The sequence below is a fragment of the Pogonomyrmex barbatus genome, unplaced genomic scaffold, assembly GCF_055798465.1.
Source record: "Pogonomyrmex barbatus isolate J1 unplaced genomic scaffold, ASM5579846v1 scaffold22, whole genome shotgun sequence".
NCBI classification, from domain to species: Eukaryota; Metazoa; Arthropoda; class Insecta; order Hymenoptera; family Formicidae; genus Pogonomyrmex; species Pogonomyrmex barbatus.
In genome coordinates this window covers 1,477,145-1,549,233 of record NW_028297119.1, presented here as the reverse complement: position 1 = coordinate 1,549,233, position 72,089 = coordinate 1,477,145, and the positions used below count along the sequence as shown (strand labels likewise).

Below are 72,089 nucleotides of genomic sequence, written 5' to 3'. Positions count from 1 at the left end.
ATGTCTTTTTAATTACTGTAATCTGATCTTGTTTTCTTCATTTTTAATAAAGGAAGGATTAATTTTGAAAATCGAAAATTCTATCGCGATATGGAATTGTAATGTAAATAAAAATTTGACAACTAAATATATTTTTTAATGTTATTCCCAAATCTGTTTAAAGTTATTATTTCTACAGCAGATGCAAACTTATTTTTGTAACATCTCAAATAGAGATAGTTAAAAAATGTATTCTCTCTCTCTCTCTCTCTCTCTCTCTCTCTCTCTCTCTCTCTCTCTCTCTCTTCTCTCTCTCTTCTCCATAGCAACTAATAATTCCAAGTTTTCCATCTTAAATATCACGCAATACATCATGCTCGATCGATAAAGCATTTTAAATAAAAGGCTTACGTGATTAATTGCTCGATCGAACAAAAAGGTTACAGTCGCAAACTAACCCAGTGCCCATCCTTGGCGTGATGTTTTCGATGCGCATGCACGCCTTGATCTCATAACATGCCCTGGTATTGCAAATATTCTCTCGTCCAAGTATGCGTCGAAACCTCTTCTATTGTCGCGTTTTGCTGCGCGCCGGAAAAAGAAGATCATTAAGGTCGCGTCGCAACCAATCGTGTAACTAATTTCTCTTTGTCCGTCCGCCGAATTGCCTGAGAGATTTTTTAAGCGAGTCTCCTTCGTGCGAACATTTCGCGCACTGTTCACGCCACTTGTAATCAGTCTCATATGTCGTCAGAATCGTACACCTGATTACATTCTTCAGAAATATTCTTAATGTAATGAAATCTTATATCCCGGCTAATCAAAGGACAGAATGTCTGGATAATCAAGTCTTCCGATACATTTCGATTAATTAAATTTTTATTTGAATGATATTTAAAAAATAAAAGAAAAATTAAAATATTGTACATAAGAAGATAATTAAATATTTGATAAAATAAATAAAAAAGGTAATATAATTATAAAGATTATAACAATGTTTAATTTAATTATAACAAAAAAAATTTGTATTAGCATAGATTTTTAATTATGAAGTTTTAATTTAAATTTTTATCAACGACAATAAATACGTATCAAAAATAAGAAAACATCTTTTCTTAAGAATGATAAATCTTAAATTGATTTGTCAAACTTGTTACAATCATTATCAAAGAACTATCAAAGAACTTTTAAATAGAGATTTCGGATGATACGATGTACAATTTATATTAACTTAAGTGCGTTAAGGGGATGCATTTATGTATTTATACATAGATTAATACATATATTTATGTACAAATACATTTATGAGTGCATTTGTACATATATATATATATATATAAATGCATATATGTATATTTATATGTGGACTTATATGCGGATTTATGTATATGTACATGTGGACGCTTTCAGAGTATGCTCATCCCTTTAAAAACTACAAATTTTCCCTCATAATATTACTTGTAAATGTATTATTGATACATTTTATATCTTCTTTTATATTTTTGAAACTTTGCTACAACGTATTATGCTACACATAATTTAAAAGAAATATTTCTTCTCATATTTAATAAACTAAATCTTTATGTAATTTATTATATTTTTTATGTTTAATTTTATTTCACTGATATATTTATTACTATGTTACTATTATTTTTGCATTGTAAGAATTATAACATAAGAATTGTGATATGAAAAGAAAACTAATCACAATATTAATTTTACTATTAATTGCTTTAATCATCAAACGTTAATGTCATACACAACAAAATAACATTATAATTATGCACGCGCAAAATATGCAAAATATTAGAAATCTACACAATTATTGTCACAAAGCAGCTGTATCTAATCTAATCCGAATATCTAATCCGAAGTTTATATTGACTTAAATAATACGATTTTATTTTCTGAAAGTAGTGATACTTTCTTCATTTGTTTAGTCTAGTAAAGTTTATTCTATTTATAAATACATTTGTGTATTTATAAATTATGCATTTAACATTAATACACATGTATACATATAATATCAATAATTTTATGTATGTAATCTTTATTACTAATCTTTAACACTTCCTCAATGTTTTATGTTTTTCACATAAATAAATTATTTTTATTATATTTACATACACACATATATTTAACAATATTTAAAAATGTATTAAGCACGAAAAAATTTAGATTGCATGAGTTGGACTACATATAAGCGTCGCAAGTAAATTTCAAATATACAGTTATAATATAAGCTTTAAAAACTAAAATAAAATTATCATATCTATCGTTGGCTTTTACCATTATTTTTGTCATTATGATGATCATAAATATAAAAGCAGAGGCTGTTTCTGAACCTGATGGAAGGCTTGTAAGTATTTGTTATCCTACGCTTTATTCTCTCGACTCTTTTTGAAGCAACATTCTGAATAATTATATAATAATAATAAGTATAATGTATTCTTGTAGAAAGACATCGAATTACATTTATAATTATATAATTTTAAATATAGTATAAAGAATTTTTCCTTTTTTCCTTTATCCTTTTTTCCTTTTCCTCTCTTTTTGCTTTTCCCTTTCTCTTGTACTTTTTAAGAATCTTATTTTTATAGATTTTTTGTCATCAGTGATTTTAATTAAAAACATTTGTAAAATAGTATTTAATGTATATTATAAATGTTTTTAATTAAAATACTGAAAAAAAACAAAAAAATCTATAGAAATAAAATTCTTAAGAAATATAAGAGAAAGGGAAAAGCAAATATAATACAATATTATTTATAATATATTATTTTTAATATTTAAATGAAATTATTTTTTTTAGTTTAAACAATAGAAATGGTATTTTTATTAGTTGTAAATATGTAAACGGTATATTAATCAAACATTGGTCTTATAATATTATATTGATATTAATGAAAAAACTTATATTTTTAGTTAGACGATCTTGATGTAGGAAGGCAGATGAGGGAGAAAAAAATTGAAAGAATTGAAAGGATTAAACTAACAACTGAAAGTGCGAGATGAAAAAAAATGAACATAAATGATACTATATATTTTTTTAAGCAAATAAGTAAATTGTATTTGTGTGTCCTTATCTCATTTGTTTGTAACTACATGTTGAAACGTAACGTAAACATCAAATTAACATTATCAATACCTTGTATTTTATTTTTGAAATTTCATAATATGTTATTGTTATAATTTACATAGAATATATGTTCTTACATTTTGTTTGTTTTTCTTCTTAACAAATATTTTTATTTGTTAAAATAATGCTTTTTAATGTTTTTATATATATACATGTGTATTAAACGTTTTAAGAAAAATATATGAATTTATTTGTTTTATATTTTCTCACATTTAATAATACAAAGTACTTAAGTAGAAAAATATATAAGAAAAACTGGTTACTCACTAAAAACTAACTAGTTTTTATTCTTTTGAATTTACTGGATAATAATTATTAAAACTATCCAATAACTGATCAGAAATTCTTTGTTAGATAATACTGGTCAGAAACTAGTCAGAAACTACCCAGAAACTAGCCAACTCAAACTAATCAATAAATGTCAGTTTCTGACCAGCAAAATTCGAAATATTCCGACTAGCATTTACTGATCAATAACTAGTCAGAAATTAGTCAGATGTAACTGGTCAGTAAATTGATACAAAACTGATTAATAATTGGCTAAAAATTGGTTAGAAAAAAGCTAAAAACTGATTAATAACTGACTAAAATTTGACGAAATTTACCATCCAGTTACTAATCAGACATCGCTCAAACTAATCAAAATCTAACCAGTCAAATTGGCTAGATACTAGTAACCAGAATTCTTGGCCAATTTCTGACCAATTTCTAATTTATTTTCTACTTGGGTAGTTATCATTAGTAAGAATTTCACAGATAATATTTTTTATTATGATAGCGTAACTTAAAGTTATATTCAATTATCGAACATTTTTATATAAAAATTTAAATTTATATAATCTTGCATTTTGTAAAAAAACTTTTTCCTTATTAGTTACACTTAAAAAATATTGTCTGGTTTAATTAAAATATTAAAAAATTTTTAAATTTTAATTAAAAATTTTGATTAATAATAACTAATTTATATTACCTTTGTTACTTTAAGAAAACAATTTTTCACGATTTTTTAATATCTTTAATATTGTTATATCTTTATAACAAATTAACATTAAGTTTAAATTGAAATTATATGTAAATAAATTTAATACAAGTTTTGATCGAAAAATATAATATAAAACTATATAATATAATAAACTAATATAATAATATAATAAAGTAATATAAAAAGATCTAAAAATCTAAAAAATCTAAAAATCTAAAATCAAAAAATCAAAAAATCAAAAAATCTAAAAATTTTATACAGCCTAATTATTTAAAAGCTATTGAAAATTTTAATAGAGAAAAGATCAACTTTTCAAATTTTTTTCTTTGAATTGATTTAACATTTAGAGTTGAATGTAACAATAATTAATAACGAGATATTCTTTGTAAGCTATGCTGAGTGATTAATCGTTACGTTTCAGACTTATTACTTCGTTCAAAGAGTTGTAGCGTTCACGAATAACTCCTGAGAAAGTTAATTTTTCCTTGATGAGACTAGCAAAAGTGTACTACATTCTTCAGAATGATGATCAAGTACCGTGAAAAGGTTTCAAAATGCACGTATACGCACGTACATAGAGATGTGAATATACGTGACAGGTGCGCATTCAGAGGCTAATTCTAAGAGTGTAAGTATGAAGCAGCAAGCATAATTTCAATCTAACGATGAAATAATCAAGCATGCGCAAGATTCGATAAACTTGCAAAATCCTTGTGCGACAAAATCTTGTGTGAAGAAAATCAGAATTAAAATGTCCTGAAAAAATACTTAAAATTAATGCTTTAATTTTTTTTGTTAACACATACAATGCAATTTTTTTTAAATTATAATATATCTACATTTTGGGTTATTTAAAAAATTATTTATTTTAAATTCGACATATAATGCGAATTTAAAGAATTTTATAAGATATTAGCAAATAAATTTGTATTTATTTATTTAGATACAACTCTGAAAACTTTAACAATAGCTCAGCAACTGTTTCTAATCATACTTCTGTAACAAAAAGGCAATTCTAAAAGATAATGATTTTTTGTTTCAAATAATAAACACTGCATATGATGAAAAGAAATATTATTTTATAAAAAAAATAATAATATAAATAAAATAATATAATATAAATAAGAAATTATATTTTATAAATTCAAAATTAAATTTTATAATCTAATTTAATTGTCGGTAATCATGTCTCCAATTAACATAATTAATAACTAAATCAATTTTTATTTTGCATACATTTTGCATACATTTTTTGTTTTATTTTCATTATATTAATATTTATTTTACTTATGCTTCATTAATATTTGACAACATGCTGATCGCAGTACATTTGTTCTTTATTAGCATTTTAAATGTTTCACTAAACATTTAAAATATTTTCAAAAAATATTCGTATCACGTTGCATGTGCATTGATGTTATCATAATCTTTTCCTTATCTTCTTCTTATCTCACTGAAAGTGGAAGTCAGGAGTTCACCAATTCGGCGATCCATTTTCCTTAAGCGGATTGTGTAATTTGAGAGGGGAGTCGGGGCGGGGAAGGAAAAGAAGAGTCGCGAATAATGCCACGGCGCCATGCGCGATGGAGCACCCAGATTCAGAGGCAAACAGTAGGTCATCTCTCGCGAGCAGAGCGAGGAGTTTTCACTTTCATCGCGACCAAGGGAATGCCTACTTAGATTGGCGCAACAGACAAAGGCATCGCCGAGCGTAGCAGCGGCTTAAGTATGACACGCGGCTTCGACAACAAGATCGGGTATTCATAACCTTCCATTGAATTCGCGCAGCCGTGCGAATTCTACGTTCCACTTGGCTCCTTCTATGCTCACGTCGCAGAAGAAGACATCTTACGGAAAGAAGACATTGCATTTCGCGAGTTTTCTCTGTTTCTTCTTCTTCTCTTCCGAAGCGATGCGATGACATGACGATTATTCGCGAATAAAAATTGCATCAAAGTCGGTGCAACAGACGATCGCATAGACGTAAATTAGTGTCGATGTCTCCTCAAGAAATATTCTATGTAGCAATTAATATATGTCCCAAAGATCAAAAAAGGGCAGTGCGTTAACAACGGCGTTAACAACAAACCGAATTTATCCAACCGATGTTAATACGAGCGAATCGTTCAAATTTTCTCAGTGATACATTACATATAAAGCTATAAAATCGGGATTTTATCCCGAGTTTTGTGAGGAAATTCAGCTGAAATGGATTTTAGAAAAAAATCAAAACAGTATAGACTATGTATATATAATACTTTTTTTTTAATGAAAAATTATACAGAATAATATCCAATTCTTCGCCTCTTTCTCGCGTGGATACACACCAGCGTCCTCCCACGATTCACGGCAGGGCATCGCCACGGCGAAAAAAGGATCGTGGCCTCCCAAGTACGCTCACTTCTTACGTCACACGATAATAAGCGCGCTCGGCATCGAACGCGCCGTCTAGACACTGATGCTCTTCACAGCACCTTCTCATGTGCAATCTGGGATACATTTCTTCTCGTAGGATTTGGACGTGCCAGAAGATTACGGAAGACCTTGTCGAGATTTCGAGGTCGCGGCAGGCAAAATTTGAAAGAAGTAAATGGTTGAGACAGAAACTCAGCCAAAAAAAAATGATAAATTGTTCTGGACTTTTCTTAAATGCATAGACAAAAATATTTCAATAATTAAAAATAAAATAGAAAATTAATAATATTATCTATTAATAGTAATAATACTATTATCATGCGCATATCATGCAAACAAGTGCAGTTTAATATACATATAATGAATGACTACACAAAATTACAATGTTAATTACTTTAAGTCTTCTGACTCAGAAAGAATTTTATAATAAAATGTGTAATTATAAATATATATGCATAAAATTGTTGAATAAAAGAATTAAGAAAATTAAAAGTGATTGATATAAAAATAATAAGTTAATTATTCAATTAAAGTGAGATCTAATATAAAATAACGATAAAAAAGAAATAGAGAAGAGAATTCAATTTAAGAATATAAAAATTATTAAATTTTAATGATATTTAATGTTGTACATTATTTCTTATATCTAGGATCTTTGTTATCTTTTACATTTCTTATTATTCGATATCACATTTTTTATAATAATTTAAAGTAATAAAACAGTAATGAAAAGATATTTTATTATATATAAAGAGGATTGAGGATTTGAGCAAATATTATATTATATTTATTCTAGTAAGGAAGCTGTTAAACGGCTATTAATCGGAAATTAAATAATATTTTTGCAATTGAACTTCTTTAGTAATAATAAAATAATCATAATCAATCTAAATACGTATGTACGACAGCATTTCTTACGAATGTTCATTGTATTGTACATTCAAGTATATATACGTGAAAATTATCAGAAATGTTAATCACGTATCTGATGTAACGTTCGCAATGCGAGCAATACTTATGTCGCGAAGAAGACATAATGCGGCTTCGGTAACCTACGACTAGTGATGCGATCTTGGTGGTCGGACTTTAAGATCGAGGAGAATGAAATGTCACGAATGTCTTTGAACAATACACGCGCGAACGAGAAAGGGAAGGACGAGCAGATGAGGAATATATACCATGATGGCTAAGGAGAAAAGAAGAATGCCGTCCATTCAGGAGGGCGCAACCGCTCGATCTAGAAGTAAGGTGTTAATGTCACGTACTTCGAAATCAGATGGAATCCAATTCGACGAACCTTGATCTTTAAAGTACGCCTCTCGAAGTCGCGTCGCATCGCGAGAGAGAACCGTCGCCTCGGTCTTCGCGAAACGTCGACGAAATATCGAGGACGTTATTTGTCGAACAAGGAATGTTCTCGATGTTACGGAGTTATCGCTTTATTGTCGGTAACGAAATTGTTCGCGCAAGGTCTTCGGCTTCCTTGTCGTTCTCCTTGCGGGATGCGCTATGCCCGCGAGCTTCAGATGCGCTATGTTTCGTCGATTATATATCTCTCATCAGGAAAAGATACTGAGAATAAATGTTAAAAATAATTATTAATATAATCAGAAAAAAATACGCATATGCTCTATAACAATACTATATGCATCAAAACTATATATGCATCAAAATTATATATGCATCAAAAAATGACAAAGAAAGACCATAGAAGAAGACTTTCTTTTACATATGTCTTTCCTTTTTAAAATGCATGAATGTTAAATTACATAGAAAGTTTTCCATAAAACTGAATTAGTCTATTATAACATATTATAACATATTATATAATAATTAAATAATATTTCTAATGACATAAAAATCTAATGACATTCTAGAAAATAAAAAAATTTTAATAAATAATATTTTAAAAAAGCAAATCATACATTAAATCTTTAAGATTTTAAATTATTTAATTTAAAAACAAAAGTAAAAAAGATAAATAGTTTTCTCTTTTTTGTAAAATTTTTTTTAAAAAGATAAACCGTTTTTAAGATTTGTTATTAAATCTGTCATGAAGATTTGAGTCAAAATATGTCATTATCATTATCTAAGAAGACATTTAATCCTTTAAAATATTAAAGGATTAAAAAGTATAAATTAAAATAATATTAAATAAATTAAAAATGATTGCTATATATTCCTGTGAATATATACTGGAACGGCTATACCGTTCACACATCGATGATGTGACAAGGAAAAGATGAGTCGAAGAGCATGTTAGAGTTAGTGCTTGCATCGCGTGCATCATTCCTCGATGCGAGTCCGCAGAGACAGGTAGGCGTAACCGCGATTTGTAATTATTCGATAATTCGTGCAACTGCATTCCAGCAAAGCAATGCGTTTCGTAATCAAAGATGTGATTAATCCCACTGCGTGAGACGCGTCATCTCCTCTATACTATGAGACATTTGATTGGATTTAAGCGCTTTTGGAATGTACTTTTTTTTAGATCACTTCTGACGAGAGCCAAGCACCGTCAACCTCTGTGCACGTACGACGCCGATTCGATAATTACATATACGATTTCACATGATGATCGAAAGCGTCACAATTATCGTTACATAACATCGCGGAAGTTCGCGATATCGATGTTTCATTTCTTTATTGAATAATCCTTTACATCTGTCACTCATAATATCTTGTTCACTTCACATAACTTTTAATATTAATGCTATTTTTTAAATACTATTAAAATTTTAAAATATCAAATATAAAACTATTTTATGTATATATATATTTATGTTGTTGCTGTTGTTGTTGTTTTTGTCATCATTATTATTATTATATTAATGTAATTATTTACTATATATTATACATGATATATTATAATATATACATTATATATAATATAAAATATATACTATTATTAAGTATAAAAATATGTCTAATATATCATATTTATATAACAATAATTTGTTGGCACTTTTTTGGATATTGCGATTTCCTCGAAATTTAGGAATTAAAATAATAATAATAATAATAATAAATATAATTTGTTTTGTTCAAATCGCATCTGCAGGTGTGCGTACTTGTTTTAATTAATCTGTGCCGCGCTTCATCATCACGACAAAGGAATTGAAATAATCCTTGCGCTGTGCCCTGCCCTGATCTGCTCTTGCTGGATATGCATTGAGCGATCAAGAATGAGTGAGGCTGGGCAGAGTAAGGATTGCTCGCCGAGCAATCCAGACTGTGCATGCATACCTTTCTCCGGCCGCTCGCTGTCTGCAACTTTGTAGCAACGCGAGAATGCAAATTCTACGTAAAAATAGATTTTGTACACCGACACTTACCCGTCGTTGCAACTAAGACGATTATCAGACTTGCTGATTGCTAATCTCGTAATTAAGTATATATGATTATTTTTTTAAGTAAACTTGTTTGAAAAAATTATTTTAACTGCATGGATTTGCATTTTCCATTTTACTTTAATAAAAGAGAGAGATGTGATATCAATCTCGTGAAGAAAAAAATTCCTCATTAATATCAAATTGAAATAGTATTTATTTACGTGTTAATAACAGATAATAACAGATGCTTGAATACAGTTACCAGCAAGGTAGATGTCAAATAAGATTGCGAACAAAAATCTTAATTTTCTAAACATAAACGTATGTATGTATATATGCATATAAAAGTCATTAAACGGATAAATCATCAAAAAAAACCACAGAAGAGCAATTAGCATTTTTCTAGAAATTCCTCAAGGACAGAAAAGAAGAAATATCAATAGCAGAAGTATTAATTAAAGATTATTATATCATTTATTGATAAAAAGGTACATAAATCGTTTATATTACTTCTTTAAAATACGAATAATAAGATATAGCTTCGCAAAGTTTTTAAATATAAGCAGTATATAACAATATAGTGCTTTTAAAATCAAATATTTTATGTACATTATTGTTTTTAAATAAATAAACTTGCTTCAACTTTTGTTAGGAAACAACTCGTTTTGTTAGGAAAATGTGGACAAACGAGTTTGTTTCTATAAAACATGTAAATTTGTCATGTAAGTGTTATCAGAGATATTCCAAGATGCTACAACATTTATATGAATCGCTTTAAAGTCGATTCTCAATGCGTAATGAAAAGCGCAGTAAAATGCAGAATATTTATATTATACCTAACCTAACATAACCTAACATAAACATATACTAATTATATTGCAGAAGGCAAAATATATTTCATGGAATGTATTTCATATATTTAATGATTCTCTTTGTGTGTAAGTGGTAAATTTTATACAAGAATAATTATTAGTAGATAATGTTCGCTGGAAAATATTGAGGCGGCAAAAGAGAAAAGAAAAGAACAAAAAAAACTATATGTAAGAAGAAAGAAATTGATATTGCATAACATTCCGATACAAAAAAATATAATTTCAAGAAGTACAGAAAAACAGGTTTTCGGAAAGATAATTATTTGCAGCTACGTTTACAAAAATAAAAAAAAAACAATCAATTTCCCGAAAAATATGTAATACAAATGAAAAATTGACATCTCCCATTTCGATCAATTTATTTGTTTATAATTAAAGCATTTCGGCCACAAATGGACAAGAAATTATAAAAATTATATTTGCAAAATTATCAAAGTAATTTTAAGAACATCTTATTGTTTTTACCATTTAATAATTAACATTGCCTATTTTATATAACATTTAATGGAACTGTTAATTGATTGATCAAATAAAAATTGTTTAAGAAGAAGAATTATATAAAAAAAGCCTATAATGTTTGGTAGAAGTTCTTTCTTTAACAAATAAAATCTAAAAAAATGTATTTTTTTAATAATGTAGTTAATATTATATCTGAGTTATTCTGTTTAGTTCTTATTCTGTTTGATTCAATATAAAAATTGATAAAACATTCTACATGCGTAGAAAGATTGAAAGATGAAAGGAAATTTAATTAAGAATTAAAAAGTCATGTAGAAGCAGTAATTATACTATCATGGAATAAAAATATTTCGCGCCCGTCGCATAAGACAAGAAACGGAAATGAAGAAATAAATAATAAGCACGCTCGCGAATCATGATTTATCCATGCACGAAGCATCAGCAGATCAAGTCGCAATATTTCTCAGTATTCACATCTTCATTTTGCATTTTTCAATCAGCGAACTATTGCCAGCGTTGTCGATTAAAGAAAAAAAAAAGAAAAACTAAGGAAGAGAATGTCTTCCTTATGATCCGTTTGATATCATCCCGATGTTAATAAGCTTACTTTCTCATCACGAATCATCATTCCGCAGTGCCATTTCAAGCGCATCAATTATCTCTATACGGATAATCTCTATATAGACAAGATATGCCGCGTGTTTTAAACTACGAATACGTGATGCAAAACATAATAATGTCTGCGAAATAATTTTTGTATGCATTATTGCTGATTTTATCTTTATTTAAATCTTGCACATTTCATTGATTTTTAATCCGATAAAGAAAATATAATAAAACAAATCACAAAGTTGGCAAGTAACTATTTTTAACTATATGTGTATGATATATAAATTTTATTTTATAAATATAATAAATTTTATAAATTATTAGAAATTATAAACTATAAATGTATAAATTATAAAAACAAATAATGTTAAAAAAATCATGAGAGTTATTATAGAAAGACTGATATGATCAATTATTATAATGCAGAATTTGATATAATCTCCAACTACATTAACATTGAAAGATAAATTGAATTTTTTCTCATTATATTTACAGTATAATCAAGTTATTGTTTCAGGCTAATTAGTCAACAGCTATTGATATAGAAATTCATGAGAATATGAGGAAGCGATTTTACAGCGATGAGTATGATACGAGAATTTCTCTTCATTTGCGGAAGAGTTATGAAAGGATTAAACATCGCGGGAGAAGCATGAAGGAGCCTCTGTATTCGGTGAATTCGAAACCTCATATTACACCATCGATTATGATGATGACCGTATTGGAAACCCCTAAAGCAAACGAAACGAAATTAAAATGAAAGATGCAATGCATCTGAATAAAGAAGAAAATTATCTTTATTTATCATTACTTCTTTCATAGAAATAAAAATAGATAATTGTGAAATTAATGTTTAATGTTAATCAAATTTATTTATTACATTTTTGTTAAGAATTGAGTAAAGGAAATAAAGGATTTGTTTAATGATAAAAATAATAATCATTTTAAAATTCTTACGTTTAATTCATACGTTTAATAAATATTTAAATTACTTAAAAATGTCTATTGTTCCTAAAATCAGAGAAAACAGCAATAATGCATACAAAAATTATTTCGCAGACATTATTATGTTTCGCATCACGTATTCATAGTTATACAATTTCTTTTATTCGCAGATGAATTGTCTGATTATCTAATTCAACGGTATTACATATTTTGTTCTATGTTGTAACTTTAGAGTTAATAAGTGTATTAAAAAAAAATTAAAGATATTCCGATAATATAAATATAAATATAAAAATATATTATTTAAAAAATAATAAGCCTAAATAATAGAAAGTATATGCTTTCAGAAAAAAGATCATAAAGTGCGATAGTCTCATTAGTTGAGTAACGATTATTATGCCTAACGGCGATGATGATATGATAGAACTTACATTCTAATTAATCGAGATGGCAATTCTTAATCAATTTAATGGAATAATGAACTAGCTAACGATTCAAGTAAATAAATATTTTATGCGTATTATATATTATAATATTATATGCAAGACACATAAGCAAAAGGATTTAGAATAATATAATTTTTCATCAGTCTGTCGTATTATATGAGAATAACTGTAGAAATCTTCGATTTTCCGAATGTAATAGTTATGTATTACGATATCTCTCTTGTTCATGTTTGTTGTGTAGGCTTATTATCGTAATATAATTCACACCATATTGCATAAATAAGTCAATACGGCAAATTACATACAATTACACTTATGCACATATTACTATATACAATTTATTTAAGTTATTTATTGAATGTTTCTTTTTATATTTTTGGTTTATTAAATACAATTTAATTATTATGCAATTATTATGCAAAATTATTTTATGTAAATTTATCTTTTGGTATTCATATCACTTTTACTTGACAATGAGTATACATAATATTATATTATTACATTATTTATTATTTACATTGTTAAATATAAATTAGATTTTGTAAAAAAAACCTAATTTTTTATTATATAAAAAAATCTTTTATACATTTTTTATTTCATTTTATACAAAATTATATTTTATTATATATTAATGATATTAATGATTTTAAAAAGTATATGTAAAGTTATGTATAAGTATATAAATACAATTATTATTTTAATTACTTTTTTGAAATAATTAGAGTTTTAATACTCAATATTATTTTTTATCGCCATTTTTTCAAGAATATATATATATATATATATATATATATATATATATATATATATATATATACTCTATGTCTTCTTTGTTTCTTTTAATATTTCACATTCTAATATCATTGAATGATGCTTTAATGTAAATTTCTCATGTACGAGAAAACATTCTTTCTCGAGCACTTACCCCCGTTCTTAACGTTCTCATCTTACAATACAAGAAATCAGGATCTCGTATCACGGAGGAAGCATCGTGCGCATTTTGCTCTCCCATAGCCAATCTCCGTACAAGATTCTAAAGCAAGGTAAAGGCGCAGTGATGAGGCAAGGGTGAGACAAGGCAAGGCGAAACGAAACATGGCAAGGTAAGACACGGCAAGGAAGCCGTCCCTCCGTCCCTCCGTATGACGGACAAGAAGGCCCCTCTACTTACCGCCTACCTGGGCCCCGACACATCGTTCAAGAATCATCTTATTAGAGACCCATGCTATATAAACCCAACGTACCAGCATGCCGAGCAGTTACGTATCGACTTTGTTCACAGTCGTGCGCCGGAGAGTGCATCGACGACATAACAGCACAATATACATTCCGCACATCCTGTTCGTATACGCACGTGTATCACATAATTCCGCCGATCTCGTTTTGTGAAACCCCGCAAGAAACCATCGATCGCGTAAATCCCTTGAATCAACACGAACGCCCAGGCAAGAACCCGGTGATACCTTATCTATAGTGGTGTAACTCAACTGATTGAGGACTCGACATCGAGGATTTTATTTTTCTTTTCAAAACAGTGTACGGTTAACCAAAGAATTACAACGTAGTTTTTTTATCAAATAATTAAATTATTTGGTGTTTTAGAAAATAAGATACAATTCTTTGTTTATATTTTAATTGCGTCAAATTTCTTCGGATAATTTCTGTGTGTGTTGTGTCACATATTATTATTGCAAAATTACCAAAAAATGAAAAACGTGACAGGAATTTAAGAATATGTTGATATAATATTTTTGATTTATCGGAAAATCATTCAAAAACAATGTAAAAATAGTACTCTAGAAACCGAGAGATTTGTTTTTTTAAAAAGAAATAATATATTTATAATTATATTAAAATAAATCATATATCATTATCTAGTTATAATAATAGTATAAATAAAATTTTATTATAAACTTAAAAGGAATACATATTTTAAATGATATTATTACTATAAACAGAAACAAAATAAAAAATATGTATATACTATTTATCTTATGGATAATTATGGGTAATCTTATGGTACTTATGGATAATCGGGATATAATTTTTTATTTCCTCGGACGAGTTATGATAGTTATGAATAAACCTTCATAAATAAACATACTACCGCTACACTGTTTTTTTTTTAAGTGTACAAATAAAAAATGATTAGATGTTATCATAATTTGTTACAGAACAAAATAGTCGTGTACATAAAAATGGTCATTATTCAGCGTATTCGATACTTTTTCTTTTCCCCGTTTGCACATTTATTTGTTCTTAATCATAAAATCTCTCGCGATTATACATTTGCTTAAATAAGAAGATGTTATCGTACCCTTTTCATATAGTGCTAATTTGAAACTTTTTCAGTGCGCGTGATTCCTCTAAAGGGTTTTCTCGTTGTGTTTCCGCTCGCGAGTACGCGAGTTAGCGTGATCCAGAACGTCGATCTGTATCACCTGCGAAAGATGTATTACTTACAGGTATGTACAAGATAGATTTGGATTTTATCTTGTTGAATTATTAATTCGCTAAATATATTACAATACAAAAATTTTAAATTGATCTTTTTGTCATGAATCCGCACGTACATGCGTCATTTCATAGATGTAATTACTAACGAGTATTGCAGCAAGACGCGTATTATCGCCCACATCCTATTAGTACATTCACACAATTAAACATAAAAACATCATTAAATCCAAAAATAGCATATTTAAAATTTTACAAGTAACGTCATAAAGAAAAATTGTAAAATTAATCATTAAATCATAAGATGGATTATTAGAAAGGCCATTTGCCTTGCACTTATTGTTTACAGCCGTCACAAATCTCATTTATTATAATTTATTATAATTACAAATAATAATAATAATTTATGATAATTTGTAGCGATAAAAGTCAACGGTAATTTATTATTATAAAAATGATGGTATATTTCTCGTTGATATAAAGATATGCGATCTTATATTCGAGTGATGATACTAGTTTCCTGATATGTGAACATTTAAATTCTCTATTTATACCGATTAACAAATCTCGTTATTAACAAATTTGGGTCGCGCGCGACCAGCGGAAATCTATAAATAGTTTAAACATCTGCGAAAAGCAGATGTATGTGGAACTTGTCTGCAAGTTTTGATTAGCCAACATTATTCTTCCTCTTTGTTCGGCGACATCTTTATGTCGTTTGTAAAACTTCACTACAACTTAATTCTTTCGCCTTCCCCGCGTCAAAGAGTCGACGCATTGATAGAATAGTTTTGTTATAAATCACTTACAGCTGTCGTCTGCTGAATTCACATCCCGTTTGATTAATCGAACGATCTCTTATCCGGTAAATCGATGATCGCCTGCATTTACCATTTAATAGGCGTCATCTGTGATGCAGATAAATCCGACTATCGATCATCTTTACAAAGTGCCGCAAATTCCAGAAGTTACAAAATTATGTCAACCCCTGATAACGATCAAATTTTATTTAGACAAAAGAAAAAAGAGAGAGACATAGAAGAAGAATATTTGCCTTCTAAGTTTTTCTCGAAAGAATATCCGAGAATATCTACTGCCATGCGGAGATAATTTGTGAAAAAGTTAGATTTTCCTCTTGATAAATTCAGATCCGAAAGTTATCCGCGAGTTCAGATCCGAAAGTTATCCGTTGAATTCAATTGTCATTGTCATTAGTGTGTCCCATTATCTCATCTTATTAAAATATGAAGAAAAACGATTACAACAATAGTCGGTGATATCATCGTTGGGTTTAATATAAACGTTAAAGTGCGCGCCCACACGAAATACGCGTCGACATTATAATGAGATATTAATGAACTAACAGGCGCACGCAATCACATTTGTCAGTCCCGTCAAAGTAACTTCTCACGACTTCTCCACATTTCGATTGACTACTGGAACGAAGTTGCGACATTTTAAACGAAGCGTTGCACTGCCGCGGGACAAGTTTAGATGCTCTCACTTTCTCTCTGTCTCTCTTGCTGTCTCTTCCTTTCTCCTCTCTCTCTCTCTCTCTCTCTCTCTCTCTCTCTCTCTCTCTCTCTCTCTCTCTCTCTCTCTCTCTCTCTCTCTCTCTCTCTCTCTCTCTCTCTCTCTCTCTCTCTCTCTCTCTCTCTCTCTCTCTCTCTCTCTCTCTCTCTCTCTCTCTCTCTCTCTCTCCCCCCCTCCCCTCCCCTCCCCCGTCCCTCTTTCTCTCTATCTCTCTCATGTGTATTTATATTTTATATTTTATAATGCACTCCTCTCTCTGGCGGCGCGTTGCAATCGAAGTACAGGGTTAAGAGCATAATACAAAAGTCTCTAATGTCGCAATAGAGCACAGATCGCCAGCCGCATCTCCGAACAACGTTGACGTAACATCGCTGGCATTATTGATTCGGTTTGCTCCTTTTTCACATTGATTTTCCTTTGCGTCGTCGGCCGAAGCTAATTTGTGACGACGAATCGCGCGCATATCGTCATACGGTCTGTTATTACGCCGGAATAAAGATTCGTGACAGAAGTCCCGCGGTGCTTATCGTATGCGAATTCGCAGTCTCGTCGTTGCGTACGAGCAATGTTTGCTAACTTTAGCTCTCTTATATTAATCCTTAACGTGCTGCGTGCAAGCGCACAATCCTTCACGCGAGCGCATTCCTATAGTTTTCATTACCTCTGCCATTTTAAATCGAAACCTGATATAAGAAGCTGTATCTTAATAAAAATTGCAGTATTTAGTTGCAATATATAGATAGTTAATACGTATACATCATTGTATGAAAAATAACAACAATTAATAAAACTGACAAAATTTAACATTAAATTTATTGTTGTTTCGTAACTTATCACGGGTATCTTTATTTTATCATTTACTGTTTCTTCATTATTTATATTTTATTAATTCACAAATATTTTCTTAATTCATAGATAAAATTATGGTAATTATATAGTAATTAATATAATTAATTTATGACAAATTTCTTAAAATTTCATTGATATTTGATGCTTTCTAAATATGATCAATACTTAACATAAAATGTTATATATAAATATATTGAAATAAGATTTACAAAACTTAACAATATTAATCAAATCTGTTCATTAAACTTAAATATATTTCAAACTAATTTATCTCAAACATATAAAATATTTTCCAACTCTTTCAATTATGTCATAAAAATTAAATATTTTATCAATTAATAATATAGATATAATAATATAGATATTAAATAAATATATAGTTAAATATTATTTATAATCTTTTTATTAATATCAGTTATTAGTTTTAGTTTTTAGGATCTATACAATCGTTACAAAAAATTTATGTTTAATTTACATCTCAATACATATTTGTAGATTTATCAAATCATTTAATAATATTGATGATAAAAGACATTATAGACGATAAATGTACGATAGATCAAAATTATTTTATCCAAGCCACACATGTTTCGTCAGACTATAATTATTTCCATTAATCTCATCAAAAGTCATAACTTGCGGAATATATTGTATGTTACGAAAAAAATATTTCCCTGGCATCTTGACGTACTAAATATTAAGCTCAGTACCAACTGAAGAGAGAAGAAGACGCTTGATTTATTAAAATTACACACTTCATAACATGACTCGCGGTGTAACTTGCATTTGTAGTTGATAAGCTACGCGACAAATGTCAGTTTACACACGAGAATGATTGTGACGATATTCAACACCGGATCTGAAAGTCGAAGATAGTATATTGCGTGGTTTAATTCAAACAAAAGATCCTATCATATTAGACACGTGTGAATTCAGTGGAATTCAATAGTGAACACAGTGGAATTCTGATTCAACGGAAATTCATATATTCATATATCATATAGGTCATAATAATTCATCCGCGCATAAAACTATTCATTCGATCTATTTCTATATAATATTTATGTACAAGAAAGAAAGTTTAGATATTTATTCTTTGCAGTAAGAATAAGGAAAAACATATGTAACATATATAACATATTTTAAGCATGTAATATTTTTTCCTACAACATGTAATGTCATCAATCGTATTAAGAAAAAGAAATATGTACTTCACTTATAAAGCTAAATAAAATATACATCTTATGTTGCATATATTAAAATACGATAAGTTGAAGTATATGTCGCGATAAAATTTGATGGAAGAAGTTGGTTGAAGATCTGCCATAAGATATATGATAATTAGAATTGTAAAAGTAAATAAGGAACCTGCGTATACATCGAATGTCAATGCGCATCTATGCCTATGGTACTAAGCTATCTAGTTTGCGACATCGTGACAACTTATTACGTTCTCATTATATAGACCTGGACGATTTCTCGAAATGTCGCCTGCTGACATATGTTCCGGTTGTAAAAAATACATCTTCGTTGCGCATTCATCGTGATCGCGAATGCGAAATGATGTATTGCCACAGTAAACTTGCAGCGTTTTCAACGTCATGAAATAATTAATAATCATGTTTGCAACGCTTTATTACGCTTGAAAATTTAATATGTTTATCTCAGTTTTGTTATCGTGGAAATGTAAGATTTATTATTTAAAAGTATAAATAATCTTTTATTAAGAACATTTTCTATTAATATTATAATACGTAATAAATATATATTCTGACTTAATATATAATATTTTTAAAGAGAGAAAGAAAGAGAGAGAAAGGGAAAAATAAGAAAATTTATTCTGTCAGATAAATTTGTAATTTTAAAAATCATACATTGATTATTTAGAAGCATTTTAATTTATTTCTATATCTTTCTATCAATTTCAGTACTTTTTATCGAATAAAATTTAAAAACTTAAAAATTTAATTAAAATAATAGAATAAAATTAGAAGAGTTAAAATAATAGAATTAGAAAAATTAGAAAGAATTAAAATAATAGCATAAATTAGATAATTATTACAATTTAATTTATAAAAAACGGATTTGCTTTAATGTATTTTAATTTTTGTCAAAATTAAAAATTTTCCACTTTATATTATGCCAATAAAAGAATAAAAAAAGTATTAAAAAAAAAGAATTTAATCTCGCAAAAAATTCTTTATTAATTTCATTAGCTCCATTTCTACTAAATATAATATGATGCAAAGAATTCATAACTTTTTTTTAATTTTGTAGTACAATAAGTTATCCCAGAGTCCTTCAAATTAATAAACGACTGCATATCATAGTACAGCTGTATAAGAGAAAATTACATATCTTAGTATAAACGTAAGAGAATTTCCTTTCTGGTTCTCTTCAACAGTCATAATGAAGAAAATATTATTCATTTTTATCTCAGATCTCATAAGGAGACGATGCAGTAACATTTCATTAAGGCAACCACCAACGTTCTTTTCTCATTACGAAGAACTTCTCGTAGTGTAATATATTATATAAAATTTTCTGGAATATAACTTTCCTTTTAATTTAAAGAGGCACATTTTGTAATGTTAATCTTTCATCCATAGAGAAGTGTTTTGATTCAAAATTTTTCATTTAGAATTCAACGAAATTTATCACTTAATCACTTAAGTTTTTGTACAATGATAAGAACAGATGATTGCATATTAAAATATGTTATTAACAATACTCGAGACAAATAGCAATATTAGTTTTGATCTACATTCCAATTTTTTTCAATCAACTATTGACTTGCATATATCCTTGTTTAGATTTTTCTAAAAAGAAGAAATCAATTTATTTATTTATTTATTTTATTTAATTCCATTTTATGAACTTTTCCATAAAATATCATAATATACATCTTTGGAAAAAATATCTCCAATAACCCAATTTCTTCTTCATGCAGTTGGTCGTGCTTTGCGTGACGATAGCCAGTGTTATTGGTGATCTGCCACCGGGCACGCGACGCAATACGTATCTACCACCAGAGAAGAAAGGTTACACATATAGCACACCATCGGTGCCATTTCCGACGCCGAGCTTCCCTGGACCTAGACCGACGCCATCCTTCCCCGGACCCAGACCCACGCCATCCTTCCCTGGACCCAGGCCCACGCCGTCCTTTCCCGGACCTAGACCGACACCATCCTTCCCTGGACCCAGACCGACTCCTACTTATCCTACAGGACCTACTAGACCAACGCCAACTTTTCCCAGCAGGGGAACTCCAGGAACCTTTCCAACACCGACACCGGGCACAGGATATCCTAGACCGAGACCTACGCCTACTTTCCCCATCTATACTGGTGATGGAACTGGTGCTAATGGAAATGTTATCAGTCCTGGTGGTGTAAGTTAACGCTGTGTTTTATTTACTACACTAAACAAAAAAATATGTCTAACATTTAAAAAATGATTTTTAAAGAACAAATCCATAGCTTCTTAAAAAGAAGCTTTTAATAAGAAATCTATAACTTGAAAAAAATCAATTTAGCTTTTATCTAAAATAGAGTTGCGATTTTAAAATCGGATTATAATTTTAAAAATTGAAATTCACAGGTTTCTGTTCGAACAATTACAAATAGAAATATTCAAGTACAAATTTGAAGAATTCATACAAAACTAATAATTGATTTGTTTGATTAATGAAATTTATTTAATAAAAATTTAAAATAAGTAGTAATTATTTTTTATTTTAGATTTGAAATCAAATCTAATAATTTGTTTTAAATTATTTAATATCTTCAGATACTTTTATTTTCAAAATTTATATTTTTCAAACGCATAAAAATATTAAAAATATTTTTATCTTTCTGCAGAAAGACGCAAAATGAACAAATATTTGATGACATAATTAACTTAAGAATGATTTTTTATTCATATTTATAATTTATTGTTGTTTTATATTTTTGTTTCCATCTGGATGAAGTAATCTAATAAATGAGATATATATGTTTAAAATTTTATATATATGTATTAATTAATATAATATACATATGTAAGTCTTTAACTGATGGATTTGCTGTAGCATGACCATCATCATCACGAGCCTGGTATGCCCTTCGACTTCAATTATGCCGTGAAGGAGGACGCTTTCGGCAACGATTATTCTCACAACGCTATTAGCGATGGCGAAATTGTTCGCGGTGAATATAAGGTACAACTTCCGGACGGCAGGACGCAAGTTGTGCGATACACCGCGGATTGGCAGCATGGCTTCAGCGCTCAAGTCTCTTACGACGGGAATCCTCGCTTCGATATACCACGACCGGGTGGTAACTTCAATCGAGGCTATTAAATTTTAGCATCAGGTTCTAGGGTTGTTCAATTTTTATTAAATCGAAAAGACTACAAAGCACAACGAATTGTCGTGTATAATGTAATATTTTTTAAAATATTGGAGATTATAGCAAGGATGTATCATGAAAATATAACTTACGTAGAGGACAAAGGTTCGCTATATATATATATATATATATATATATATATATATTTTTTTTTTATTACGATACGATGATAATAGCATATTCTACGGATTCCTCTTAGAATTGGTGAAAAATTAATACATTACGACATTAAATTAACATATAATGTCGTTCCTCGTAAAACCTTAAATCAACATTTCCTTGACAAAAGACAAAATGAATGATTTTTAATAACTTTTAGTAACTTTTTGAACTTCATTATTTCGATACCGATAATTCCGATTCTAACATTATTCGGGATTTAAATAATTCAATCTAAATCAAAACTTTTATTTTTATTTAAAAAAGATAAATAGTTATTGTAATGTTCATTTGCAATTTTTAGTCGCGCACAGGAGAAATTATTTTTTTATAATTTAGTTTGAAAACCACTGATAGAAATTATTACTTACTATTTTTAATAAACAAATAAAAATCTATTTTTAACACAAAAATTTCTTAAAGAATAGTGTTATATATTCATTCAGACAATTTTGAGATAAATAATACATCAACATGATTCAATTCTTTTTTCTATCTTTTTACGAAGTTTTAATAAAAAAAATATACTTATCATGTGATATATAATCATTCTTATCATTCTGTGATATATAATATTCTTATTCTTCTTTTTATTTTGATTAGATCACGGATTTATTTCCACAACATATTGTATAATTATTGCAATTGTGAAAAATTAGATCGTATTAATTTATATTATAAATTTCTTATATATTGTGCAATAAAATCATATTGTTTAGTATTGCTTTGTGATATAAATTACACAGAATGAAAAAAATGGACATAGAATAAACATAATACTTTACTGTTACTTCTGCTTTGCTTTGCACACATTAAAATCTCTTATTTTGTCTTTAATATTTGAAGTTACGAAATAACTCGCTAAACAATATCTTAGTAGCACAATGTACTGGCGCAATATTGGGAAGTAATGTAAATCCAATATTATATATTGGGTGTGAATTAATCTTCAACATTGATCCAACATCGCAAGGTGGACGCTTCCTCTTATTTAGCCAATATGTCAAAGCAACAACATTGGTTAATATTGGTCCAATGTTATTGGACCAATATTAAGCCATAATATTTATCCAATTTTTCATATTAGACAAATTGTATCTTAATGTGGAACAATTATTACATAATATATGTTTTCTATTTATATAAATAAGAAAAATGAAAAAATGAAAAAAAAAAGAGAAAGTGATGAAACATCTTTTATCTTGTAACCATATGTTTCTAACGGTCATCCATCCTACTTATGATCCTGCTCGATGCTGCTTAACTTCTATATTGGCATAAAACTTGCTACTGAAATGATGATATAAGTTAATATAAAATTTTGGCATAAAATATGATAGATCTGATTAATGAATGTTACTATATTACTATATTACTATATACTATACTATATTACTATATTAATGAATGTTACTTGTTGTATAAAGTCTCAATTTAAAAAAAAAATATATATATATATATATATATATATATATATATATATATATATATATATATACATACATACATATATGGTAAATACATATTTATTGGTAATATTTTATATATGTAAAATATAAATATTACAAAGATTTTTTTTATTTTTTAAGTAAAAGTATTGCATTTTATGTTAAAAAGAAAAAATCTTGAATTGATATGTAATAATTATTTACATGTTTATCCTGTAGGCACTTCCAATGTAAATTGGAATACATATATTGACAGCATATAACTATTTCTTCTGTAATCAATATTCATATAAGACTGGGGGACCTTGGCTAATATACTTCCAATGTAAATGTAATATTGTGTAATTATTGACATGTAATATTGACAGCACATTACTATTTCTTCGGTAATCAATAATTACATAAGACTGGACAATCTTAGCCAATGCACTTCCAATATAAATACAATAATGTATAATTATTGGCAGCACATTATTATTTCTTCTATAATCAATATTCATATAAGACTGAGCGATTTTGGTGCAATGCACTTCCAATGTAAATGCAATACTGTGTAATTATTGGACATTGTAACATTAGTAATACATTTGCATTTATTCCATAACCAATATATCGCCAACGTTGAGCCAATGCATTGTGCTACTAGGGATATTAATGAATGAACAATCATTACTGATTATTATAATATAAAATAATTTATGACTGAATTATATGATTATAAACAATCATATATTTGATCAAAAAAATTTGCTTACAATAAAATTTAAAAATGTAATAATGTCCTCTCTTTCTAAAATACTGCTGAATTTATAAAAAAAAAATAAAAAGTAAATAGGAATATTTCTACAATCAACCCTAGTTTCGACCGATATATATTATAAATAAAAATATTTTTACAATTACTGTCAAATGTTTAACTTAATAAAATCGGTATATCACAGTAAATTTCAAATATTGACACTATCTTTTACTTATAATATTATCGATATAATATATATTATCTATATACTATATATTACTGATAGAATTCTATTTATGGAGATCATTAAAATACAAATTACATGTAGACATTTAAGTTTTAAATTCAATATACACATATATCATCAAAGCAAATTTTTTCATGTTTTATGAAAAACTATGTTAAATATAGATAAAAAACATTTATATAATATTGTCAATAGTGTGTATAATAGTGTCAATAAATACTAAAAAATATAATCAAATAGAATATACATGTATTTATACAATGATCTAATTTTTGTCATACAATTTTTGTATTTACGTATCATATCCATATAAATGTCCTTCTGCATATGCTCTTGGCATATCAAGAGAATTTCTACGAATTCTTCTGCCAATTGGTTCTAAATCATTATAGCATTTTGTAAATACTCTTTCTATAGCTGCATTTGCTACTGCATCCGATACTTTGTGCACAGCCATTACTGACAGCTTAGCTTTATGTTTCACACAATTCTAAATAAATAATATTATATATTAATATATATTCCAGCAAATAAGTTTATTTGCAAGAATGAATGTAATTGTGATCAAATCACTCTTAGAATTATTTACCTGATGTGTTGCTTTTATATTAATGAAAGATGAGTCGCCTTGCAATAACGAACTCATAAAACTACAGTGTCCAAGATTCGCTGCTCTAATTTCTGTACAGGCTAAATGATCAATGTTTTTCATATCAAGTTTATTACGACAGTAGTCAAACATATGAATCATTTCATGTAGAAGAACTCCCCGAACCATGTTTTCATTAGATGCTGTATTTTGACAGATAACTATCTATAAAGAAAATAAATATATATAAATATATATATATATATATATATTTATTTATTTATTGTTTATAACAAACATAGATAATTATAAATTAAAAAGATTAAAAATTTTTAGATAAGTGTATATAAACAAAAATATATGTATTTTGTTCCAAACATACATTTAACAAGAAAATGAATTTTAATGAAGCAACTTAAATATCTACCTGATTGAATTGTGAATCATATCCACCAGTTACAATTGGATTACAAATCTCACAAGAAATATGTCGCCGAATATCTACTTCACTGGAATCAATTATCGATTATCAATAATAATCGAGTTTGATAAAAGACTAAAAAATTATATGTATAAAATATATATAAAATATAAAAAAGTTACAAACCATCCAGAACTCTTTAATGCGCCCATCATGAGTTTTATTATAGGACCTAAAAATAATATTAAAACATAAATGATAAATAAAATAAAAAATATTATATTTTCTTTATCTAGAAAACAGTGAATAATACATATAATAATTATATATATATATATATATATATATATATATATATATATATATATATACATATTATATGTGAGATTAAAGAATTAAAAATATAAAAATTTTTCATACTTGTATAAAATGTAATGTCTTATACTAAATGCAGGAATCAAATTTTCTGTATATAAAATTTATCCATATATATATATATATATATATATAATTTTTTCAAAAATGAAATAGGTTCCATTTATAAAGACACAAAAATAAATTTGTATCATTTTACTCTTTTTATTTCATCTTTATAATATAAGAAATGTCTTACTATCTTTAATACATTTATAAACATTATATTCGCATTTATTTCTGTCTATTGATTCTCGTCCCTGAATGCCAATTAATTTTTTAAACCAGCTTTGCTTAATATTTCCTCCTCTTCTTTCAGGATACATATCACCTCCCCACAATTCACCGTCCTTAATCGTTTCACCGTAAACATCGCTCTCATCTCTTTTTCTTTCATCCGCATTCTTATTCTCAACTGTCATCGTTGCACGAATAGAAAAACTGATGCAATAGAAATAAATTTACTTAAATAATTGTTAATTGCACAAAAATTTATCGTACTATCAGTTAAATACTCTCTGGCAATAATAGAACAAGTACATCCTTAAAGGTTATAATAGATCATTACATCACACTCAGCCATAGCACATAGAAAAACGTAGGCAATAAGGGCCTATCCAGCAAACTTGCATAGCAGCACAACCATATGCATAAGAAAAGTTAATATCGCATTTCTATCATACGGACACATGTAAAATACGATTGGATAATTTTCTTTATGCAATGGTTATGCTACTATGCCAAGTTTGTTTGTATAGGCCCTAAGCTTAAAAAGTAAGAAAATTCACCATTCACATTCGATTATTCTTACAATTAAATCGTTATTGATTGGTCACTTTTTTTACTATTTACATCTTACTGCTTAAGTTTTTTTATGTGCACGGCTCTCATATAATATAAAGGTAAATATTAAGTTTAGGAATCTCACATCTGATTTCGATAAAATTAGACTCATTCGACGCGTTTTTGCACGAAACGAAAGAATCTGGCGCTCTGGAGCGAAAAAAGTGTCGCTCTGCCCCGCGAGCCGAGATATTAGTCGTTAAAGTTTGCGTTATTCAAGGTTAGGAAACCTGTCTTATTGACGAAGGGTGCGTTCCTTTATTCACTTCGAGTACTGTCAGTACTACGAATAATGTTCCGATATAGAGAGCGGTGCACTACGAAAGTACTGCCTTGAATTCTATGACGTCATTGATTTTGACTTCCTGTTGCGGCTATTGCAACCAGCGAGGTAAAATAGTTAGAGCACAAAGATGGCTGCTTCCATCTTTGGAAACTAAAATAACCTTGATTGAAGCTGAAGAAAATAAAGCGTATAATATGAAATAATATAATAAAATTATTATGATATTATATAATATTATGAAATTATTTATTATTATTAATTATTTTTTTATTGTTATTAATATTATTATTAATTTTTTTATTATTATTAATTATTTATATATATTATATTTAATATATATAATAAAATCATATTTTCTTTAATATTACATATGCCAGCTATGTTCAATTGAGCTTGAAAACATACTGCAACTGCGTTTCGTTTTATAATCTTGAAGCAATTAGAAAGCGCACGAAACTAAAACAGAACGATAGCCGCAGTACACTTCCATTACAAAGTCATAACAAGGTTTTTACATAGTATTCGCTAGGGGATCAATCATGTAACTTTTCCCCTAAGGCGGAAACATGAAAAGTGAAAAGTTTCACGTGAACTTACGATCATCTATGATTTTGCGGGATTATATAACTCTCTCAAACGTGAAAATGTGAAATTTTTCACATGAATTTTTTCGCCATGTACCTTGGTGGCGGAATTGCGGAAATTTAGGGAATTAATAAATATGCTTCAGAATTAAAGAAGATTAGGGCTGCATTAGTGTCGGTCCACAATAAGTATTTAATCTTTAAGCCGTAAGAAATTGACTAATCATAGTCGAGTATTCTTTTCATATTCGATTATAATTGATCAATTTCTTACTTTTTAAAGCTTAAATCACTTATTGTGGACCGACACTTAGGATTAAGTGTACGTAGTACATATACAATTAGTTATTAAAAGATGTATAATATATAATACTATACCATCGACGAGATACTATTAAAGATCGACAACGTGGATAATTTTCATCACCATTAAAGGAGCCTCGGGAGCCCGGGGATAATTGAAGAACGTTGATATTACCGACGGTTTGACTGTTCCGTAGATAAATTAATGAAGATATAACTGTGATAAAATGGATGAAAGATAAAACAGGAATTATCATATGAGTTAAATTATAAAATATTTTACCTATAAGAAAATATTTTATAATTTCTTTAATATTTAAATTTGTTTATTTAGTTAACAATTATATTACAATTATATATTATAAATTATATTATAAAATTAAAAAATTATATTATAAAAATGTATACATTAACATATATTAAATAAAATTATATATGTATAATGTAATATTGTATAATGATTAAAGGTAATAAATTGTTATTTTGATGTCAAAAATATGTGACATTTATAAAAAAAAAGATTCTATTACTTTCTCCTTGCTGCACTCCTTTTATATACTCTGCCAATATATTATAATATATTATTTTGTCACTCTGTTGCTATATTCTGTCTACTTTATTTTGCCACAATTACACTAATGTTATTAATGATTTTATGATTTTTTTAATTATTTTTTTTATCCTATTATTATTTTTTTGTAGATAAGGGAAATTATATAATAGGAAACATATACTTAAAGTATAAATATATTATAAAGTATAAATATGTGTGTGTGTGTGTGTGTGTGTGTGTGTGTGTGTGTGTGTGTATACACATATAAGTATATATATTCTCATTTATATATTAGGTGTACAAAAAAGTTCTGAGCTTTAGATTTCATACAACCGAAATAACAATTTAAATTTTATATATCTTTCCGCCCTTTTGCGGTTTTAAAGCGTTGACATTTGGCCTTCTAAAATGCCATACGGTTTGGCGTTTAATGCACATAATCTCAAAAATCAGTAGTGTTCACGATGGCAATAACAAAAGAGCATATTCGATTTTCCATCCACTTCGCGTTTCATCTGAAGAAAAATGCTGCTGAAACCATTGCAATGATTTGTGCTGCATATGAAGAGAACGCTGTAAGTCATACTACATGTAAAAGATGGTATCAAAAATTTCGCCAAGGAAATTTCAATCTTGAAGATGAACCGCGTGCTGGACGCCCTCAAAAGATTGAAACAGACGAATTGTAAGCACTGCTGGATATAAACTCTGCGCAAACTGAAAAGGAGCTTGCAGAACAGCTTGGCGTTACGCAGCAAACCATTTCCATACGTTAACATACGATGGGAAAGGAAGGAAGGCAGATGGGTTCCGCATGAATTATCCGAAGACAACAAAAATCGTCGGCGTGACACTGCACTCACTTTGCTTTCAAAGTTCTGGAAAAAAGATTTTCTGCACAAAATCATTACAGGCGATGAAAAGTGGATTCTTTATGATAACCCTAAACATAGAAAATCATGGGTTGACCCTGATCAACCTTCGACATCGATGCCAAAGCCCAGTATCCACGCCAAGAAGGTTTTGCTCTGTATCTGGGATTGGAAAGATGTGTTGTATTACGAGTTGTTACAACCGGGTGAAATCACAGCAGACCGTTACCAACAACAATTGACCAATTTGAGCGATGCATTAGAAGAAAAGAGGCCATTTACTGGCCAAGGACGTCGTAAAGTGATCTTGCTTCATGATAATGCTCGACCACATGTTGCGAAAGCGACTCAGGACCATATCTTTGCGTTAGGCTGGGAACTTCTCCCGCACGCGGCATATAGATGGCGCCTTCCGATTACTATCTATTTCGGTCGCTGCAGCATCATTTGACTGATACACATTTCGTGAGATTTGAAGAGAAAATGCATTGATGATTTTATCGCTTCGAAGCCGATGAGCTTCTATCGTCAAGGAATTCGCAAGCTACCCGAAAGATGGCAAAAGGTCGTTGATGCAAACGAGGAATATTTCGCTGATTAATATTTTTTGTTTTTGAATAAAGATTGAATTTTACAAAAAAAAAAACTCAGAACTTTTTTGTACACCTAATATAAACAATTAATTTTTTGCTGGAAAAGTAATAAATTAAAATATTAAATTATTATTTTTCTAAAACTTAATGGAAACAATATTAATTAATTATTACTTATTATTAGTTGGCCGAATCAGTGATCTTGCCTTATAACTTAACAAAAAGTAACTTTATTATAGTGTTTTGGAAAGCTCTCGAGATAAGCACTAATATGTAATAAAAAAATAAGGGTTTCCACTTAAAAAAATATTAATGACCTTGACCTGATTTTGACAAGGTCACTCAAAGTCAAGTCCACATTTCCATCATGTGTCCCCCTTTAAACCATGCCAACCACTTTCATTCGAAATATATATCAATATACTATATAATATATCAATATACTATTGTATAATTGAAACAAAGATTATTAAAACTTGATTATTAAAACAAAAGCATAACATAGTTATTGATTTTTTAGGATATTGTTGAATCATTGATTTAATTAACTGTCTTTAATGCAAAATATTTCTGAAATCGATAGTTTTGAAATCGATAATTTTATAACACAAAAAATGTATTAAAATAAAAAGTTAAAGAATTAATAATAAAGTGTTCCTAAAGAATGTATTAATATTTAATGAAAATATATCCAAAGTCTATTTTCTATCTATTAATAAATTATATTATATCTTATATGTTAAATAAAAATTTTTTAATTAATTTTTCTTCGTATTATTTCTTCTTAATAGTGTTATTATATATCTTTAACAGCTTGAAGCGGTAGCTAATCAGCTTATGGTTGTCCGTAAGAGCGTAAAACTGGCACAATGCTTTTCGCTGCTAATGACATCAATCATTATTGATAGTTACATACGGAATATGAGAACCTGAGAAATTAAATGAGACAATTTGTTACAAAACAAATTTTCGAAAACATGTAAATTCTAAACATTAAATTCTTTTTCAAAAATCCTTCTTTTTTTCTTTTCTTCCTTTCTCCTTTTTCTTATTGTTATTTTCTTTTAAGTAATTGAGCGTAAATTAATTGAGAAAATTTAACGAAGATTTAATAATATATATTTACATTATGGAAATTTAAGGACTATTTTTATTTACAATGAAAAAATTATGAGATTATCTTAGATTGCATTTAAAAATAGTACAAAAAGTTTTGCGGTAATTTAGAAACTTGAATTTAAAATTACTTAAATATAAAATAAAAATGTGTTTCAATCAAAATGTAATTAAGAAATAAAAATTAAATATTAAGAGATAAAAATTACGACAAAAATAATTTTATATGTATTCTTATTTATTATATTGTTTATAATTTTTATACATAAAATTATATATTACCTTATTGTAATAAATATTATATGTAAAATATAATAATCATATATAAGGATTTTCGTTTCGTATTATCAATTCTGCAATTCATTCATATTATTAATACTGTTTATTACCGTTTTTTTTTCAATGGATACGCTATATGTCAACAATAGCGAGCGGTAACCGAAAACGTAGGAGACACCGAACATCGTACAGCGTATCGAGGGCGAGAGAGTACGATAGTATCTCTATTCTCCTCGCGCAGCGCTTCGAGTGTAAGAGAATAAGATAATAGTCCTATTCCTTTTTACCGTCCGAGAGTAGTCGAAATTGATACTATGCAACATACACGGATATAGGTTCACAGTTCAGTGTATGCTGACACACACATTGAAGCATGGCCCATGTCGTGTACTCTGCAAGCATAATGCTGCATAAACACTCGGCCCGCCGAGTCAGGCATTAGCTTCGAGTGGTAGAAAAGGATATACGATCTGTTCTGTTTTCTCTCTCAAGCTTATAGCAAAACTAGCAATATGATGTTGGACCTTAAGTTGCCGAATTGACGACGTGCGACATTATTATCAATCTATTTTCAAAACTTTTACATGTTTCTGTAAAATTATTATAATATATATTTTGTTCAAATATGTAAATATAAACATCCGCTGAATGTTTATTTTTAATTAATTATTTAATTTAAAGTAATTACCCAACTAGCAAGATGATGCCATTATGATGATGATTTAAGGTCATTTTTCATCAAATAAGAAGGGAGGGTGTGCGTCACGGCGGGGCCCGACCACGAACCAGTCGTGAAAACTCGTAATTATTTTGCGAAAAAATACCACCTCAGCCAGGAATCGAACCTGGATCTCCTGCTTACCGGGCAGGCATCTTATCCTTTCGACTACCGAGGCATGTGATGATATTTATCGCAAATAACGTATTTAGAATAACACGTCAACAATACAATGATACATATATATATATTACAATATACACATATACATGTATTCTTTCGAATCCCCACGACCGGTATTCCAGAGAGATGATGGTCCTATTCTCCCGAATGCACTTCACTCTTTCGTGTCGAGACTGACGTTTCTTATGTGCACCATCTCGCAAGTAGGAGCGGTAGAATCTACTTCACTACTCCACTAAGAGCTACTTGGTACTCCAGAGAGATGATGGTCCTATTCTCTCGATGGATGCAGGTCGGACTGCAGCGGCGACACCCTCCAACGCCATTGGCAAATATACAAATAATCCTCCTGGAGCACGACAGGAGAAATTGCATCAAGCATGGCTCGAGCCCCCGAATTCTACGTCAGTATACTAAATAATGATATAAAATAAACATAACATTTGTCATGATATATTATCGTAAATATATCATAAATATTATCATAAATATGTCTTCATTATTTTTAAGTCATTTTTAATGAATAAATGAAATAACATTATTATTTACTATCTTTCTTAATTAATTATAATATATAAATAAGAAAAATATTTTCCATATTTAACATACAATTATTAACAAATAATTAAATAAACAAATAAATTAAATATATACAACAATTTATAAACAATTTTTATAAAAACAATGATTCTTATTAAAAATAATATAAATTCACGGCTCTATATATGTAATTAAATTATCTACAAAAATTACATATGCAATTGAGATTTTAAAATTGAGACTATTTATACAACATAATAACATTCATTAATCAGATCTATCATATTTTATATCAAGATCCCATATTCACTTATATCATCATTTTAATAGCAGGTTTCATCCCATGTGCAAGTTAAGCAGCATCGAGCAGGTAAAGATGGGTGGGCCGTTTTAAAAACATGCAGCGATAGAAGATAAAAGATGTTTTTAGCACTTTCACTTTTTTTAATTTTTTAATTTTTTAAATTTATTTTTCGTAAAAGGTGTCACGTATATTATAAATTTAGTACTAGCAGTCAATATCGGAATGTAACCGTTATTTTGTCGTCATAAGTATCACATCATCGATCTGTCACTTATAAACGTCATTATGTGTTCTTTTTAACTTATAAACGTCATTAGTGTCGGTCCACAATAAATATTTAATCTTTAAGCCGTAAGAAATTGACCAATCATAGTCGAGTATTTTTTTCATATTCGATTATAATTGGTCAATTTCTTACTTCTTAAAGCTTAAATCACCTATTGTGGACCGACACTTATGTGTTCTTTTTAACGTCTTTTATGACGTGTTTGATGATATTAATGACTTAAAATAGACATTATATTGACGACATCTTGCTACCTAAGTATTTAGTTAATTTAATTACTTTATTATTTAGTTTATTTAATTATTATAATTATTACTATTATTTAATTAATATTATTTAATTAATTATTTAATTAATTTAAAAGATGTTCCTTATATTAAAACAAATTATTTCTAGTACTTTTAATAATATTTAGATGTTAACTAAAATTATAGTTTTTAATATAGTTTTTTTATTTTTTTTTTTAGAACAAATATCAACAAATACTTTTTCAAACAATAGTTTTAATAAATAAATTAATTATATTTTAATAACTAAGTGATTCAGAGTTAATATACAATACTATTATAGTAAATATTTTAGTCTTACCGACAATGAGAACAAAAAAAAAGTGTGCGTAAAGCTGGCGTCTCATTTTGCGGAAAAAATCATACATTATTGAGAGTTTTGGCTTCCTTTTTAATAGTTCTACAGTTCCTGATAGGTTAAACAAATAGTTTTTGCATTAAAACGAAAAAATCGATTTGGACAAAGTGGACGCCAGATTCACGCTGCGGCACATTTTGTCCTAAACGAGTTCCGACGCTTGCAAACATAAGATTTTGAAAAATTTATAGTTCTATAAAGAGTTCTCTCATATAAAAACAAAAAAAAATTTTAAATAAGTTGAAGTTAATTATCACTGCAATAAACAAATTGAGCTGAAACGCCAATAACTCAGAGTTTTGATTTAACAAATATACTTTTCGTATAATTCTGAACATATTAAAGGATTTTTTAAAGAGTTCTAAAGGCATTTGCGATAATGTAAAAAAATGTACGATTTTTAAATAAATAGATACAGTCCAAATGAGTATTAATATGAAACGCTGTTTAAATGTCGGCACATCTGATAGTCCAATACACTTTTCATATACTTCTGAATGTATTCTAATGCTTTGGTAAGAATTCTAATCACAAAAAATATTTCGACTAGCGTCTTATACTTTTCTATTTGTCTCTTTGTTAATTTTATTTTAATTTATTAATTATACGGAGTTCTTAAATTGTATTGTTTCTAAGTATTTATGTTTTTTTCTTATTTAATATAGTTTTGACATTTATAAATATAATAATAACTTATATAGTTATTTTTTTTTAACTTGAATCTATTTTTATTTTCTTGTAAATTATTATTACGTTATTAATTTTTACATTATCTGCTATGCCGTACGAATTCCTTAACTAATAACATTTTGGGATAAGAAAAGTGAAATGTATTCACTGTGAATCTAATAATATCTTATCGATATGTTTGTTATTTTGTTTTTTACTCTGGTCGCACTTTTTCGAAGAAGGCGTTAGCATACAGTGAATTTTTCTTGCTCCGCTAACTTTCGTAAGATCGTTGGTCTTTAATAGTATCTTGTCGATGACTGTACCAATAAAATAATTTTCATTAGCTATAAAACTTATGAAATTATGTTTCATGATTTCATTTTCCAAGCTACATACATAATCGCTGTACGTGAAAAGTTTCACGTGAAATGTTAAGGTGTGAAAAATGAAAAGTGAAAAATTTCACGTGAAGTTACATGATTGACTCCCAGATGACACTGAACAATGTATTACGAATTACGATAGGAGACGCGAGTTCCAATCTCATCGACGTGGCATGTGGTGACATGTGGTCGGATCGATTGTGGCCAGTTAGAAGTTAGAAGTTGCAGTTGGTACATGTTGGTAGGTGGAGGTTGAAAGGTGCATTTTCCAACTAACGTCCGTCGTGAATAGGTGTCATACTGTTAAAGAGAAAACGCAAAATTCACAAGATGAATAAGATTATCTTCTTGTGCGCATTAACAAGCATAATTTCCATGGCTCTCGCTGAGACCTGTCAGAAACCCGAGATTGTCGCTTCATCATATGTGACGGAAGATGCGACAGTTCTCACGAATGTCGCCTTTACTATGCAATTCGTGTTGAAATGCAGCAATGGCGTGAAGGGAATCAGCTTGTATGCCGAAGTCGAGGGCAAGACATTGCCAGCGGTCAGATTGAGCGCTGATAATAAATATCAGGTGATAAATATACTTCCTTGACATTGTTTGTCTCATCGATCGAATTACATCTGCATTATGTCTACTTTTTCCGATGTTTAGCTTAACTTTTTCAATTTAAAATTAATAAATATTGGTAGAAATTAAACGAAATTGTAAATGACTCACAATAAAAATAACAATATTTAGAGATCTGTAGATATCTCTAAATATATTTAGATATTTCATAACTTTACTTATTTTTGTTTTAATCTGATAATTAAAAATTAAATATTTGATTTAGTATTTCAATAAAAATTGTTAACAATAATGTACTCATAAAATTATTTTGCTTGTGCTACAGATATCTTGGACAGAAGATGTTAAAAAGGCAAGATCTGGTGATTATTACATAAAATTATATGATGAAGAAAAATATGTTGCTGTTCGTAAAGCAATAAGGAATGGAGAAGATCCTGATAGTGTAAATCCTTTGGCAGTAGTTGTTCTTAATAACCCAGGTGTATTCCTTGGCCCTTGGGTAAACTCTGAATTCTTAGCTGCATTTTTGGCTATTCTTGTATCCTATTCTGCATTTTCTGCAAAGTACAAGCTTCTAGTATAGAAAATTCTCTTATTAAAAAAATAAACTTGTAAAAAATATTCAAACATGTATTTATTTTTGGAAAGAATTTAGTAAAGTTACTTATATATCCCTGTGAGTATATTTGTTATAAGTTTTCAAAGTATATTATAATTTATTATATCTATCTAAATAATAAGAAATTTGTTTTTTACATATATACACTATAATTTATTTTTTATATAATAAAATTATTATACAAAATTAAGTTCTATTTTAGATTACATCAAATATTTTAATAACACACGCACGCACGCACACGCACACACACACACACACACACACACACACACACACACACACACACACACACACACACACATATATATATATATATATATATTCAATATAAATCCTGTGATGGTGGTTTGCCAAATAAGTGCTTCCAAGATGGTGGATACTTTAAATTATTAATGCTTGTTTCCAATACATGTATCCATTGATCCAAGTAATGCACTAGAGCTATTGCATCTTCTATGTTATCTCCTTCGGAACAGAATTTAAACAAGATAGTACAAGGAATATCAACATTAGACAAAAAGTTAAAGAAGCTCTTTGCAAATCCACCACCTGGTATCCACAATCTCTCTTCTGTGATCATATCAGATACAATCTTTGGTTTATGCGGAATCCAATTGAGATCATCAAAAAGTTTACCAATCTTGGTTTGCATACTAGGAGATATAACATATCTGAATTTAAGGTGCTGCGGTTGGATTTCTTTCTTTTCGTAATCATGACTGCTTGCAAGAATAATTACCTATAAAAAAAACACATTTAAAAAAAGAAAGTTACATAAATGAAATTGTTAAAACAATAGATTGGGATATTACTTTAGCTATTTTTCTTTCAGTAACAAATTGCGCTATTTCGTTAAAGAAATCTGTAAGTTCGTCCACATATGGCGAACGGATTTGTATAGCAATGATGCGTTCCTTAATGCCCGCATAAATATCAATCGCTGTAATGATCTCGCTCGAATGTTCATAATAAGCGTTTGCACCAACGATAGGCACGAATGCCGCATCAAAAATCTGGCCAATTTTTGAAAGGTTAAGATTTGAGATGAGTAAATCGACAGACAATTGGCCAACGTTTCCAATCGCCACTGATGGTAATATAAGCGTATAATTTTCCAAATCAATGTCCTCCATTAGTTTAATCATTTTTACATTTAACGATCTTTTTATTTTAATTAAAGTAAATAATGCCAAGTAATGTCACAACATCGATACTCAACCGGTAATATATCTTCTTCTCCTTATTCTTTATATTTGGCCAAGGCTGCCATACGGCGTCAATACAGGCCACGATTTAATTTGAAAAATATAATTGAGAGAACGACGACAAATGCGTAAACAAAAATCGAAGAAAATCGTGATGACGCAATACAAAAATTTATGTGGGGATAAAGAACGTCCGAACCACTCAACAACCCGAAAAGAACTCGGTAATAGTGATGCGAAATTCTTTTCCGATTCTTGAAAAATCGATTATTCTGGACAATAAATAATCGATTTTTAATCGATTTTTTAAAATCTTGATTCTTACTGAATCGATTCCCTTCTTTAAAGAATCGATTCTTTGATTCTCATTTTATATTATTAAATAAGATTTTTTAATTGTTTTGAAATTTCTCTAATTTTTCCAATTTCTTTGCATTATTACATAATTTTTCAAATTTTCCTCGCTTTTCCACAAAGTAGCAGCTTTAAGAGTGCGTTTTCACCTGATGTTATGACGTTGGATTTTAGGGTCAAATTAGATCACATGATCAAAATTAAACAGAATAGTGAAATCTGAATGGTCATTTTTAATCAGTGATCTAGTTTAACGCTGCGATCTAGTTAGAGTGTCAGGTCAGCCTAAGAGAAACGATTCTTAAGAATCGATTTTTTTTTGTAATCGATTAATCGATTCTAAAAATCAATTTGATAAAAAGAAAAAATCGAATGTCAGAATCGATTCTTTCAAATTTTCGCATCACTACTCGGTAATATATAAATATCGCAGTATAACCAGTATGGACATATTTAATAATGGAATTATAGAGACTATCTCTGTAGTACAATAAATTTGTCCAGATTTCAGCCTACAAAGAACAAATAGCATTAGTATTCCTATCTACAATTTTTATATATAAAGTCGATAAAAGAGAAAAAGTTAGGGCAGGAGCATACACTTCTGCATAATGCATTACGCATAAGAAAATGAATCAATCAGAATTTTTCATTTCTATTGTGGGAGTAGAAATGGAGTAACGTCCGCAAAAAATTAAAACTTGCGTACATTCATTCGAAATGATGTAGATGCAGTCGAGCGTATTAGGTTAATGCATGCGCGATTTTAAATATTAAGACATATAACTTTTATCATTTAACTTTTATTATTTTACAGTTTTATCATTTTATACATATATATATATATATATATATATATATATATTTCCTTTTTCTTTTATATAACTTTTATTATTAAAATAATTAAATTAATAATAAAACGAGAACTCATTTTCTTTCGTCTTGTGATAAAAGATATAATTTTATTTTATTACTATTATTATTGCTTTCTTTTGGGAAATATAATTTTATAACGTAATTTTCTTTTTCTTGAATCGTCTCTTCTTCGGTTTTCGATGTTGCAATTGTAGAAAAGGAGCGACGATTTTAGTTTATACTAAAGGGGAGGCTTATCGCACTCAAAATATTCCTAATATAAACTTTCCAATCAAGGCTAGTTCGGACAGTCTTTCGTTGCGCAACGAAAATTTAACTGATGAAAACATTAAATGAATTCTTGTTTTGCGATAATAAGATTTATTATTAAGTATTAATCAATATATCTCCAAAAAATATTAGGTCTTAGCTTTATTTTTCTTTTTTTCTTTTCCATTTATCTTTTTCTATTTTTGCGTAAATAACCGTAGCACGAAATAAAATGCTCAGTCGAGGAGTGCTTTGTTTGCCCCTCCCCTTTGCATCGGGCCCTATTCTATCCTAGAGATACGGCTTGGACGCAGACGCGGCAGTCGTTACCAAATTGTCAGAGAGTGCAGTCACTATTTCAAACCGCTGAATCTTATAATTACAAAGAAAAAGTAAAGGAAAGGAAAAGGAAATCACTAGAATTCTAATATGTTTAATAACTTACCTCTAACAATTTAAGATAATCATTACTTCTAATACTATTTGGAATATTATTTGATTTGCCTATATTATATTATTTGATTTTCTTATATTATATTATTCGATTTACTTATATTATATTACTGATTTTCTTATATTATTTAATTTGCTTATATTATATTATTGATTTTCACTTCGTTTTAATATCATTATCTATATAATTTCAAAGATAACTTAGAATTTAATTATCATATTCACATCTTATCTCATTATTATTACATATTTCATATTTTTATATTGATTAAGTTGTATTTCATTCATATTATTATTACATCTACGTCAGTCTATGTTCAACGTCAATATCTCTGTTTTTATATATATATATATATAGAAAAAAAATATATATATATATATATATGTATATTAATATTCCTTAATCGTATATTTTTAAATTTACACATTATTTACTTATCATTCCTATTTAATATTTTCTAATTTCCATTCCCATTTCATATATAATTAAGCTTATACCACTCTCATCTTTTGCATAAATCAAATATTCATATATATGTAAACTTGTATTTCCGATATTATGGCATTATTTTATTCATCACTATATTTCACGATATAATTTTCATTAATATTTTCATTGCTATTATTATATTATTATTATTATTTTCTTTATTATTATTATTTTAATGTAACTATTTATTCGTGTTATATTTTACAATAACCCAAGAAATCATTTCTTTCTGTCATATTAAATAACTTTGAATCATAATTTCACAATCAATTACACCAACAATCATAACTTTACAATACAATATCATATCCCGATTATTATATTAACAAAACATATTTCCCCGCGATTTCCGCTCAGTCACGGGTTCCAATCCGAAAATATAGTTTAATCATATCCAATATTGCCATTGAACATAAATACATTAGATATCCCTTCTTAAATTTCCATTAACCATTCTACGCCATCTCGGGACATAATAGGAGCACTATGATTGATTAATTTTCTTATGCATTATGCAGAAATGTGTGCTGCCAGGCCTATTCTACAATGCGTCATGTGTCGGTGTCGTGGGTCGTGGGCCGTAAGAATGGAGTTACAATTACAGACGAATGTGGGGAATACTTGATTGTGGCCCATTTTTATGGCCTACGACTCACGACACCAACATACAACGCATTGTAGAACAAGCCTAAAGCCTAGTCTACAATGACATAACATAAGGCTATAAGGCTATAAGGCATGGTTGTAAGAACAATATAGCACAGTTATATTGTGACATAAGATTGTTAAGCATAAGAAATGAAAATAATTCATTTAAGTAGATTGTTATAACCATGCCTTACAGCCTTATGTTATGTCATTATAGACTAGGCTTAAGACTTGTTCTACAATACGTCATATGACAAAATCGAATATTGGGCGCATTGCGTTGTCGGCTGTCGTATAAAGTTGTCATCAGTCGGCTGTCGTTTTCGGAATAGAAGATGGTCAACTCCTATCTTTTCAGATTTTTATGACACGACTGGTCGAAATATAACCTTTATTTTACGGATATTAGCGTAGTGAAAGTTTGATTTCAGGATATACATTTTATATTTTATCATGGGATCACTAATTATCATGGGATCAGATGAAATAATTATTGATATTTTTCGTGAAAATCATAGCATATATGATAAACGTGATGCGGATTTAAAAAATATTAGAAAAAAATGTGTGGCAAAAAAATTTAAAAAATAAATAAATATGAAATAAATGTCAGATAATTTTTTATTTTCTAAATTATCACTATATAACATAAAAACGTCTTATAATATAAATTTTTTTTATAGCTAAAAAAATCGAAAAACGTTGGTCATGTTTGAGGGATATGTTTAGCAGAGAGAATAGGTGACAAAAATTACTACCATCTGGTTCTAGATATGAACTGATAAAGGAATAGAAATTATATAGAAATATGCTGTTTTTAATTTCTCATGTAACTCATAGAAGATTAATTTCTAGTTTTTATATTTTTAATTTAATGGTGTATTTTGTAATATTATTCTTTTACATTCTTTTACATTCTTTAAAAGTAATCTTACTTTTATAATTTGCATCTAAATTAATAATAAATTTGAATAAACTTTTAACATTTCGATATCCATGCTTACATTTTTGTTCCAACTTGCGACTCAATTGTAGAATAGCAAGTCGTATTCATATCCGACATACACATACAAAGCGATTAACGACAGCCGATATCGACACACGACGCATTGTAGAACAGGCCTTAGGTCTATTCTACAATACGTCGTGTGTCGGTGTTGAGGCCATAAGAATGGACCAATCACAATCAAATATACTCCCCACATTCGTCTGTGATTGGTTAATTATTGTGACTTGTTGCTGCGACATGCGACGCATTGTAGAACAGGCTTTACAGTTGTTCAAAGCAAAACAGTAAAGTTTGAATTGTCTGATAAGATTTCGAGATTCTTTTTAAGCTTGTGGCGGTCCTCCGCTCACAATTAATATCTAGCAAAGTATCCACGAAAAGTACCATGGCCCGCATAGCGCAGTGGTAGCGCGCCAAGTCTTAGACACCTGAGGACCTAGGTTTCGAATCTCACCACCGCCAACATCTTTTTCCGTCATCAAATTCAACACATCGTGGACAACGCTCCTCACCAACGTCACAAGCTCAATCTATACGTTGAACACAATTTTGATACTTTATTTTATTGAATGAGATTTTAAGCTCAAACTTCAATTAATTTTAAATTTTAAAATTAACTTATGAATTTTAATATTTTTTAGTAAGACGAGCACAAAATATACAATTGTTTATCGAAAAGGAAAATTTTTTAAAATTAAAGAATTCTCTATACAATAGCCAATTGCGTGAAATAATAAAAATCTTTTACTGTTTTTTTTTTATTATTGGAAAATAACCAAAATATATATACATACATACGCGCGCGCGCGCGCGCGCACACACACACATACACACGTATATGTATATATATGTACATCACATATATATATAATATATATGTATATGTGTGTATATCATTGTATTGTTGATGTGTTGTTCTAAATAAATACTATATAATTCTAAATAAATATATATATTATTGCGATAAATATCATCACATGCTTTGGTAGTTGAAAGGATAAGATGCTTGCCCGGTAAGCAGGAGATCTAGGTTCGATTCCTGATTGAGGTGATATTTTTTCGCAAAATAATTACGAGTTTTCACGACTGATTCGTGGTCGGGTCCCGCCGTGACGCACACCTTTCCTTCTTATCTTCCTTTCTTTGAGATAAGATATATTCATATATATATATATATATATACAGGGTGATTCGTCATGAACAATTTGTCCTTAAAATGTCATATTCCTGAGTCGATTCTAAAGCCAACGGCACACGATGCTTTTTTTCCTGCTGAAATTCTTGCTTGCTCTTTTGTTGGCAATCTTACTGTTATAATGAAAATTGTGTAGCCTGTTGGCCACGCTGTTGATTGGTCTGCTAGATTTTCGTGATTGATCTGATGCTATTTTTCTTGCTTGATTCTGTATTACCTCATAGTAAGAGCCAATCAAAATATAAAGCTGATTTGAGGGCCATAACCTAACTTTTATGCCGGAACCAGTAAAGTTGAACGATTACAATACTTTTGTTTATAGAGATTCTATAAATAAAAACATTGTAATAATGTTCAACTTTATCGATTCTGGCATAAATTAACGATACGATCTCCATAAATCAGGTTAGTTATGTGATCAAAGTGCTCTTCATATTCAAGTGTTCTGTCACTTTGCTAAAGTGGAATATGACGTCTTGCAAAGAAAATGAAAAAAAAAATGGTCAAAGAAAGCTATTTTATCTCTAATAGAGGCCTACAAGAAGAATCATGTTTATATGCAACAAACACACCTAATTATCACAATAAATATGTTCGAAATGAGGCATTAAAGAGAGTATGTGCCACTGTCTCAATATTTAGACTTGGCATTGTAGAAAATGAATGCACCACAAAGTTTCACTATTTGCGAACTCAATTTAATATCGAAAATGCAAAAGTGAAATCGTCAATAAAATCTGAAACTGGTACTAACGATGTAAGTATAAAAATCTAATTTATTTCTAACCTGTCTAATTTATCTTACATCAATTCTTATGATTTTTTTTTGACAAATGAGAGTTAAGCATTACAGTTGATACGCACAAATTAGTAAACTGAATGTGATATTAAAATAAATTACTAATGAAAATATGTTCAAACATTTCGATTTTTTTTTTGACTACTCAATGGAAAATTGCATATATACATTCATAGAAATTTCAGTGATGAGGAAAAAGAGTCAAAACATTCAAATATTTTTGTTTGTAATTTATTCTAATAATAATACTAATATTTGTTAATTTGTGCGCATTATTTACAGCATTTGATTCTTATTTATTCTTGTTTTATTATTTAATCTTTTTGAGAATTCTTTAATTAATGGCTTAATATTTATTGTTTTATTTTCACCAAAGCTTGTTTTTTAAAATATTTATAGGTGTATAAACCGAATCTCTGGTAATTAATCATTTAAAATATTTAGAAACTTATTTTATGCCTCGGAAAAGTCGAAATTCTATAAAGAAAAATTTTACAGAAAAACGATTGACTTTAAATGAGATAAAATGTGACTTTTATACTAAAAATTAAATAATCAATGTAAATAACTATAAATTATTTTTATTATAATTTTGTATTTTATAAATTATTTATTTTTATTGTCTGTAAACTGTTAGAATTTTATTGTTTCTTAATAACAGTATTATTTATCTTTTTACATTGTTTATATTTTTGTACTGTAGAATGAAGAACTATTTGAGATTGAAGGATTTTCTGAAATGAATGAGGAATAATTGGAAAGAGAAAATACGTATCCAATGGAGAATTGTACTGATAAATCCACAACCGAATCAACTTCAATTTTTACTAAATCATCAGAAGTTATACCTATAGACATCAATCAATGATCAGTTTTCACCAATTATCAATTTTCATTCAAATATATTTATATTTATAACTCCTGATAGAACATTTTTTCCTATAAATAATCCTCGTCCACCTCTTTCAATTAGTTCAACAAATTCTACCACATCTTCATCAAGAATCAACAGTCGCACACCTTGTCCATCTCCGATACCCAAAATCACAAAGAAACAAATTAAATACTGACGGCAATTATACTGGAGCTATTAAGACATTAACAGATTCAATAAAACAACCCGTAGTTATAAAGTCAACAAATGAAACTAATAATATTTTAAATGCCTCAGATCCTATTGATACCTATATGGTATTTATAGGATCAATATTAAAACGTTTTAAAAATGAAAGATTTAAATTTCAAATAATGAATAAATTAGTTCAAATGATCATAAGTGCCAGCACTGAAGATCTAGAAAAAGCAATATTTTAACTGATAGAACTGAAAGACTGATAAACTAAGATAGTCTAAGATAAACTTGAAATTATGAGTACTTTCTTTCTATTTTTTTCTGATTTTTTTCTATTTTTTTTTTATATGAAAACAAAATTTTACTTAATATTCTTTATTCTTTTTTTTATTTTTAAAAGTTATAAAGTAAAACAACTTTAGTTTATTAGTTTCAATGTTTCATTTTTTATTACTGAATAAAATTAAAAGAAAATGCTCTTAATTTGCCACAAGCATTCTGCTTTTTTTAATTTCAAAATATGTAATTATCAGAAATAATGCTTTTTCTTTATGTGCAAATTTAATAAAATTATAGTTATATTCAGAATATGGTTTAACATGAAACAGATGTATATAAGTATAGGTTGAGTAAGGCACAAAGAACTGCTGAAAATGTATTTGGTATTTTTGCTAATAGATTCAGAGTTGTTTTATATCCTATATATATATATATATATATATATATTATATCTTATTATTATATATTATATATATATATATATATATCTTATTATTATATATTATATATATATATATATCATTTGCTGTAGCAAAGTAGATTTTATACACATATGCAAAATGTATATTTTGCTGTTTGCTCTTTGGATTGCATTTTTTATTATTCTATATTCTATATTGAAAAGAAAGACATTGTAATGAGGAAAGCAATTTTTTCTCGGATAAGACTGAATGTAATCATCTGATATTTAGCAACTGACAACTTATTTCAAGATCTCATATATTCCACAAAAATTGCTCCAAATATTCTGTCGCACATTATACCAAAAACATTACAAGAAATTTACAGTTATTTCTGTGAATTGATTAATGTGTAAATGCCGCATACTTTCTAAGTATTATATTAGGTGTACAAAAAAATTCTGAGCTTTAGATTTCATACAACAATTTCCCAATCTTCAGGCTTAGATGGAAATGATATTACATTTTTTTCTAGTACTGTAATGATAGCTTGCAATGTTTCTGGTATAATCTGCGACAGAGTATTTGGAGCAATTCTTGTGGAATATGCGAGATATTAAAATGAGTTACCAGTTGCTAAATATCGGATAGTTGCACTCAGTCTCATCCGAGAATAAATTGCTTTCCCCATTACAGTATCTTTCTTTTCAATATATGAATTAATGAGAAGTAATAATTCATCCATAACTTCTTCCTGCATTCGAATATAATTTTTAAAAGAACTTGGATCTTCAGGTCTACAAACAAGAAATATAAAACATATAAAACAATAAAAGTAAATGTCACAAAAAATTTTAATTTATACTCAATTTATACTTATCCAAATTCTGTAAATAACATTGTAAGAACACTGTCATGTATATCTCGGCGTTGCAGTCACTGTCGACTCCACAAATGTCGGCGATGTTGATTCCGTCGTAAATTTTCAATAAGTAAAAATAATATAATTATATTTCTACGACAATGTGCAATAATTTGCTCCATGGCTGCAACTACACTCAACAATTGAGTGAGCGTTCAGTAATTAGTAGGATGAAAACGCATCGTGTGAAGCCAAGCCAGCAGAATAGCCAACATCGCTGCCAGTACCGCTGTTAATAGCAAGCACACGAATTCAACTAGCAAATCAACAGAAAAAAGAGCATCGTGTGCCGCTGGCTTAAGATGATTTTTCCTCTATTAAATTTTTATCAGAAGCTTAGTTTTTAAATTATAAGAGAAAACAGTTCGCGAATTATGGATCGCATACAGAAGATAGGCAGGAACGATGCAACTTACTATCCAATGCGAGCGATTACGTGAGGCATTCGATGCAATCAGCTCATAGCACACGCGAGTATTGATACATGCAACACATGCATGTCTTGCATCTTACTCCACACACACACACACACACACACACACACACACACACACACAAGTATATATATATATATATACAGGATGTTCCAAAAAAATGGCCAAGCGCTCATATGCAGGTAGAACAGACTAAACTGAGTCGAAAAGTCCTGTATTATTTTGTAATTTTTGCAATAGTTGACGAGTACCCTAATAGCACTTATCATTCGAATATTCTACATTCGTACTAAAAGACTGTGGTCATACGTACTATGGCCTAATACAAAAAACATTCATATGACATCTTGATATATCATTTCTCGTATTCTTAAGTCCATCTTCAGAATATACCGAATATACTTTAACAGTATATGATATCATACGAATATTCTGTATTTATAAATATTCTGTATAACTGAATGTTATGACGATGATTCGAAGTTATTTTTCGTCATTCGACATCAGTGTATTAAATAATGACATAAAATAAACGTAACCTTTGTCGTGAAATATTATCGTCATAAATATATCGTCATTTAAAGTTATTTTTAATGAATAAATAATGAAATAACATTATTAATTATTATCTTTTTTAATTAACTATAATATATAAATAAAAAAAATATTTGCTATATTGAAAGATATCTATTAGATTCGGAAAAAATTAACGGAGACCGACTGGATTTGAACTCGGGATCCCTCGTCTATCAATCCGACACTTAGTCTGCACGACCACGATGGCTCCTCTCTGTTAGCTGTTTATATTCCGAATCTCTTTCATGACCGCTTACGGTCGTCTAATTCTTACAATAGGTTCACAGCTCTAAATATGTAATTAAATTATCTATTTAAGAATACAATATTATATATGCAATCGAAATTTTAAAATTGAGACTATTTATATGACAATATAATAATATTCATTAATCGAATGTATAATATTTTATGTCAAAATTCTGTGTTCATTTATTTCTTATTCGGGGGCTCGAGCCATGCTTGATGCAATCTCTCCTGTCGTGCTCCAGGAGGATTATTTGTATATTTGCTGGCGTTGGAGGGTGTCGCCGCTGCAGTCCGACCTGCATCCATCGAGAGAATAGGACCATCATCTCTCTGGAGTACCGGTCGTGGAGATTTAAGAGAATACATGTATACATGTATATTGTAATATACGTATATATGTGTATCATTGTGTTGTTGACGTGTTATTCTAAACACGTTATTTGCGATAAATATCATCACATGCCTCGGTAGTCGAAGGAATAAGATGCCTACCCGGTAAGCAGGAGATCCAGGTTTCGATTCCTGGCTAAGGTGATATTTTTTCGCAAAATAATTACAAGTTTTCACGACTGGTTCGTGGTCGGGCTCCGTGACGCACACCTTCCCATCATTATTTCGGTTGCAGGTTTCATCCCATTATAGAAGTTAAGCAGCATCGAGTAGGATCCCAAATAGGATGGATGACCGCTTTAGAAACATACCAGTGATACAAGATAAAAAATGTTTCATTATTTTCTCTCATTTTTTTTACTTATTTACCGTAAGAGATGTCACATATATTATAGATTTACACGATCTATAATCTACGATCTTTTCATGATGGCTGTTTGGGATATCCTTATGCATGCCCTACATGATATTATTTTTAAGCCATTTTCATCCTATGGCTATACTGCGGGATATTCTCCAGTACATGTTAGAGATTAGGTTAGTGAGCGGTAGTAACGATCTAAATACACAGTTTCACAGTATATCGCAGTACGTATTTCGAATGTTCGGAGAATATCTCGAATATACTTGTATGATATCCCGTGGAACGTTCTCAGAATAGACGAATGCTATTAGGGTATATATAGAACACGGTACAATTTTTCGTATTAATTAACGTATTAATTAATGAGATGTAGTAAATTATTACAAATACTGTGATGAAACTTCATTAATTTACTGAATTACACTGTAAAAAATAGAAAAATAGAACGTTGTAAACTTAACGTTAGAATCAATCATAAGTAAGGATCCTCAAGAACGTGAAGTAGAGTTTAGACATTAGCTATGATTGGTCAATTTTGTCGATTCGCTCAAATTTTATTGCTCTTCTATGCGATATAGCCTTTACATAAAACTTCATATTCTCTGGGTGCGTTCCTTTATTCACTCCGAGTGCTCATGCTATGACGTAATGGAAGTGTACTGAGGAATTATCGTTCCGTTTTAGTTTCGTGCGCTTTTTAACTGTTTCAAGATTATAAAGAAACGCAGTGGCAGTATGTTTTTTGAAGCTGAATTGAAATAATGGCTGGCATATCTAATATTTAAAAAAATATAATTTTATTATATGTATTAAATATAATATATATAAAATAATTAATAATAATAAAAAATAAATAATAAATAAAAATTAATAATAATAATAATAATAATTTCATAATATTATATAATATTATAATAATTTCATTTTATTATATTATTTCATATTATACACTTTATTTTCTTCAGCATCAATCAAAGTTATTTCAACCATAATTTCAAAAGTTTTTACCTGGAAACAGCCATCTTTGTACTCTGACTGCTTTACCTCGCTGATTGCAGTAGCCGCAACAGGAAGTACGTCAATCAATGACGTCATAGAATTCAAGGCAATACTTTCGTAGTGCACTGCTTTCTATGGGTACTTTCCATTTAGCGACACAAGTCGACGCAAGATCGTCTTCTATCTTTCTTGGCTTTTAATGATTAACAAGGACAAAATGATACTTGTGTCGACTTGTGTCACTAAATGGAAAGCATATCCTATATCAGAATGCTATTCGTAGTACTGATAGTACTCGGAGTGAATAAAGGAACGCACCATCTGTCTTGTTACTTTTGATTCCATAAGGGAGGATTTGTACGGAGTAGATAGTGAAGTATAATACGACGGAATTTTATTGTCGTGAAATTGTTAAATTAGTCTGGTATAATCTAATTTAGGACATAGTGATCGGTGTTCGCAGATAAAACACGAGGAGTTTTTATTTAAAAATGGTAAGTGCACGAGCGCTTCGTTACGTGTGAAATAAGTTGGGAGGGATAACCTTATCGAATTCAAAGAATGAAATGTTGTATGAAAAGGAAACTCAGAAGTAAGCTCGAAACGCAGCTTCGAACATATCTGCAACATATTTTCTAAGCTTAATTCGTTTGCGAGAGAAATTTTGTGACGTTCGCGTGTGATGGGGAAAGAAAAAGTTGTCATATGGTATCTCGAATATATTGTACTGTGTTTTATTTATTTATTCGTTTTATATTTATTTTGAAGAGTTGTTAATAAAAATAATTTCACTTTGACAGCATATCAATTTAGCATATGTTCGATGTATATTTGACTTTTTAACAAATTTCTCTTTTTTTTTTCCTTTTTGAACAAGAAGATGCAAATCACAGAGATAATATCCATTTCTACTAATGTATAGTAATTTAAATTTCGATTTAATTTATTTGTATCTTTCTTTAGTTTTTTAAAAATTAAAAATAAAGTAATTTAAAAGTAAATTAAACCAAGATTAAAATTAATCTATATTGGTAGAAATTAATATTAAAGAAAAAACTGATATTTTTTATAGTAAACTTATTACATAAACTTTATTATGTAGACAATGTATGATACACTTGTATAATCTATAATGGATGAAGTATCTGCAATTCTGCTGTATCATAAATATGTTATTCTAATTATATCATGTAGCATCCACTTGGAGAATTAAAGAAGGATTATAGCAGAGCCAATGGAATTGTATATTAATGTGCCTGCAAATAGAATATTTAGTATCTTGCATGGCACTAGAACTCTCAATTTCTCTTGCGTATAGTTTTTATAACGAATCTTTGTATTTACCTTTCGAAATAATATTTTATATTGTGCAAAATTAGATTATCATGATGCCATGGAGAAGTTTCCACTGAAAGGTACAGCATCCTTGAATTCAGCAATCCTTCATTCGAATGCAAATGCAGTTACAACATATCATTCAGTTGATGCAAAGGTATGTTGTTCCAATCTGCGTCTTCTTGCTTTATAATATAATTATCAACTTGTTTTTGTGTAAAAATATCTTATTTTTATTTTATTTATCAAATAATCTTGCATTTTACAATATGTTAAAATTTTTTATAAATTTTAAATTTTATAAAATTATGTATTTTATTTTCATCATAAATTTTATTTAATGTATCCTTATTTTGTACTCTAAAATTATTAATGTTTAAACTATAGATAAACTATAAAAATAAAGGGTAATGTTGCTAAAAACAGACAGAATTTATGATAAATTTTGTATGATAAATTTCATATTTTCAGAATATAAAGTATGGTGATATTACTAATACAGAAGATGTACGACTACGAACTGGAACTATAAGACGCGAAACAAATTTAAGTAGCGACGACGACATGCTGGATATCAATTATCACACATCTCATTCAGATAATAACGTGTTATCGGATTGCGTCCGCATCGATGATGCATCTTCCCATAGTAAGCTATTTAAGTTTTTTCAATTGATTTCATACACGCATTGTTCAATTCCGGAATATTATGTAAAATTTTTATTTATTTTTAGCAAGCATTATAAAGAAGTATAGAAGAAATTTTACAAAGCTAGGAATAAATCCATTTGCGTAACTTTGTTATGGAGTTTAATAGTATTGCACCTATTATTGGTTTAATCTATACTCTAATATGAACTATCATCATATTATCTCTTCCTGCTGAAGAAATTTGAGGGACATCTGTTGATCTATTCATCTTATCCATTGATCTACTCATCTGATCTGAAGTTTAACCTGAGTGATATCAGTTAAACAATTGAACCAATTTTCTTTGCACTCGCGGCATGTCATAGTGACAAAATGTGTAAGTTAACAGAAACAATTGCAAACTTAATTAATTAATGATAAAAAAGTAAAAATATGGGTGCAATCAAATTATGACAATGGATAAATAGATATGCTCGTTTTGAATTATTTAATTGGATAAGATTTCTAAATTAATAAAGTATTTATCAAGTTATTACTTATTAAGAATGGACCAGTTTTACAAGTATAAATTTATTATGACTTCTTTGTCCCTTCAGCAGAATATAATAATATTTTTATGGATTCTTCCCAATTATGGTTAAAATAAAATATATTTTTAATTATGAAAAAATTTTCCATAATTAAACTTATTCAATTTCAAAAATATTTATTTCATCATCAGAATTTCAAAAATAGCTTTTACTTTTTTAAAATATCCCACAATTTATTGCAATGTGAAAAAAAGATAAGTAGTTAGTATATTTCCAAATTGTAATGTTGAAATTTACTTTATCATATCTATAACGGAATGATTAATTCGTGCGTGCGTGTGTGTATGTAGGTAAATAAGTAGGTAAGATAAAATAGATAAAGAAGAATGAATACTAGACTAAACTAAAATGTTTTTTTTCTTTTCGTTCTATTTTAAAATCTTATTTTAATTATATCTGATATATATATTGAATTTTGAATAAGTTGAAGGTCAATAAGAAAGAAAAAGATACATTCATATTCATATTGAAAAAATGTGTTTATAATTATTTTACATTAACACAATCTAAGATATTTGTTTTATATATATATATATATATATATATATATATATATATATATATAATGTATATATGTATATATAAAATTTTAAATATATTAAAGTGTATCTCTTAAAAGTTATATCAAATATTACAAAATATTCTGTTATTATGAAATTTTGTACTTTATTTTATAAGTTTCAGTTGACTCTGATGACATCCCTGGGATCGGACAATATGACGATTTTCATACCATCGATTGGCAACGAGATATCGCGCGAGATCGGATGCGACATCGTTATATTGTGAAGAAAAAGCATGATTCTATCTGGGGTTTGATAAAAGGAGCTCATGATGCATGGTCTGGATGGCTGTGCGTTTTGCTAGTCGGGCTTTTTACGGGAGTGGCGGCTGGTGTTATAGATATTGGCGCTTCCTGGATGACGGATCTCAAATTTGGTATCTGTCCACAAGCTTTTTGGCTAAATAAAGAACAATGTTGCTGGAGTTATAATGAGACTACGTTCGATGGTGGAAACTGTTCGCAGGTAAATACACGATTTTTTTTAATTGTAGCTACAAATTAGTTCTGATAACTATTGAATTCTTTCCTTAATTTAATTAATATTTATTAATTATATTTATAATATTTTGTTATTTACAGTGGTGGACATGGCCCGAAGTATTTAATCAGTCAAAAGAGGGTGCAGGGCCTTATACAATTTCATATTTATTTTATACAGCATGGGCGCTCCTGTTTGCAGCACTTTCTGCGTCTTTAGTGCGAATGTTTGCTCCCTATGCTTGTGGCTCTGGAATACCTGAAGTAAATTTATTATCTTTTTTTAGAATAAATATAGGGTCCCATAGCACTGTTCTCATCGTTCGTGAGTAGGCGGGAACGAGATAAATCAAAATGTCTTATATCAATTTGCGATATTTGCAATAATTTTCGAGTTATTAAATATTAAAGTTGTACAAATAAGAGCGCGCGAGGAGAAAGCGTTCGCTCGCCTAACCCGTAGGACGACTCAGCGACGACAATGGCCATCCGGCGCTCGGCGATGAACGGAGCGCGCGCGGAGAGAGGAAAGATAGTAGCCGCCGCTCATTCTTCCCATTCATCCTATTTTGCGAATATTGCAAAATAGTATAAGACATTTTCATTTATCTCGCTCCCATCTACCTTCTCACGAGCGATGACAGTGCTACGGGACCCTACACCCTGTATATTATAAACATTATTTAGTCCAATAAATTATTTATTTAATGATTCTATTTATATATTTCTATTTATATATTTCTCTTTTTTAGATAAAAACAATTTTGAGTGGCTTTATTATTCGTGGATATTTAGGTAAATGGACACTGATTATTAAATCAGTAGGTCTGATTCTTTCTGTATCGGCGGGTTTAAGCTTAGGAAAAGAAGGTCCCATGGTACACATTGCATGCTGTATAGGAAATATATTTTCTTATCTATTTCCAAAGTATGGTAGGAATGAAGCGAAGAAAAGAGAAATTTTGTCTGCCGCGGCCGCGGCAGGAGTTTCCGTTGCTTTCGGAGCCCCAATAGGCGGTGTTTTATTTAGCTTAGAAGAGGTAAAATATTTAGAAAATAATAATTTTATATTTTATATTTTAAGAAACAATTTTAAGATTTTATCAAATTAAGTATTTTAGCAAAATATGTAGAGTAATAATATATCTATATCTTTAAATTATGTATATTTGTTTTAGGTCAGCTATTATTTTCCATTAAAAACTTTATGGCGATCGTTCTTTTGTGCTTTGATAGCTGCTTTCGTCCTACGTTCCATAAATCCATTTGGAAATGAACATTCAGTATTGTTTTATGTAGAATATAATAAACCTTGGATATTCTTTGAATTGATTCCTTTTGTTATGCTCGGCATAATTGGGGTATGTAACTTTTATTATTATGTATTAAATCTATCAAAAATACCTATATAAAAAGTGATTTGTTTCGGCAGGGAGTAATAGCAACATTATTCATCAAAGCAAATTTATTTTGGTGTCGATATCGTAAAACTTCCAAATTGGGACAATATCCCGTTACTGAAGTGTTAATTGTAACAGTAGTGACAGCAGTAATCGGATATCCTAATCCATATACAAGGATGAACACCAGTCAACTTATTTACTTATTGTTTAGTCAATGTGGGGTATCAAATGCGGATATGTTATGGTTAGTAAATATAAAAAGATTTTATATTAAAAGATTTATATAAAAGATTTTATATTAAAAATATATAATGTTACATTTTATTATGTTACTATAAATATAATAGATGATGATTACCTATAATTAATTTTTCTTAACGTAATATAATTAATATACACAAATTTTTTGTCCAACAGCGATTATAACAGAAATTTCACTGCTGTGAAATCTGCAATTGAGATTGCTGCAGCTGGTCCAGGAGTCTACAAAGCTATATGGCTACTCGTGTTGGCGCTTATATTAAAACTTATTATGACAATATTCACGTTTGGCATGAAAGTTCCTTGTGGCTTGTTTATTCCTTCCCTCTGTCTGGGAGCAATAATGGGTCGTATTGTAGGAATAGGAATGGAACAACTTGCTTATAATTATCCTCACATATGGATGTTCAGTGAAGAGTGTTCCATGGGTGTTGACTGTATAACACCTGGATTATATGCAATGGTTGGGGCTGCTGCTGTTCTCGGAGGCGTAACCAGAATGACCGTTTCTTTAGTTGTTATTATGTTTGAATTAACGGGCGGTGTACGGTATATTGTACCTTTAATGGCTGCAGCTATGGCGAGTAAATGGGTCGGCGATGCTCTTGGGAAACAAGGCATCTATGACGCTCATATTGGTTTAAATGGATATCCTTTCCTGGATAGCAAGGATGAATTTCAACATACAACTTTGGCAGCAGATGTTATGCAACCCAAGTAATTAAAATAATTCATGTTGTATATCTATTTCAGTATATTTTAACAGATATTTATGCTTACATATTTTCAATTTTTACAGGCGAAACGAAGCTCTTCACGTTCTTACTCAAGATTCAATGACAGTTGAAGATGTAGAGAACTTGCTTAAAGAAACTGAACATAATGGTTTTCCTGTAATAGTTTCTAAGGAATCTCAATATCTTGTTGGTTTTGTTTTACGACGAGATCTCAATCTTGCTATTGCTAATGCTAAAAGGATGATTGAAGATATTAGCAGGCAGTCATTAGTTGTCTTTACTAATGGAAACAATATTCAGAACCATTCGCCACCACCCTTAAAATTAAAAAAAATATTAGATATGGCCCCGATCACCATTACAGACCAAACTCCCATGGAAACTGTAGTTGATATGTTCCGAAAACTGGGATTACGTCAAACTCTAGTTACACATAATGGGTACGTATACAAATCACTAGTTAATATAGTCTTTGAATTTAATTTAAATTAAAATTTCTTATATAGGCGACTACTAGGTGTAATTACAAAGAAAGACGTTCTGAGGCACGTGAAGCAGCTCGACAATGAGGATCCAAATTCTGTTTTATTTAATTAAACTTTGCTGCTGCGAATAGCCAATTTGAGATTATCAATTCGATTAGCATTAGCTTAAAAAGAATGAAAAACATATATACAGAGATAATTTATATGAATTTAATTAAAATGTATTTTATCTACTCTATCAATCTATCTGCACATTTATAAATTATTATAACACTATGTAACTAGGTAGAAGTAAACGTGCGATAGATTTAGATCATTAAATTTGTATATTTATCTATTTGAATGAAAGAAAAGCTTTTTCTTTTGAATATTTTATCATGTATCTGGTCAATCAGAATTATTTTTTTATTGTAATTAATAATAAGTCAGGTTGACAGTTTGTGATATAAATAATTTATTATATCTGCAGTTCTTTTTTGGAAATTATATAATAAATCATTTACATCATGAATGATCAATTTAATTCATTATTGAAAACAATGTGTGTGTGTGATCATTGTTACAATATATATAATTTTCTGAATGGCATTGTAATTGCATAAAATATATGTTATACAAAATATTTCTTATAACATTAAGATAATTATAAATATTATTTAATAATATATCTTATCACATCCTAAACATATTTTTAATCCCATATTAATTCCATGATTATGCATGATTAATTTCTTTTATTTTTTTATTATTTTCCTTAATATATCTTATTATCTTTTTATAAATTAATTTTTTATTAATTTTAAATATTTACTTAAATTCATATTCTAGCTACTTATAAAACTGAATTATATTTCTTTAAATCAATGTATTTTGACTAAATACAAATCCATCCTAGAAAATATTTTAATGAAATAAATATGTAATCAAAGATCTATATATCATTGTATCATTTAAAAGTAATAAAATCACTGTTTCATATAAATTAAAAATTAATTATTAGGCCAATCATATATATATATATATATATATATATATATATATATGTAAATGTTTATATATTTCTAAATATGTTAAATACTTTGTCTATGAATGTTGATATTATTTAATTAACATATTACAAGATTTTTTACATAAGTATAATGCGATATTATTTCATTTTGTGTATTAGGTCATAAAGAGAGCGTGTAGAACATTGAAAAAAAAAAAAATTATTTCGTGTAAAATAAAAAAGATATTTCTCTAAAATTTCTACATATAATAATAAATGTATTTCTTAACAACACAATGAACAATTTTACATATATATATATATATATATATAAAATGTATGTGTGTATGTGTGTGTGTGTGTATGTGTGTGATTTGTATTGTATGTACATATATATATATATATATATATATATATATATACATACATATATTGATATATAATTATATACGTTATATTTATATTGTATACATATTTATTATCCATATTTTTTATAACATAGATATAATAATTTTCGGCAACAATTAACGAATATACAATATTACTTATTTTGGTACTATTAGCCCCTTGAGAAAATCAAAACTATTTCCATCTGGATGGACAGAAAATTTTGTACCCTTATTTCCTTGCACCAACAAATATCCGAAATTGTCGATACCCAATATCGTAACATTTTCGGATTTTCCATTTGGTTTTATTACGGTAATATTTGCATTCCTAAAAAAAAAATATATATATATATATATATGTGTGTGTGTGTGTGTGTGTGTGTGTGTGTGTGTATGTGTGTACAGTAAAAATATTATTAAAAGCATAAACAAAATCAATTATTTATAGTATGACTATTTACATGTGCAACCAATATTTGTAATAGAGTTGATAGAAATGTTCTACGTTGCCACTTTGTACAATATCTAATAAAATTTCCAGTTCATTGAATACCAAGGCCAAATATTTTTCATATGAGAATGTTTTCAACTTTGTACCATATTTTTGATTATATTGCAAAATTATATCATTAATGCAAGATGTAGGTTTATTATTAGAAAGATTTACACCAGCACCTGAAATATATATTTACATTCACTTAAATGAGTTAAATTTAGAGATGTATAAATTATTTGAATTCAAATTGAATTAGATGAAATTCAATTTATCGAATCTAAAAATCTATAAATTTTTATTTCTATTTCTTTTAATTTTAAGAAAAATTTTTCAAATACGAATCATATATATTGATAATTTTACAAAGCTATATTTTATTATGCTTATTATATTGAATTCAATTTCAAAAGTATAATAAGTATAAAATAGTTAATTGAAAATTATATTTGGATTTTTTAACATCAAAAAAATTCTCGATTCACTCTTTTTTTAAATTATCCATAAATTTATGTTTTATTTGTAATCGTCCTTACCGATATTACAAATGCACAATGATTCTTCTATTTGTGTAGGAATGATCAAACCACCAATTTTGATTGTATTATTAATATATATATCGTTAGGCCATTTTATTTTGAGATCAAGATTCTGAAAAATAAATTTATTAATTATTAATTCCATTGTATACATTAACAATTATTAAAAAATGTTGTATTATATAAAAATCCAGAATTTGTATAGATTATAATTGTAATAGAAAAATATTATAAAAATACCTCATATCCTTCAATAGATCTTACAGCTGATACAAGTGCTACAGCAGCAATATGTTGAAGAAGCGAGATATGACTGCCAAGATACGAACTTATAGGAATATGTACTTGTAAAGTAAACATGGCACAACCTACTGGACTGAGCCACATATTGCGAGATCGTCCTAAAAATGACGCAGCAATTATATTATTTTTTATATATATATATAATTAAAAATTAAAGAATAATACCTTGTCCTTGCGTTTGCCGTCGTGGAATAACTGTCAGACCATGTTCTAATCGACCGTTAACCACATACATAGATGATGATAAAACATCCACGTATATTACTAGACGACCTAATTCCTTTGTATAGAGATTCTGAAAATAAGTTCATCGAATTTAATCATGCAAAATTCCATCCTCCATGCAAAATTTTTTAAACTCCTTTTTAATACAAAGTTATTTATATATGTATTAAACAAATCTCTAGTAGATGTACAATTATGGCTAATATATTGAAAGTGCAATTAAGATAAATAAGAATTCACCTCAAAATAATCTACAGTCGAGAAATTAGGTGGACACATATGCATCATAATAGGGAGGAAGTTAACTGATGAAGCTTGCACGTCTTCGTTGTTTGCATAAAACCGAATGTCTAAGTTAGGCATTTTTAATATGTTATTCTCTTGCATTTTACTTTTCAGCTTTTCAAACATCTTCATTTTCATCTACAAATGTATAGCGAGATGCTGTATATTCATAGGATATATAAATCGTATTGTTTAATTGCTAATCATGTAATAATTGAGGTAATCATTATTATCAAGACTTTTCATTCTTGAGTATACTTGTATACCTCAAATTTGCCTAAAAAGTAAGCTGAAGTATATTGTATAGATATTTGATCATGACTTGTCTCCAATCCTAAATGTGTGCTTAGCAGATCACTGATTATTTCCAAACGTGCAACATTACTCTTTTTCAGTGCTTCAAATTTATCCTCTTCATACTCGTATTGCATTGGATCTATCTCTAAATGGATTTGGGAAAACACCACTTTACCACCACTACTAGCTAGAGTCGCAAGTAGTATGCTTGGATTGTGCCACGTTTCTTCCCTACCCAATACTTTCACATCAAACGAATGTAATTTTCCTCTTTTGTCCTTAACACTAGTCGAAGTTGGAGGATTCAATGCAGGCGTTCTACAGAAATTATAATTATGAAATTTCTCTTTTCAATATTTTTCTTACTTGGCTTAATATTTTCCTTCTTTCTCATTGTTTATTTACAGAAAATATTACCTTGTATCTTCCTGATCTTGAGAGAAACGAGTTCGTACGGGAGAAGCATGATAGCAAAAGATGTGATGCATCATACGCACTCGTTTCCATTTACCATACGAAAAGTGGACGAGTTCACTTTCACGCACTTCCGCAGTCTTGAACGATGGTAGCAAAGTGTGCAGCATGTCGGAACATAACGCTAGAAGTTTACCTCCGTGTATAATATATTCTACAAGCTGAGCACCAAACTCTGCATCAACATTGCCGCAAATAACAACTAAAGTAACCTGATCTACCCAAGCGTTCAAGCGAGCGTCTTCTCTTGAGAACGCATAAATGACATACCTTTAAAAAATAAAATATTTATAGCTAATTATTTATAGCTAATTTATAGCTAATTTATTTTTCAAAAATAATTAGCTATTTATAGCTAATTATTTTTGAAATAATTATTTGCAGAAATAAATTGTTAAAAATTGTTTTATAAATTTCTGATGAAACTTAATGCAACGTACTTATCTGGTTCCAATACTTTTAATAATACATTCTTTATATTGCTAATTGCATTTGGGCTATCAGCATAGATGATTATATTTGGTGGTTTAATCAATTTTTTTTTTTCCAATTTAAAAGTTCTGTAAATTAATATGAATAAGAATTAAATATTATTTGCTATAGTAACATAAATATAATAATCAACTTATTACCTTTTAAAAACATTTTTTTTATTTTTAAGGATACTTACATGGAAGAAGCTTCTAAATTTGTAGTCTCTCTAGTAAGCTTGTCTTGATCAATATTTTTAGTAGACACTTCACTTTTGATATCAAGTAATGTATTGTCTTTATTCTTTGTAATATCAGGTAAATGAGTTTTAGTTAAATGATCAGATCTTTCTCTTCCATTAATGGCAGTAGGCATTTCTTTTGATAATGTGCTATTTAAGTTAAGTGAGATTTCTATGTCTTGCTGCGTTATACTTGCAGCAACTGATGACGAATGAGATGTTGTTGGTGTAGAGCTAGTCGATTTAGTATCTAAAAGATAGAAAAAATCAAAAATATTAATAAATTTTAAAAAAAAAATCAAATTTTAACTACGTGCTGATATATCAATGTCTTTAATAATACCTGTAGAATCTGTAGATACTTCGGTGTTTAGATTTTTATCTTGTGGTTGTACATTCACACCACATAATTTAGCAACTTCAATAAGCTTATTTTGTTGGAAAGCTATTCGAGCTGCATTACTTAATAAATAAAAAATATCTGTATAAAAAGTATATCGTTATAATTATTGCACTTTGAGAGACATAAAATCAAGAATTAGTTTATATTATAACTTGCTTTTGTCTGACGGTGGACCGAGATGTCCAGTATCATTGTAAATACATGGCTTTCCCGAGACCAAAACAGCTGAAAAATGAACTAAAATGAAGCAAATAAAAATTACCAAAGTATATCAGATTTTAAGATGCAAAAATATACATTGAATATGTATTAAAAGTAAGCCATTATTAATGAAATATTGTCCTTGCATAATTCCAATTATGAAACTTGTCATATGTTCCATGTCTGTTTCCAAAATAAAACTCATGTCTTTATTTGATGCCGTCCACGCCGTGATTAGACCATAATCTTCAAGCTGCAAAACAATGCATATAAATAGAATACGATAATCAATTATTTAAAAAACAGTGATATCAATGTTTACATAATATATGTATAAATACTTAAGAATAAGTAATAAAATGAATAAAGATTTGAACATTATACTTTTGCACAGATGGTTGAGGCCTGAGATTTATAAGTTTCAAGATCAACTTCAACAAGGATGTACATCTTAACGTCAGACTTGTTTAAAATTTGACAACAGTTATTTGTGCATAGTGGAAACAAAGAACTTCCACATGGATAGGTCAACCAGTCAGATATATTAACTTGTTGCTAAATGAAATAATTAATAAATTGATGATCTTGTTGATTCACATTTACAAATATTAGTGAGAAAGTATTGCTATTTTGTACATACTTGAGGATATATTGTATATAATTTTATATTATCTTGATACCATAATAACTCATCAAGTTTAGCAAGACTTTTGTTAGTACATAAATGGGAACTCATAAAATTCTCATCCTGTTCATACCCATTGCAATCTTAAAATCAAAAGATAATCCAAAGGTATTTAATGTGTATTTAACTTATAAACTATTCTCTTATAATCTCTTATATCTCTTATAATCTCTTATAATCCTAATATATCTTCTTGAATATATTGAAAAATTTTAGCATATATAAAAATTAATTACAAAATTGATAGAAATGTTCTAGTAAATACATATAAAAAACTTTAGAACATTTTATATAAAATAAATTATATTATAGTGTATATAAATATATTATATATATATATATATATATATATATATATATGCTTATATATGTATATACATATATCAAGCAAATATAATATATGATAAATTATATCACAAAATCTAAATCATATGTATAAAAATTACCTCCATTTAGATACTGAGATGATTTAATGTTAAGCATAATAGAGGAACGATTCTTGTTTCCTTTAAAAATTACATTTAAGTGTGCTTTCAGAAACGATATCCTCCGTGCTTGCATAATAGTGGCTACCATGTAAAGAAATGTTAACAGCATGTTTCTTTTAAAAATAATTTGTTAAAAATCTTAGTATTATATGTTCCAATTAGAATTTTTGTCACAGATTTTAAATCTGAAAAATAAAAAAACATCCTATATAAAATATACAACATAAAAATATACTTAAAATATACATATATTATCTCAGATTGCTTCAGGCAATAAAATATATACTTCTTGAAATAAGATCACATACATAAAGAGAAATGAGTGATCTTCAATCTAAATATAAACATCGAAATCAAGTACTCTGAAATTATGACTAAAATTACATAAGTACATGATGTTAAAAACAGGAATGCGTTTTTCAAGTGATAATACTGCAATAAAAAATATTGTGAACAACATATAATTAATTGCAAATTTTTATATACGTTTTTAGATATTTTTTTCTTACATGCAAAAATTTCACATAAATTGGAAAGCACGTAACATAGATGATAACTTTGATCAATCTTGTTTTTTAATCGTGTACATAAACGGTGTGTAAAATCACTCAGTAAATAATAAAACTAATGACATCAATGGGACGTATTATAATTGTAAATTTAAATCGGCGAATATCCATACCATAATCCTGAAACAGCTTTTTGTTCTCGATCTTACGAGGATTAAAGTAGAGCGCAGAAGTGGTATCGCACAATCGAAAATATCGATAGTTACCGTGGGCAGAGAGGAACTTGAGCATCAATTACATATTTTTCAGTGACATAGTTCACTTTTAGATTTTCACCGGTAGCCATCTCACGGTTTCACCGTTTGTCATTTTCACTGCGATCACGCAGCGAAAGAAATTATTAGTAACATAACTAGAAGTAGTGAGATCTATTTACATTAAAATATTCCAAAAACTGAAAGCACTGAAAGCAACTTCACAATTGTAAATATAATAACCTTAATATTTAGCAAAATAAAGAGGTACTTAGGAATAGATATCCCTATATTCCGTGCAAAGATAAACATCAACGACAATAAGGAAGACAATTACTAATTGTAAATTGAAACAATTTATTAAGAGTCGGCAGGAGAGACTATGGAGACCTCTATCGGAGATAAATTTCTTTTCACCCATATTACGGCCAAAATGCTGCGAGAAAAGCTATATTATGATATTATTAATCAGAATATTTGCCTGACGGAAGCTACAGAACAATTTTTGTAAGAAAATGTGTGAAAATAAATAATTCATTTATGTGTAAATAGATTTGCACTATAGGACAATAAGGTGCAAATATTTTCATCTATTGTAAATTTTTTTTTAAAAGCCAAATTGCAAAACCGATTCTGTAGTAAGAGTCATAATTTTATAAAAAATACATAGAAAAAGACTCGGGAGAATATTGCTTCTACGAGATAGTATATGGGTGTACTCAAATATATATCTGCATTGTAAATAAGAAGTAGATAATTATATTTATTTTAATTATTTAAGAGCTAAATTGCAAAATTGGCTCTGTAGGTAGCTTCGTAATTGTAAAAGAAATTATTTTAACAAAGTTTCATGACGAAACATCATTTCTATTATATCTTAAGACAAAATATAATTGATATGTGGCGGTCCCCCGCTCACACAACGAATACCTAGCAGAAACATACACGAAAAAGAACCATGGCCCGCATGGCGCAGTGGTAGCGCTCGAGACTCATACACCTGAGGACCTTCGAATCCCACCGCGGCCAACATCTTTTTTCGTCATCAAAATACTTCATATCGTGGACAACGCTCCTCCAACACCAAGCCGCCACAAATTGGTGACCCCGACGTGATCTGAACACGCAACACACGCAACACATGCAACGCAACGCAACGCAACCGCAACCTTCTGCCTTCTCCTTGGCCAATCATCGGACGCACTCGACTTGCCGAGGTCTCGCACACATCTCCCTGTCGACGTCCATACGGCCAGCCCACATCGCAACCGGTACAGACAGCCAATCACTGGACACCCCTCGACTTTCGAGGTTACGCTCACAACCTCACTGTCGATGTCCAAATGGCTCGCCCACGCAACGGAGAAGCAACTAGCGCACAAGAGTCGCAGCGGCAACATGCCCTCCTCACATCGCGCATCACATATCTCCCTGGGCAGACACATCAGACAACGGGCACACAGAGAAGAATCGGAGCTTGTCCACTAAGGGGGGAGTCCTGTGGCGGTCCCCCGGTCACACAACGAATACCTAGCAGAAACATACACGAAAAAGAACCGTGGCCCGCATGGCGCAGTGGTAGCGCTCGAGACTCATACACCTGAGGACCTAGGTTCGAATCCCACCGCGGCCAACATCTTTTTTCCGTCATCAAAATACTTCATATCGTGGACAACGCTCCTCCAACACCAAGCCGCCACAGATATATAATTGATATATAATTGAGTACAGATACATCTGTAGTGTAAATAAGGAGTAGATAATCATTTTAGATCAAGTCGGAGTTAGCCCGTCACTCCTGCCGATGGCTCCTCTTAAGGCTCCTGACTAGTCACCGTGGCCATATTGGAATCGTGACGTCATAGAGAAATGATACAATAAAGTTTATGACGGTAGTTTTGCAAATTAAAATAACACCTGATATGGCTTTAAGACACTTGTGAAAATGGGCTGCTATCCTTTCCATTTCTGATAGTTAATAAATAGCTATAAAAGGCACGTGAAATGAAACTTGTTCGGGCAGGAAACACACGATTTGACAGCTGTTGAAAGAAGTGAAAAAAATGCTTTCACATATAATGTCCGGCGATAATTTTAACTGTCGCCCATTTTTATGACTCTGATAAGTCATATCTGCATAATTAAGCACACAATAACGAAAATAGTCATTATAAAAAATTTTATTGTTCGCATGTCACTTGTATAAAGATGAACAAAGACAAGGATAAGATGAACAAGGATGTACGAACTTTTATTTTTCATCGCAATGATACATCGCTACTGTCAACGCGGAATTCTTCGCTGAGTAGTCAGGAGCCTTAATTTATTTGAAATATATAAACTTTCATTTAAAAAATTTCTCTATTTCAGTGTCTGTATTTCAAACAAACAGGAGCATAAGAGGTAAGCCAGTTTTGAGAGTTAAATCCGCTTGAAGACGTCCAAAGTGATGAGTTACAATTTATCGAAGAGTATGAATTATTAAATAGTCTGCATTTAACGAAAGAGTCTACACATCAAATTTTGCAGGAAAAAAACGTTTTTTAAAAACTACAAATTCTAATCATAAAAATTACAAATCACAACAATTCAGGTAATGAAGCTGATAAGAGAATATAAATGACGGAAATGGTAACTATTTTAAATGTGATATTAGCATAGACATAATATAGACATATAATATAGAACCCACAAACCATATACTCTTCTATACCACCAGTTGAATTTGGCAGAACGGTGAGAGAGGCAAAATATCGGGGAATATCTGTCCTTTACTGCGCGCGCATTATTGACAAATAAAAATGGCCTATTCGAGAATCATCTGATATCTGTAGTAATATACTTGGATTTAAAATGAAATAATATATTTTTAAGTTTATTGAATACGAGAAAGAAAATTTTAATAGAGTAAAGTTATAAAGAACAATATAACTGTCTATCACGACTGTCATATAACCTGTCAATAGATCATCGCGCATCTTATCTGCGCAGAGAGAGAAAGAGAGATCTTCCCCTATATTTTGCCTCTTGTACCGTTCTGCCAAGGATTGATATATATAGCTAATGCTGAGTCTATTATATATGTTATGGATATTAGATAAGTTTTCTGAAAATGTTATAGTTGACTAAATGACATTTATTTATGGCAAGTTTAATAAATAATAAAAAATATAATTTTTGTTCCCTTTCTGATTCACTTTATTTTTTAAATATTACGTCTTCTCAGTTTACATCTTGACAATAATATGTTATACTAGCAATTTATCTTCGTAAAAATTTGAATATTTATCTACAACGGAATACATAGTCATTAAAAATTAAAATTAAAATCTTCTATTGCCAGATTTAAAACCCCAAAAACTGCGGCCATTTTATCAATTAATATGCCGTGTAGGTTAAGAAACACTAGATTTTCATCGTTTAATTATGTCAACTGATGGTAAAAAGTTTCACGCTAAATATCTCACGCTTTCACCGGAATTAAAATTACGTGATCACAAAATGATGAAATCCACATGAAACTCATCACTTTTCACTGATTCGTTCTAGGGGAAAATGTGATCGATGCTCTGAAAGCGGCTACGCCGACCTTTTTCTTGATATGGTCGGACTCGCTGTACACTACCGCTATCAACGTGTATAATTGAGCTGTGGAACTACAAGTCATCTATTTTGCGACACTGTCGATAAAATCATGTCTCATGAATGTGGTGCGAGTCTATGCTACATCGACAAAAATTATAGATGAGAATGTATATATAATTATATATATATATATATATTTACGTTCGTGTACTTTTTTTTATTATAGATTAAATTTATTATAAACTAATATAGACTATTGATTAACATTGACATAAATATATGCATTCATCAATATATTAATTTTTTATATATTCATGTACATGTGACATATGAAAAAGGAGATTATTCCATCCATTATCCTTTCTCTTTATATATCTTTATATGTTGAAATAATTGTTAAAGAATTCAACTTCCCTTATTTGTTCTGTGTATTAGTGTCGGTCCACAATAAGTATTTAATCTTTAAGCCGTAAGAAATTGACTAATCATAGTCTAGTATTCTTTTCATATTCGATTATAATTGGTCAATTTCTTACTTTTTAAAGCTTAAATCACTTATTGTGGACCGACACTTACTAGTCTATCTTTTAGTTTATCGGACATAGTCTTTTTGTTTCTTAGATTACAAATCTCTAGGTATTTTTCGTTTTCTTACTACGTCTTCTTTTTTGTTTTGTGCCTGAAAAGTTCTTCCTTCTTTTTGCTCGGCCTCTCATACATGTCATTTTTACTTCTTACCCGTGAAATCCCATCCAGAAATCCTAAATTCCAACAGGTTATAGACCCAGGGCTAATGTTTGTGATGAAATTTGGATGCGGAAATCTGTGAGAAACTATAAGTGTTTTTTTTTTTTTGGAATTGCTCTGCACAGTAAAGAGAAGAGCCCTTTTTCATTGTGAAACAGAAGGATACTTTTGTAGCAACATGGCGACGCAACAAAATACGCTGCCCGTAATTGAAAAATTCAAAGATCGTGAGAACTTTAATACGTGGAAGTTTGCTATGCAAACTTATCTCGAGCATAAAGATTTATGGAAATGCGTCGAAGGTACCAAAACGGACGAACGTAAAATAATACATGCCAGAGCAAAGATTATACTGTCTATCGATACTGTTTATCATAGCATAAATTACATTTATATAGCGTAAATTACATTTCATCACAAACGACCAAGATTGCGCAAGAAGCATGGAATAATTTGTAGAGCTTTTGACGACAATGGCTTAACAAGAAGAGTCTTCTTCGTGCGTTAATCATAGCCCGGCTAGAAAATTGTGATTCGATTAATGATTATGTAAATCAAATAGTAACTACGGTGCATAAACTTATTAATATTAGCTTTGAAGTAAGTGACGAGTGGATTAGAACTTTATTATTGGCTGGACTATTAGATTTTTATAAGCCAATAACCATGAGCCTTGAAAGCTCGAGAGTAAGAATAACTGGTGACACGATTAAAACGAAATTTTTGCAAGATATTAAAACGAGTGACTATGAACGTCTCGCTAGTAGTGAATCAGCGTTAATGAATAAACATTCATCGAAATCTAATATACGCGATAAATCTACAAGTAATACAGTTGTTCCGCGTTGCTATGAGTGTAACAAACCAGGCCATTACGGTAAAAATAAACGTATAGCAAAAATGAAGAAAGAAGGCAAGATTCAAAAAGGTAAAACAAGTAAAAAGGAACTCTCGTCAAAAACATTTTGCATCATTCTATCTGCGAGCTCCATCGATTGAGACAATTGGCGCATCGATTCAAGAGCTACTGCGCATTTCATCAATAATAAAAACTGGTTATCGTTGATCCAAAATTCATCTAATGTGACGTGTGCTGTGACCGATAATCAGCAATTGCGTGTGGAATCCGTCGGTAATGTCAAATTAGGCATTAATTGCAACGATAAAGAAGATAGCGTTCTAGTATATATATATTTATTGTACCTTCGGCTTTCGCCAAGAAGCGGGACTTGGTTTACAAATAAGGCCTTAAGACACTCATCCCTCCACTCCCATCCGCGCATCCATCCATATTCAAATCTAGATACTCGACTTCCTGAATCTCGCCACAACTTATACTTATACTTAATTAATGCCTAGACATTGCATTGTGTCCCTTCCAATCACCCTACTACATTAAGTATACGAGATAAAATACTATATCATATATAACATAACATCACGTATACATAAAATATATATAATACATAACATACATAAAATATATAGAAAACACACCTTCATATACCCCTACCCTTGCATCTCTCTCTCCTCTTCAGCCTTCCTACTCTTATATCTCTCTTTCTCCTTCCAAAATTTTACTAACACTTTCTCCTTCCTCTCATCCAAGCTATCATTCTCCAACCTGCTTATTCTTTCCTCCACGCAGTCTCCCAGTTCCTCAAACCAGTCTTTTGTTACTTCGCATTCTCCTATAAAGTGTACTAGGTTATCCTGCCCCCTCTCACAGAAACTACATTTTCTCTCTTCCTCTTTTAACCAGTACTTATTATCTATTTCCATATTTCCACACCTTAATCTCATTAATGCTCTTATTCCTTCCCCCTTTTCCTTTCCTCTCACTTCATTATCTCTAAATAGCTAGGTGCTTTATTCTCGATCATAAATCTTCTATACGTTTTATTATATTTTGCTTCCCTAATCCTATGTTCCTCTTCCTGACGTTGTACGTTCCTTTCTCTTTCCCTTATTTCCTCAATTAAATCCCTTTCTACACCTGGCATCCCATCTATCGCTACTACCCCCCAACCGTTTCTATTGTAATATTTCTCCCTCTCCTTTCCATATAAGTCCTTCCATCCCTCTCTCCTTTTTTCCAATCAACAGACTTTTACCCATCTCTCCTCCCCCATTCCTTCAATCTTTTCCTCATATTTCCTCGTTCTAATACCCCATTCTATTTTAAGCTTATTCATCCCTAATTCCCTCGCGATCAAGTATCTTGGTGTACAAAAGTCTATTTTAAACAACCATCTAATGTAGTCCATCATTATTTTCTCTAATTCTTTCCTTTCCCCCCAACCCCATAATTCTACCCCATAGGACATCACACTTTCCATACCTGAACATCATCCATCTCCTTATAAAATCATCCCTACAAATTCTTTCTCCTAATCCCCATACCATGTTTGCCGCTATCCTTCCTTTTCTCTTTAGTTCCTTTATATGAAGGTCGTAAGTCCCTCGCCTATTAAAGTTAAAACCAAGATACTTGAAAGTCTGCACTTCCTCGATCTCGCCCTTCCCCCATTCCCATTTCATTTTCTTTTCCCTTCCCTCCTTATTGAAAATCAACATCTTCGACTTACCAGTATTTAATTTTAGTTTCCTTTCCCTTAAAAATCCTCCTAAAGTCCCCATCATATCCACGATAGCCTCCCTATTTTTTGCTAACAACACCAAATCATCTGCGTATGCCAGCGACCACACTCTGTTTTTCCCTAGTTTTATTCCGCCTGTTCCCCTCTTTTCTAGACGCTCATCTAGATCCGCAATGTACAAATTAAACAGCGTCGGACTCAGTACACACCCCTGTCTCACTCCCTTCTTCGTCTTGAATTCTTCCGATAGACCATCCTTCGTCCTAATTGCTGCTCTCGTATCTTCATAAATTTCCTTCATCCTCTGTATTAGTGTCCCATTGATGTTTTTCCTCTCCAGTGTCTCCCATAGCTCCTTCCTATTCACATTGTCAAAGGTCGAGCTCAAATCTGCAAAAAAGGCATACACTTTCTTTCTTTTTTCTCCTGCTTTCCTCTCTCTCTGCACCAGATGACTTAGCACAAAAGTATTATCCATGGTCCCCCTACCCTTCCTAAAGCCACCTTGGCTCTCGGGCACTAGGGTCCCCTGCTCGACCTCATCCTCCAACCTTTTCCTCAACACCTCTGCGTAGATCTTGTACGCTGTGCAAAGCAACGATATCCCTCTATAATTCTCCATTTTCTCCGTATCTCCTTTCTTATAAATCATTGCTATGACGCTTTTTCTCCAGTCCTCTGGTATTCCGCCTCCTTTCCATATACACGTCAGCAGGTCTGCTAACCTCCTCTTCACCTTCCCCCCTCCGTACTTCCACGCTTCCATAGGAATACCGTCTATCCCTGCTGCCTTTCCTTTCTTCAGCTTCTTTACTGCCTCCGCTATCTCCTCCGTCTTCAGTTCCCTTTCTACTTGTTCCTCCTCCTCTATCTTCCCCCTTTCGCTTTCCCTTTCTTCCTTTACTTCCTCTCCTCCAAGCAATTTTCTAAAGTACTCATTCCAACTTTCTTTACTTATAGAATTTTCCACCCAGTTACTTTTCCTTCTTTTCTTGTTAATTACCTTCCACACCTCGGCCTCATTTTTTAAATTTCTTAGTTCCTTTTCTTCTTTCTCCTTCCACTTCCTCTTCTTCTCCTCCACATGCTCTTTGAAACTTCTCCTTTCTTCCAAGAATCTTTCCCTACTCGACTTTCCTATCCTCCATCTTTTGTATAATCTATGTACTATCCTCTTCTTCCTCGTGCAACTCCTGTCCCACCATTTCTTGTAACTTAGTTTCTTCTTTCTTCTTTTTATTCTTACTCTTATCATTGTCCTTCACCAACTCCTTTACCGCCCCCCATTTTTCTTCTACTGAAATTTCGCTTATCTCCTCTTCTTCCCCTTCTGTCCTTTCCTTATATAATTCGATGTCCTCCTCCTTCCATCTATATCTCCATTTCTCTTCTTCACTCCTCTCTTCCCCTCCTGCGTTCTTCTCTCTTCCTTCATCTTCTTTTAATTCCAGTACCAGGGGCATGTGGTCTGAGTCCGTCCGCCCTATTACCTTAAAGCTACTTACAACGTCCATACAATAATCATTCGCTATTACATAATCGATCGTGGAGCTGCCCCTCTCTCCTATGTAAGTGTATTCGCCTTCCCCGTCTCCTATCTTTGTCCCATTCATGATATTGCCGCCTATTTCCCCAACTAAATCTACTAAATCTCTGCCTCT

General features: G+C 29.6%; 6 protein-coding genes and 3 long non-coding RNA genes across 26 annotated transcripts; 4 read left to right on the top strand and 5 right to left on the bottom strand.

Moving 5' to 3' along the window:
* The first annotated feature begins 14,424 nt into the window (after nucleotides 1-14,424).
* Nucleotides 14,425-22,501, top strand: LOC105434272 (Cuticular protein 50Cb). Of its 2 annotated transcripts, none has more exons than XM_089078286.1 (4): nucleotides 14,425-14,623; nucleotides 15,531-15,643; nucleotides 20,965-21,408; nucleotides 22,087-22,501. In XM_089078286.1, exons 2-4 carry the CDS (start codon nucleotides 15,629-15,631, stop codon nucleotides 22,354-22,356), a joined length of 729 nt encoding a protein of 242 aa, XP_088934412.1. In that variant the 5' UTR covers nucleotides 14,425-14,623; nucleotides 15,531-15,628; the 3' UTR covers nucleotides 22,357-22,501. The 2 variants fall into 2 exon arrangements, with proteins under 2 accessions (XP_088934412.1, XP_088934413.1); XM_089078287.1 differs by having other exon boundaries at nucleotides 14,600-14,714.
* A 2,726-nt stretch (nucleotides 22,502-25,227) lies between these two features.
* On the bottom strand, nucleotides 25,228-27,716 carry LOC112552190 (mitochondrial inner membrane protease ATP23 homolog). Of its 4 annotated transcripts, none has more exons than XM_089078289.1 (6): nucleotides 27,234-27,715; nucleotides 26,622-26,863; nucleotides 26,195-26,240; nucleotides 26,015-26,096; nucleotides 25,588-25,812; nucleotides 25,228-25,488 (listed from the first exon to the last, which is right to left on the bottom strand). In XM_089078289.1, exons 2-6 carry the CDS (start codon nucleotides 26,842-26,844, stop codon nucleotides 25,291-25,293), a joined length of 774 nt encoding a protein of 257 aa, XP_088934415.1. In that variant the 5' UTR covers nucleotides 26,845-26,863; nucleotides 27,234-27,715; the 3' UTR covers nucleotides 25,228-25,290. The 4 variants fall into 4 exon arrangements, with proteins under 4 accessions (XP_088934415.1, XP_088934416.1, XP_088934414.1 ...); XM_089078290.1 differs by having other exon boundaries at nucleotides 27,496-27,715; XM_089078288.1 differs by having other exon boundaries at nucleotides 27,351-27,714.
* An 8,012-nt stretch (nucleotides 27,717-35,728) lies between these two features.
* Nucleotides 35,729-36,782, top strand: Tapdelta (Translocon-associated protein delta). Its single transcript, XM_089078294.1, has 2 exons — nucleotides 35,729-36,161; nucleotides 36,484-36,782. The coding sequence occupies exons 1-2, from the start codon at nucleotides 35,913-35,915 to the stop codon at nucleotides 36,742-36,744; spliced, it is 510 nt and encodes a 169-aa protein (XP_088934420.1). The 5' UTR covers nucleotides 35,729-35,912; the 3' UTR covers nucleotides 36,745-36,782.
* Nucleotides 36,783-36,905: 123 nt separating this feature from the next.
* On the bottom strand, nucleotides 36,906-38,234 carry LOC148936430 (proteasome assembly chaperone 2). Of its 2 annotated transcripts, XM_089078293.1 has the most exons (3): nucleotides 37,596-38,234; nucleotides 37,333-37,522; nucleotides 36,906-37,248 (listed from the first exon to the last, which is right to left on the bottom strand). In XM_089078293.1, exons 1-3 carry the CDS (start codon nucleotides 37,926-37,928, stop codon nucleotides 37,106-37,108), a joined length of 666 nt encoding a protein of 221 aa, XP_088934419.1. In that variant the 5' UTR covers nucleotides 37,929-38,234; the 3' UTR covers nucleotides 36,906-37,105. The 2 variants fall into 2 exon arrangements, with proteins under 2 accessions (XP_088934419.1, XP_088934418.1); XM_089078292.1 differs by having other exon boundaries at nucleotides 36,906-37,522; nucleotides 37,596-38,232.
* A 4,116-nt stretch (nucleotides 38,235-42,350) lies between these two features.
* On the top strand, nucleotides 42,351-44,979 carry LOC105424404 (uncharacterized). The gene is made up of 2 exons (XR_016139549.1): nucleotides 42,351-44,019; nucleotides 44,765-44,979. It is a non-coding gene; the product is annotated as an uncharacterized LOC105424404 (long non-coding RNA).
* On the bottom strand, nucleotides 44,873-47,286 carry LOC148936429 (uncharacterized). Its single transcript, XR_016139560.1, has 2 exons — nucleotides 47,152-47,286; nucleotides 44,873-47,049 (listed from the first exon to the last, which is right to left on the bottom strand). It is a non-coding gene; the product is annotated as an uncharacterized LOC148936429 (long non-coding RNA).
* Nucleotides 47,287-47,872: 586 nt separating this feature from the next.
* LOC148936428 (uncharacterized) lies at nucleotides 47,873-49,847 on the bottom strand. The gene is made up of 2 exons (XR_016139559.1): nucleotides 48,754-49,847; nucleotides 47,873-48,681 (listed from the first exon to the last, which is right to left on the bottom strand). It is a non-coding gene; the product is annotated as an uncharacterized LOC148936428 (long non-coding RNA).
* Nucleotides 49,848-49,912: 65 nt separating this feature from the next.
* Nucleotides 49,913-56,873, top strand: ClC-c (chloride channel protein 3). 6 transcript variants are annotated; one of them, XM_011638510.2, is made up of 11 exons: nucleotides 49,914-50,241; nucleotides 51,127-51,239; nucleotides 51,554-51,731; nucleotides 53,002-53,351; nucleotides 53,468-53,629; nucleotides 54,118-54,405; nucleotides 54,544-54,726; nucleotides 54,798-55,012; nucleotides 55,186-55,746; nucleotides 55,829-56,206; nucleotides 56,273-56,873. In XM_011638510.2, exons 2-11 carry the CDS (start codon nucleotides 51,141-51,143, stop codon nucleotides 56,361-56,363), a joined length of 2,505 nt encoding a protein of 834 aa, XP_011636812.1. In that variant the 5' UTR covers nucleotides 49,914-50,241; nucleotides 51,127-51,140; the 3' UTR covers nucleotides 56,364-56,873. The 6 variants fall into 6 exon arrangements, with proteins under 6 accessions (XP_088934443.1, XP_011636812.1, XP_088934442.1 ...); XM_089078316.1 differs by lacking the exon at nucleotides 49,914-50,241 and adding an exon at nucleotides 50,294-50,339 and having other exon boundaries at nucleotides 53,008-53,351; XM_089078315.1 differs by lacking the exon at nucleotides 49,914-50,241 and adding an exon at nucleotides 50,294-50,339.
* Nucleotides 56,874-57,691: 818 nt separating this feature from the next.
* Hcs (holocarboxylase synthetase-like protein) lies at nucleotides 57,692-65,131 on the bottom strand. 8 transcript variants are annotated; one of them, XM_089078308.1, is made up of 18 exons: nucleotides 64,442-65,131; nucleotides 63,416-63,654; nucleotides 62,692-62,918; nucleotides 62,201-62,328; nucleotides 61,945-62,115; nucleotides 61,657-61,813; nucleotides 61,516-61,596; nucleotides 61,300-61,437; nucleotides 60,915-61,206; nucleotides 60,685-60,804; nucleotides 60,188-60,514; nucleotides 59,740-60,088; nucleotides 59,429-59,611; nucleotides 59,129-59,258; nucleotides 58,901-59,061; nucleotides 58,658-58,772; nucleotides 58,090-58,303; nucleotides 57,692-57,956 (listed from the first exon to the last, which is right to left on the bottom strand). In XM_089078308.1, exons 3-18 carry the CDS (start codon nucleotides 62,840-62,842, stop codon nucleotides 57,785-57,787), a joined length of 2,889 nt encoding a protein of 962 aa, XP_088934434.1. In that variant the 5' UTR covers nucleotides 62,843-62,918; nucleotides 63,416-63,654; nucleotides 64,442-65,131; the 3' UTR covers nucleotides 57,692-57,784. The 8 variants fall into 8 exon arrangements, with proteins under 8 accessions (XP_088934434.1, XP_088934436.1, XP_088934433.1 ...); XM_089078310.1 differs by having other exon boundaries at nucleotides 63,416-63,616; XM_089078307.1 differs by lacking the exon at nucleotides 64,442-65,131 and adding an exon at nucleotides 63,740-64,384 and having other exon boundaries at nucleotides 63,416-63,670.
* Nucleotides 65,132-72,089: the final 6,958 nt, after the last annotated feature.

Coding starts and splice junctions, on each gene's coding strand:
- LOC105434272 (XM_089078286.1), top strand. Junction 21,409..22,086: donor ATGTTATCAGTCCTGGTGGT/GTAAGTTAACGC, acceptor GATTTGCTGTAG/CATGACCATCATCATCACGA.
- LOC112552190 (XM_089078289.1), bottom strand. CDS start 26,844: ATGACAGTTGAGAATAAGAATGCGGATGAAAGAAAAAGAGATGAGAGC. Junction 26,097..26,194: donor GCATTAAAGAGTTCTGGATG/GTTTGTAACTTT, acceptor AATTGATTCCAG/TGAAGTAGATATTCGGCGAC. Junction 25,813..26,014: donor ATGATTCACAATTCAATCAG/GTAGATATTTAA, acceptor TTTTCTTTATAG/ATAGTTATCTGTCAAAATAC.
- Tapdelta (XM_089078294.1), top strand. CDS start 35,913: ATGAATAAGATTATCTTCTTGTGCGCATTAACAAGCATAATTTCCATG. Junction 36,162..36,483: donor GCGCTGATAATAAATATCAG/GTGATAAATATA, acceptor CTTGTGCTACAG/ATATCTTGGACAGAAGATGT.
- LOC148936430 (XM_089078292.1), bottom strand. CDS start 37,928: ATGATTAAACTAATGGAGGACATTGATTTGGAAAATTATACGCTTATA. Junction 37,523..37,595: donor CTGAAAGAAAAATAGCTAAA/GTAATATCCCAA, acceptor TTTTTTTTATAG/GTAATTATTCTTGCAAGCAG.
- ClC-c (XM_089078315.1), top strand. CDS start 50,309: ATGAAATGTTGTATGAAAAGGAAACTCAGAA. Junction 51,240..51,553: donor ATCATTCAGTTGATGCAAAG/GTATGTTGTTCC, acceptor TCATATTTTCAG/AATATAAAGTATGGTGATAT. Junction 55,013..55,185: donor TCAAATGCGGATATGTTATG/GTTAGTAAATAT, acceptor TTTGTCCAACAG/CGATTATAACAGAAATTTCA.
- Hcs (XM_089078308.1), bottom strand. CDS start 62,842: ATGCTGTTAACATTTCTTTACATGGTAGCCACTATTATGCAAGCACGG. Junction 60,805..60,914: donor AATTTAGAAGCTTCTTCCAT/GTAAGTATCCTT, acceptor ATTAATTTACAG/AACTTTTAAATTGGAAAAAA. Junction 59,062..59,128: donor ACGGCAAACGCAAGGACAAG/GTATTATTCTTT, acceptor CGTCATTTTTAG/GACGATCTCGCAATATGTGG.